Source organism: Camellia sinensis, chromosome 1 (genome assembly GCF_055761805.1).
Source record: "Camellia sinensis isolate YWXY chromosome 1, ASM5576180v1, whole genome shotgun sequence".
Classification (NCBI taxonomy): Eukaryota; Viridiplantae; Streptophyta; class Magnoliopsida; order Ericales; family Theaceae; genus Camellia; species Camellia sinensis.
The window spans coordinates 196,242,243-196,314,331 of NC_138961.1; the positions used below are offsets into that span (position 1 = coordinate 196,242,243).

Here is a 72,089-nt window from a genome sequence, read left to right on the forward strand (position 1 = left end):
GGGTAAGAATGTCCAAGAATCGGATATTTGCATTGAACATCCAACATGATGCTGCGAAGTGTTGAAGTGCCATCATCAAAGACAAAGACTGGCTATGGCATTTGAGGTTTGGACATCTCAACTTTGAAAGCTTGAAGCCGTTGTCAAGCAAGAATATGGTGAAAGGGCTCCCTCATATTGCTCATACTAATGAAGTCTATGAAAGCTGCATTCTTAGCAAGCATCATAGAACTAGCTTTGCCAAAGAAGTGAAGTGGAGAGCAACAAAGCCGTTGAAGCTAGTGCACACTGATGTGTGTGGTCCATTGAAGCCAATGTCAAATGGACAAAATAGATATTTTCTCACATTCATTGATGATTATAGCCGGAAGATTCATTGATGATTATAGCCGGAAGATTCATTGATGATTATAGCCGGAAGACATGGGTGTATTTTCTTAAAAGAAAGTCGGAGGTGTTTGGTATCTTTAAAGAATTCAAAGCTTTTGTAGAGAAGCAAAGCGGCTACTACATCAAGACATTGCGATCAGATCAAGGTGGAGAATATACATCAGATGCTTTCAAGAATTATTGCAAAGAGCATGGAATCAAGCATCAAACAACACCATCCTATACGTCTGAAAGGAAGAATCGCACAATCTTAAATATGGCAAGAAGCATGTTGAAAGGAAAAAGGACTGCCCAAGCAATTTTGGGCTCAAGCCGTATCATGTGCTGTGTATCTACTAAATAGATGTCCAACCAGGAGCCTTCATTCTATGACTCCAGAAGGAGCTTCGAGTTCACATAAGCCAAGTGTCAACCATCTCAGAATATTTGGGTGTGTTGCGTACACCAAGATTCCACAAGCAAGAAAAACCAAGCTCGATGATAAGGGAGAAAAATGTATCCTTGTCGGATATGGAGATAGAACAATGGGATACAAGTTGTATAATCCCATTACCAGAAAGGTGATCATGAGTAGAGATGTGATATTTGAAGAAAAAGAAGCTTGGAATTGGAATCAAGATGAAGTTGTTAAAGATACAAAACTCATTCTTGAATATGAAACATCAAAAGCTCCAGTTGAAATTACAAGAGAAGTTTAACATGAGCCACAAACTCCTCCACATAGAATACCTGCACCTAGATTGCCAGTTTCTCACAGAAGTGCTGCATCATCATCATCAGCAGCAGCATCGTCAGATGATAGTTTTTTCAAACAACCAAGACCAATGAAAAATTTGTAGGAGATATATAAAGCTACAGAAGAAGCAGATCTGAATTTGTTCTGCTTGCTCTCAGATAGTGATCCACTTACCTTCTCAGAAGCCATCCAAGAAAATAAATGGAAGAAAGCAATGGATGAAGAAATTCATGCCATTGAGAAAAATGACACATGGAAGCTTACTAATCTACCGGAGGGGCACAAACCCATTGGAGTGAAATGGGTATACAACACAAAGAGGAATGCACAAGGCGAAGTGCAACGCTACAAGGCAAGATTAGTGGCAAAAGGTTACAAGCAGAGAGCTAGAATTGACTATGGAGAGATGTTTGCTCCAGTTGCCCGGTTGGAGACTATCAGGCTAATGATTTCTTTGGCTGCCCAGCACAAGTGGTAGATTTATTAACTTGATGTGAAATCTGCATTTCTTATTGGTTTTCTTGAAGAAGAAATCTATATTGAACAACCTTCGGGGTATGTTCATAATGGGCATGAAGACAAAGTGTACAAATTGAAGAAAACACTTTATGGATTGAAGCAAGCTCCGGGTGCATGGAATACTAGAATTGATCAGTATTTTCATGACAATGGTTTTGAAAAATGTCCATATGAGCACGCACTATATTTGAAGAAGGAAGATGATGAAAGCATGTTGCTTGCTTGTCTTTATGTTGATGATCTAATCTTCACCGGAAAGAATCCAACCATGTTCAAAGACTTTAAACGAAACATGGTCCAAGAATTTGAAATGACAGATATTGGATTGATGGCTCATTTTCTTGGCATTGAAGTGACACAAAGAAAAGATGGAATTTTTATTTCCCAAAGTGGCTATGCCAAGGAAATTCTCAAGAGATATGGAATGGAGAATTGCAATCCAGTGAACACTCCTATAGACAGTGGAGTAGAGCTTAGAAAAGGTACGAAAGTAGGTGATGTGGATCCAACTTATTTCAAGAGCCTAGATGGAAGTCTTCGCTATCTTACTTGCACCATGCCAGACATACTCTATGGAGTAGGACTGATTAGCAGATATATAGAAACACCGGATCAGTCACACCTTCATGCAGCAAAGAGGATTCTTCGCTACATCAAAGGTACAGTTGATGATGGTTTATTCTATAAACCAAACTGATAATTTCAGTCTTGTTGGCTACTCAGATAGCGATTGGGGACGTGACTTGGATGAACGGAAAAGTACTACGGGATTTACTTTCTTTATGGAAGATACGGCCTTCACATGGTCGTCCAAAAAGCAAGCCATTGTGACATTATCAACTTGTGAAGCTGAGTATGTTGCAGCCAACTCAGTTGTGTGCCATGCAATATGGTTACGGAACATGCTGAAGCATTTGGGATTTCCACAAGAAAAACCCACTAAGATCTATGTTGATAATCGCTCAGCAATTGCATTGGCAAAGAACCTAATTTATCATAAAAGAAGTAAGCATATTGACACCCGCTATCATTTCATCCGAGAGCATGTGAAAAATAAAGAAGTAGAATTATTTCCTTACAAATCTCAAGATCAGCTTGCAGATATTTTCACGAAGTCATTGAAAAATGATTTGTTCAACAGAATGAAGATAATGCTCGGGATGAAGCAGCGTGGAGAATCAAGATTCAGGGGGGATGTTGTGAAGTAATCTTGATTGTTTGTCAAAAATGGAAGTTGGAATTCAATGTGTTGGTTGATAACCGTATACACATTAAATGATTTCATACTGATAGCTGTACTTGTAATAAATGCGTTCATATTATATGTTTTTATCTATATATAGCTATGTTATTGTAAGGTTTCAATGTGTGGGAGAGAAAGAAAATAATAGAGTGCTCTGTTTGTTTGTGTTTTTCCTCAGTATTATTTTGAGTGAATTTAAATTTTAGTTTGGTTCAGTTTTTAAATCTCTCATTGTGAATCACCAATAATGTGACAGTTATCGTGGCATTTTCTGTCTAATTTTGAACAAAAATTAATTTTAAAAGGAAATTGAAAAAAATTTAAAACATAAAACATTAAAGTGAAAATAAATAACGTTAAGAGATAAAGTAAGGGGTTGTTTGAGATGTTCTAAATAAGTGTACTTTTTGATTTTTTATAAAAAAATATGTAAAAAAATAAAAAATAAATATTAATTAATGTAATCTAAAAAAGATAAAAATATAAAAAAGTGTGGACTTATTTAATCTTCTTAAACTTAGAAAGTTGCCAAACATAAAAAAGGAGAAAAGTAATTTACCCAAAAAGTTATACAAATGAAGCCAATTGGAGAATCTGAGAATTTTTCCGGCGGCAATCTCTGTTCTTACATACATAGAGATGGCAAATGGCAATTGGACATTCTTCGATCTAATCTATGCACTAAAAGATCCCTCTCCAGATATTCAGAATCCAGAATCCGACAACTTATAGAATTGTGCGTTTCGCCCCATAATTTTTCTCGCATAAACCTATACATCAACCTTAAAACTCCTATACACCGCTATAACCTTAAACTTTATTTTAATATGTGGTTCATGTTAGTTTAGTATTGTAATATCAACTGCAATGTACATAATCTTGGGTTAATATTAATAATATATTTATGTCCAGATTCACCAAAGAGTTAGGCGCCATTGGTGGGTAAAGTAAAACATTGATTTTTAGACAAATTATATCTATAGTCTTTATAATTTGATCCCTGTAGTTTTAACTGATTCGATTTCATACTGAATATATAATTTTATTTTAACTTAGTCTAATTAATTATAATTTTTAATATTTTTAATAGAAAATGCGCAAATAAACAACACGTTATATTTTTATAAACTTGTTCAACTCAGTGAGTTAATTTAGACTAGCTCAATGATCATTTTCCTTCAAAAATCGTAATTAGCATTTTTAATTGGATTAAATTGACAAAAAATCTAAAATTAAGTTAATTGAAATTACATGAATCAAAATGACATAATGTGCAAAATGTAAGTACTACCATTATAATTTGCCATTAATTTTTACCTAATTACATTTATAGTTCTCATCTAGGAGACACCTCTCTAGGAAATTTAGCCTTATTCATGGTTGTCATAAGAATAATCTCAATGTGTAAAAGTAAAAACACGAGCAGTGCATTAAAACTAATGTCCAAAAGGAAGGCTCGTGGAAACCCCTCTTATCATGTTAAAATGCCTCTAGCAGTGTAATTTCAAGTTGTAACAATGCTAAAATAGCATAGTGCAGCGAAAATTATACTCACTATAGCAATGTATTATGTGTTGTGGTAAAAAAACACAATGTTGTTTTTGTGATTGCTTGTTTTTTCTTGTAATACACCTATAACGAGTTGAGTTTTAATTTATATATATATATATATATACATACATATAGATCATATTTATGTCATTATTATTGAATTTTAATTTATCACTAAAAACAATTACCTTATGTGAAGTGAGAGTAATTTGGCACAACTGAATTAAAATTAAATATAAAAATTGTGGGGACATATTTCTTGGATACCAACACGTGGCTTGGCGACACTGACGTGTCAGCCGAAGTGCCACATGTCGTGGTAGTTACGCCAAGGTGATCTCGGAGTTGCCGAGGTTATCTCTGAAGATATCGGAATCCGAGATAAGCGGATAAGGGACAAGAGTCCTAGGACAAAGAGGAGACTTAGCCAAGATAAGGATAAAGCTCTTAGGGAGTGTATCTTTATCTCTTGAGAAATCCTAAGTGAGCACTGAATTGAAGTCTATAGAAGTCATGCTTCTAGTGGGACTTGGATTGAGTTAACTATAAAAGAGAGGCACCCCCATGAGTCTAAGGTACGCAATTTTATACTCAAGCTTGTGAGTTTAGCACTTGATTATCTTTGAGAGATATACTGACTTGATCGTCGGAGTGCCCCCGGGTGGAAGAGCCACCACCGGAGCCTTTTTCTTTCTGTTACAGGTTACTAAAGCTATCTATTCTGCCGGTGCTCTTCAGCTGATTACTAGGCGGGCAGTGTGGTAAGAAAATTACCCACACAATTTGGCACCGTCTGTGGAAATCTTAGAAGAATAGATGGCCAGTGACGGACAGAGGGAAAACATTGGGGGCAACACTCCTGTTGGGAGTGGTAGACCAATTGACCTTGACATTGAAGGAGACAACCATAGTACAGAAAATCATGACCAAGGCCACGGAGAAAAAGACGCAGGCCAGGAGGGCGGCGCTTCAAAAAGGACAGACCAAGGCAAGTACTATAACGAAGATAACCTTCAGATTTGGAGGGATAGGTGCCTACGAATGGATGAGGAAGTAAAAGACTTGGCAAACAAGCTGGCAGACCTACAGTCAGTGGTCAACTTCATGATGCAAAACAATGTTATGCAGCCACCATACCCGCTGCAAGATACGCCGATGCCAGCGATTAATACCCAGAAGGGAGGAAGAAAAGCAATCCCCGAAGCCCCTCAGCACACCAGGAGTGGAAGCCACTCTCACCGACCTTCCAGGGAAGTCAGACGAGAGGAACCAAGGCAAGAAGAGTCCCGAAGGACACATCGCATGAAGGATCCAGGGCCCAAAGAACATCGTCATGTTCAAGGGCAAGCACTCTGCTTTGACACAACCCATGGAGAAAGATCGAAACGAGCCCACCACGAGGCCGAAAGTAGTGTGCCAAAAAGATTGAAGTCCAGAGATAGCCGAGCTCCAGGTAGGAGTAAGGAAGACTTGAGGGACTACTTCAAAAGGAGACAGCAGAATGTCGAAGCCGAGGTCACTTCCAAAGTTAAGCCGAGAACACCATTCTCGGTAGAACTGGACAAATTTGAAGCACCAAAGAGATTCAGTATGCCAAGGTTCCAAATTTATGATGGTAAGTCAGACCCCAACTTTTATGTTGGACTATACCTGAACTCAATGGCATTGTACAGTAGGAACGAGCCATTGCTCTGCAAAGTATTTCCCTCATCCTTTAGGAAAATTGCATCCGATTGGTTCCATAAGCTACCAAAGGAAAGCGTGAAGGCATGGGAAGGCCTGGCCGAGATGTTTGTGGCCAGGTTTGTGACGAACAAACTACAGCCCTTGAGGGTCGATGCCTTGATGGCTTTAAAGATCACCAAGGAAGAAGGCCTTAGGACATACGCAAAGAGGTACTATGAGGTATTCAATCGAATACCTGAATGTAACCAAGAAGTAGCGGTCGTATCTTTCAAAAACGGCCTGAAAGATGACTGCCCATTACGGAAGTCTTTGGCAAAAACACTGCCAAAAAGCATGGAAGAACTCATGGCGAGAATCAAGAAGTACACCAGAGCTGAGGAAGATACATTGGGAAACAAAGAGATAAAGCAGGAGAAAGGAAACGGCTCACCAAAGCGAGGCTGAGGTAACAACGGGCCGACCAAGCAAGAAACAGAATTGAAGGGTAAACAGGCAGTGACGACGGTGTTCCGAATCCCTATCCATAAAATCTTGGATCAAATACGAAACCAACCCTATTTCAGAACTCCAGTAAGAACACCAGGGAAATTCATAGGAAAAAATGTTGGTAGGCGTTGTACTTACCACAATGAAGAAGGGCACCCAACTCAGGGTTGCAGAGCCCTAAAAGCACACTTAGAAGACTTGGTAAGACAAGGCCATCTGAGGGACCTTGTTGATGAGGCCAGAACAAGAGAAGAACAGGCAAGATTGCCTCAAGCACCAGCAGCTCCACCACCTCCAGCACAGCAACCACAGGCAAGAGGGCCAAGGGTGGTTAATGTGATCCACTCAAGGGTCAACGAGAACGAAGTCAGAGGAGAGACCCAGAGCGTAAGGCATTTACAACATGTCTACCAAATCAGGGAAAAAAGACCTCGGCCTGAAGAAAGCCAAGGACCAATGATAACCTTCACTGAAGCCGACCTAGAGATGGTCCAGCATCCGCATAATGATGCCTTGGTAGTATCCCTCCAGGTTGGGGAATGCCAAGTAAAATGCATCCTAATAGACCAAGGCAGCTCTTGTGACATCATGTACGTCAGATGTTACAAGGAACTGGGCCTTCATCCTGACGACCTGGAACAATCCAGCAACCCTATGGTCGGCTTCAATGGAACGCCAACATGGCCACTGGGCGCAGCAAGCGTGGAAGTACAAGCTGGTACTAAGAAGATCAAAACAGAATTTATGGTGATTGACACACCCTCACCATATAACATCATCTTGGGAAGACCATGGTTGCATGCAATGGGGGCGGTTCCCTCAACATTGCATCAACTACTATGGTTCTCCACAGAACATGGAATTGAAGAGGTCAGAGGAGATCAACTGCAGGCAAAAAGTTGCTCCATGGCAGCAACAAAGTCCACTTGCAACATTCGAGAGCCAAAAGAGGCAGAGATTGAAGACGAGGACATGGAGGTCCTAGAGGATGTCGGCAGTGAGCCAACCGAAAAGAGTGAAGAGACACTAAAGAAAATCCTAGTCCAGGAGGGCGACGAAGAACGTTTCTTTCTTCTCGGTTCAGGCTTAGCTGAAGAAGAGGAAAAAGAACTGGAAGATTTTTTGAGAGCCAACATTGAGGTGTTCGCCTGGACACCTTACGAAATGCCTGGCATTGACCCCGAGGTCACTTGCCACAGACTGAATGTCGACAGGTCGGCAAAACCTGTGATTCAGCGAGCCAGAAGACCGACGTTGATGCACGTCGAAGCAGTAGAAGAAGAAGTAGACAAACTTCTGGAAGCCAGGGCCATCCGAGAAGTTCACTATCCGACATGGCTGTCCAACACAGTAGTAGTAAAAAGAAGAACGGTAAGTGGAGGGTCTGTGTAGACTTTACCAGCCTCAACAAAGCCTGCCCCAAAGACAGCTTTCCTCTGCCCAAGATTGACCAGCTAGTAGATGCAACTTCGGGGCACGAAAGGATAAGTTTTTTGGATGCATACAGGGGGTACCACCAGATTGCCATGTACCCACCAGACGAGGAGAAGACTGCGTTCATCACCCCTAAAGGCTTGTACTGTTACAAGGTAATGCCTTTTGGGTTAAAAAACGCAGGAGCAACTTACCAAAGGTTAGTAACAAAAATGTTCAAGCACCTGATTGGCAAAACGGTAGAAGTCTACATCGATGACATGGTCGTAAAGACCAAGGAATCTAAGGGTCATCTTGCCGACCTAAAAATGGTCTTTGATATACTCAAAACATACCGGCTTCGACTCAACGCATCAAAGTGCGCGTTTGGAGTTGGATCAGGTAAGTTTTTAGGGTATCTGGTAACGAGAAAGGGCATTGAGGCCAGCCCAGACCAAATCAAGGCCATCCTAGAGCTGCAGAGCCCGACGTCGGCAAAACAGGTTCAGATGCTTACTGGAAGGGCCGCAGCCCTAAACAGATTCATCAGCAGAAGCTTAGATAAATGCAGACCCTTCTTCAATTTGGTTAAAAAAGCCACAGACTTTCTGTGGACAGAAGAATGCGAAGCCGCCCTAACCGACCTAAAGAAGTACTTGACCACAACTCTGGTTCTTTCCAATCCAGAACCAGGGAAAGAACTATTTTTGTATTTAGCAGTTTCAGAACACGCAGTAAGTGCAGTACTAATCCGAGAAGAAAAAGGGGAGCAAAAGGCGGTTTACTATGTAAGCAAAACCTTGGCGAGCGCAGAAACAAGGTATCTACCACTGGAGAAATTAATGCTAGCCTTAGTAATGGCTTCAAAGAAGTTGACCCATTACTTTCAGGCGCACAAGATTGTGGTCCTAACAGAGCATCCACTGAAATCCTTGTTGCAACAAGGAGACTTAATAGGAAGGATAGCAAGATGGGCAGTGGCCCTGGGTCAGTATGACCTGGAGTTCAGGCCGAGAACGGCAATTAAAGGCCAAGTTTTAGCCGACTTCGTGGCAGAATTCACGCCCGAAACCATCGAACATCGGGCTCCGTTGAGCCAGGATGAGCATTGTCTAAGCAAGCAAGGAGAATCCCAGCCAAACGCAAAAGATCAAAGGAAGGAAAAGCTCAGACCCTGTAGCATCTACATCGGCAACTCATTCAGACTGTTCGTCGATGGGAGTTCGAATTGACAAGGAGCAGGGGCAGGAGTACTGCTGATATCTCCAGATGGAGAAATAATAGAACAGTCCATCCGTTTGGGGTTCAAGGCCTCAAACAATGAAGCGGAATATGAAGCATTAATTGCAGGGCTAAAACTGGCAGCAGCAGCAGAAGCAGATGAGGTAATAGTTTTTTGTGATTCACAACTTATTGTTAACCAGTCAACAGGTGAATTTATAGCCAGGGACGAAAGGATGTCGGCATATGCAAAAGAGGTCATTAGATTGGCAGCCCTATTTCAGAACTGCCGACTACTGCAAGTCAGCCGAGATGACAACACCCACGCCGACGCGTTGGCTTACCTGGAAAGTTCAATACAGACTGGAAAAACAAGAACAATTATGATCGACTATATGTCGGGCCCGAGCATAGAACCAGAAAGCACAAAGCAGCAAGCAATGTGTGTGGACATGGGGCCAAGCTGGATGGATGCAATTATTGCATTCCTAAAAGAAGGAAAGTTGCCAGAAGATCGTAAGGAAGCACATAAAGTCAGATTAAAATCTGCAAGATTCTGTTTGACAGAAGATGGACATCTTTACAGAAGATCCTTCACTGGACCCCTTTTAAGGTGCGTACACCCTTTGCAGGTTGAAGATTTCCTATATGAAATTCATGAAGGAATTTGTGGAAGCCATGCTGGGGGCAGATCATTAGCCCACAGGGCCATTACCCAGGGGTATTGGTGGCCCTACATGCAAAAGGATGCTGAAGCCTACGTGAAGAAGTGTGAACAATGCCAAAGGTTCGCACCTTTGATACATCAGCCAGCTGCTGACCTAAACCCCGTGTCCAGCCCTTGGCCGTTTGCCCAATGGGGCATGGATCTGGTTGGGAAACTTCACCAGGCAACTGGGTAGAGAAAATACTTGCTGGTAGCAACAGATTACTTTACCAAATGGATAGAGGCAGAACCTCTTGCCAAAATCCGAGATGTGGACGTCAAGAACTTTATATGGAGAAACATCATCACCAGATTTGGCATCCCAAGAGCAATAGTTGCCGACAACGGAACACAGTTTGACAGCAAACCCATCAATAACTTTTGTGTCAAATTCAAGATCAAGAACTACTTTTTAACACCAAGTTTTCCCCAAAGTAATGGTCAAGCAGAAGCATCCAACAAAGTAATTTTGGATGGAATAAAGAAGAAGCTGCAGGCAGCAAAAGGAAAGTGGGTAGACGAGTTGCCCAACGTGCTTTGGGTATATCAGACTACGCCGAGAAGATCAACAGGGGAATCTCCCTTTGCCATGGCTTATGGCACAGAAGCAGTCATCACATTGAAGATCGGCATCCCAGGGATCAGGACCTAGGGAGTAGAGAATGGCACTAACGACATAGTCTTAGCCCGAGATCTGAACCTTTTGGAAGAACGAAGAGAAAAGGCTGCAATTCAGCTAGCAATATACCAGCAGCAACTTGCTAGAGCTTACAACAAAAAAGTCAATCCAAGAGATTTTCAAGTCGACGACCTAGTCTTGAGAAAAGTCGTCGGTAACAAAAAGGATCCCAGAGAGGGCAAGCTTGGCCCAAACTGGGAAGGACCCTACAGAATTACTTCGATATTAGGCAATGGAGCCTATCGGCTTGAAGATAACGAGGGCAAAGCACTGCCAAGACCTTGGAACACTTGTAATTTAAAATTCTTCTATCATTAGATGAGCAGTATTTTTTGCCGATGTCTTTAATAAAGTTTTTTCAGAATTCTTTCAACACATATGACTGATAAAATTACATGCTGATGTTTTTGGAGACATGAATAATGAGAACCCAAGTAGAACTCAGGTTCACATTGGGGGCAGAAAGAAGAAGAATGCGTTTACCACTTGTTGAAATTTGTAGCAATTTACAAGTTGGTTAAACCAAGATAATGTTTAAAACTGAAATTAAACCGAGATGGTGCTTAACCAAAGTTAAGCCGAGATGATTCCTTAATTCACTTGTTGAAATTTGTAACAATTTACAAGTTGGAGTCAAGCTGATTCCTTAATTCACTTGTTGAAATTTGTAACAATTTACAAGTTGGAATTATGCTGATTCCTTGTCTTCACTTGTTGAAATTTGTAGCAATTTACAAGTTGGAGTCAAGCTGATTCCTTAATTCACTTGTTGAAATTTGTAGCAATTTACAAGTTTGAATTAAGCTGATTCCTTGTCTTCACTTGTTGAAATTTGTAGCAATTTACAAGTTGGAGTCAAGCTGATTCCGAGTCTTCACTTGTTGAAATTTGTAGCAATTTACAAGTTGGAGACAAGCTGATTCCTTAATTCACTTGTTAAAATTTGTAGCAATTTACAAGTTGAAGATAAGCCGAGATTACTATTTCTCTTCACTTGTTGAAATTTACAGCAATTTACAAGTCAAAGTGAAGCCGAGGTTATAGTTTGCAGCTTATAGCAATCTACAGGATTGATCTAACCAAAAGAAGATGCTTAACACTTGTTGAAATTTGTAGCAATTTACAAGATAATGTTAAGCCGGCATGTGATCATCCGTCGAAATTTACAGCAATTTTTAGGTTGAAGTAAAAGCTAAGTATATTGTTCAAACACTTGTTGAAATTTGCAGCAATTTACAAGTAGACCATTATTTAACACTTGTTATAACTTGCGAACAGTTTACAGTATATATTAGTCCTTGTTGAAATTTGTAGCAATTTACAAGTGGGTTAGACTGAGATCACAGTTTAAACACTTGTCAAACGTTTGCAGAAGTTGACATTGAATAATACATGTTAAACACTTGTTGGAATTTACTAAGAGTTTGCAGGTCTGTATCTTGCCGAAATAAAGTTTGATGTTATTGTACCCGAGGTACATAATCCCGGGAAGATTGTACAAAGGTGGCAAGACATAAAAGGCATGCAACATATGCTAAGTATAGAATCAAACAGGAGTAATCCAGAGAAAATAAAAATTGAAGCATTCAGAGGAAAACAGTTGCAGTTGTATACAAAAAAGGCACATCGGCCATAAGAGGGAGCTTACATTGTCTAGAAATTGAAAGAAAGTACAAAGTACAAGAAAAGAAAGACATCAAAGTTGTGATTCCTCAGCCCCAGGAGCAGTTTGGGTCTGGACCTCGGAAGTTTCTTGCGAAGCCACTTCGGCAACCTTCTCTGCCGCCAGCTCGGCGTCAATCTCTGCCAGTGTTTTATCGAAACTTCTTTCAGCCAGAAGAAGGTCAGATGACAGCTGCCCTGGAACAGCCTCCTTGGACACCTCCTCAACCTCACCATCCTCTTCATCTTGAGTTAAGTTAATGACCTGCTCAATGGAAGGAAGGGACTTGGCTTCGGCAGCATCCTTGCATTTCCTCACCAGGGCTTCATCATCATTGTTGTCTTCATCCTCAGCCTCAGACTCTGATTCATCTTCAGCTTGGCTTGGAGGTGGAGATGGAGGAAATGGAAGAGGAATAGCGTCGGCCTGGCGCAGTGGCGAGTCATCTGGGATATTGAGTTTTTTTTATCAAGGACATCCAACCAAGGGAAAATCCCTTGTTGGATGCCTGCCTGACTTGAAGTTTATACTCCTCAGTGACGTCGGCCATGCCCTGGGCATAGGCCTTCTCATCAGCTTCTTTGACTTCGGCCTCTTTGGTGGCGAGAGCCTTAAGAAGCTCCTTCTCGGCCTGGGCCTTTTTTACCTCGGCCTCTTTCTTTTCGGCCTCAGCAACTTTTCTAATAGCCTCAGCAGACTCCGCTTTTTCTTCGGCTATCTGTTGGGCCTTAGTAGCGGCCTCGGCCTGATCTTCTAATTTCTTCATCTTTGATTCAAGAGATTTACTATCCTTTTTGAGGGCAGAAACCTCCCTCTTCATATCGACCAATCTTTGTCGATTTTCAAAAGATTGCATTGAAAATGAATGGGCGTGCTGGATGGCCTGAAAGAAAACAGAAGTATTAGAAAATCTTCTAAGTATGAAGCAGAAAGAAAAGACAAAACAGGAAACACTTACTTGAACGGAGTGCTGGAGCATTAGCGCGTAATTCTCATACTCGCTGAACCCAGCATTTCGCTCCAGATCGCTTGGAAGAAGAAGAGCAGTACTGAGGGCGACACCGACATTAATGTCGTTGGCACTCTCAGTTGACATAATTGGCCTATCCTCCAAAGTCAACTTTGGGGCCCAGGGGACATCGGGTTTCTTGGACCCCGAAGTAGTAGCTGAGGAAGACCTCGGCTTCTTTGATTGGGTGGACTCAGAGGGCTGGGTCTCGGCGGACCTTTTTGAAGGAGCAGAAGAAGTCTTCTTACTCTCAACCAGTTTTGAGATAGGCAAAGTATCCTCAGTCTCAATCTCAGTAGCCTTGGCCTTAGGCTGGGCCTTCTTGATTCTTTTTGGTTTCGGTGGGGGCATTGGTTGGGTTGGTACAGCATCAGCATCAGCCGGGAGGTCGGCTAGGAGATTTTGGGAAATTGGCTTTGCGCGACCCATTTCGGCAGTTTTGACAAGGCGTCGCCGACGTTTTCTTTTTGGTATTGGGATCAAGTATGGGGCCGAAGTGGATGGTTGATTGGTTGGGTCAGATGTGGACTCTTGATCTGTTCGGGATGAAGAAGCGGTTATAGTTATGGCAGTAGGTGGAAAGAGGCTCTTCTTCTTTTTCTTCGAGACGTCGGGCAATGTGGATTTGTATGTCAGAATAAAGTTTAGTAATAGTGGAACTTTGCGCTTGTGGATTGGAAGATCAAGGAGCTTCTTTAAATCTTTTCCTGGGAAGTACGATTGGCGAAAGTTTTTTGGTGGCTGATGAAGATCTGCAGGACAAACAAACAGACATTAGAAACAGACAAAGTTTTGAAGACTTGAAAAAGAAATAACTAAGTATTGATGCTGAGCTCTTACCCTTGCCCTCTTTAACTGTTCGAGGAAGAGGGTAGAGGTGAACATCTTCGTCTTGACCAAATTCCCAATTTTTCGAAGCAATGAGAAAGTCATCCCCGGCTCCCTTGTTGGAGTCCGGGAGGTCGGCTACAATTTTGAACTCGGTGGACCTCTGCTTGAGGTAGTAGACATAACCTCTTTCCTTCAGGTTAAGGGGGCATATGGTATAACAAAATTGGATATCGGAAAGGGTGATCCTAACGTTCTCTTGCCTAGCCAGGGCTATGATACCATTAATCACTCGATAAGAGTTGATGGTAAGTTGCATAGGGTTCAACTTATAGTAGTGGAGAACCTCGCGAAAGAGGGGATTGAGTGGAAGCCGGAGTCCACATTCAGTTAAGGCTACAATAGAAAAAGGCATCGTATGATCTGTGGGCATGATGGAATCACCATCCCCAGCTAGCCTAAGGTGAACATCGGCTGGGATGGAGAACTCCTGCCTAAAGTATTCAAGTTTTGTTGGGGTATTTACCCGATGTCTCCACATACCCATAACGTCGGCCTAAAGTCAGAAGGCTAGGTCTCAGAAAGGAGGCGTTCTTAAAAGGTTATTGGAACCTCGGCAACAACCTAGGTAAGTATTGGTACGGTTTATTTCAGTTTTCCCTAAATTAAAGGTTCTACAAACAAATCCCAAGCCTAAAAACTATAAAGAACAAGATCAAAGGCACAGATCTGGAAAGGAAAAACAGAAAAAAAGAAACAAAGAATGACGTTTCAGAATCAAGAACAGAGGTATGATTCTCAAAAGCGAAAGAGGTACAGAAGTAAAAGGTCAAGAACTATGGCAAGAAAAGTGTTGAAACAGTACAAGTGTTCAAGAGATAAGTGAAATCATGAATGGACACATCCAGATGAACAATCCAAGGTTTGAGCAAAACAAAAATGGCAGCAAGTAAACAAAAGCGCATAGAAGAAATTGAGAATAAGAGAAACGGAATCTTACCAGAACAAATGGAGCCAAAATGAAAGTCGCCGAGGTAGGGCAACGATTGCAGACACAACAGAACGGCAAACGCTTCGCTGAAATGGAGGAATGAAGACGGTTGTAAAGCTTGGAGTTAGAACAATGGTGGATTTCAGAAAGTTTAGAGAGAGAGAAAACCAGAAATTCGAATGCATAAAGTAAGGAAAAGAAGATAGAAGGAAAAGTTTTGTAAAAAAACTTGAAACGGCGGCAAAAAGCAGGGCATTTATTACGCCTGGAGCAACGCACACGTCAGACGGCGCAGACGAGTGAAAGACAGCTTTCAGGCGCGTCGCAGACACGGGCCAATGAAGACAAAGCACGTAAAAGGAACGGTTAGATGTGCATGACAGCTCATGCGCGTGGTGGAGTTCATTTGAATTCTTGATCTCCGAAGAAACACATCGGCTTGAAAATGAATTGTCTCGGCCAAACAGTTTTTGAGCCACTATGTAGAATGAAATATTGATATAGGTTTCATCACCTCAGAATGCCGAGGTAATAGAACCTAGGGGGCAGTTGTGGGGACATATTTCTTGGATACCAACACGTGGCATGGCGACACCGACGTGTCAGCCGAAGTGCCACATGTCGTGGTAGTTACGCCGAGGTGATCTCGGAGTTGCCGAGGTTATCTCCGAAGATATCGGAATCCGAGATAAGCGGATAAGGGACAAGAGGTCTAGGACAAAGAGGAGACTTAGCCAAGATAAGGATAAAGCTTTTAGGGAGTTTATCTTTATCTCTTGAGAAATCCTAAGTGAGCACTGAATTGAAGTCTATAGAAGTCATGCTTCTAGTGGGACTTGGATTGAGTTAACTATAAAAGAGAGGTACCCCCATGGGTCTAAGGTACGCAATTTTATACTCAAGCTTGTGAGTTTAGCACTTGATTATCTTTGAGAGATATACTGACTTGATCGTCGGAGTGCCCCCGGGTGGAAGAGCCACCGCCGGAGCCTTTTTCTTTCTATTACAGGTTACTAAAGTCATCTATTCTGCCGGTACTCTTCAGCTGATTACTATGCGGGCAGTGTGGTAAGAAAATTACCCACACAAAAATAAAAATACATCTATGCACAAATCATTTTTTCTGCCGTAACTTTGACTCAAGTTATTGAATTGAAACATTAATTAAAAAAAAAATGAGTTTTAGTTAAGAAGTGTTCTAAGGTTATTAGTTAACAAAATTTAAAATGATTGTACAATCTTTATAACATGTACTCGCATAAAAAATAAAAAATGTACAACTATTTTAAACTTATTAATAGCACTTATTAAGAAAATTTATAAAGAGTAATAGTTGAAGAATGGTGGTTGATAACTAGGTGAATAAAACAAAGAACACAAACGATTACGCTGATCACTTATAACAAATTTGTATAAAATGCATTTTAGGTCTCGTTTGTTAATTATATATTTTTATTAAAAAATTATTATAAATTGTCACGTTACTCTCTTTATTTTTCTACACATCTTTTTAAGATTAAAAAGTATTAAAATAATCTATTTCTAAACGAGACTTTCCTATTATTATTAGTCACTCTCAAATCAAGTTTGTTTTCCACTAGACAAAGCAAGTTTGTTTTCCACTAGACAAAGTAGGGGCAAATTAGAAATTCTGATCAAGTAGCTCTTTGACACACATGTGGATTATTACTAGGAAAAACAGGAAATGGTTGGTTACCATGCCAGGTTGGAATAATGACTTTTTGACATTTTCCTCCTTACTCATTTTGACATCTTGTATAGTATACCTTGATATAAATATCAAACTCAAGCTTTGCACAGACATGGTAAGAAGTGAGAGAGATCATCATAAAAAAGGAATATAGACTTAGCTATCTCAATGGCAAGGGTATGGATTCTTCTCTTATCACTTTCCATTGTAGGGTTGATGAAGCAGTTGGTGTTGGTGGAAGCAGATTTGCCTGCTATTTACATATTTGGTGATTCAACAGTAGATGTTGGGACAAACCCTCATTTGAGTGAGAGTCTTGCTCAAGCTAACATGTCTTTCAATGGGATTGATTATCCTTTCTCTAATGCAACAGGGAGGTTCAGCAATGGCTACAACACTGCTGACTTGATTGGTATTGAAGAATGCATATCTACTCACTAAGAGCATCATTTACTCATATACATATTTTTTTTTATGTATATCTATATCCATATCAATATCTATGTGCATGTTTAATTATAGAGTGTGGGGCAGTAAGAACATCTTATGTAACTATTTTATGTTTATTTAGGTATCATTTGGCATATCTTATATTGGTATTCAAGAATGCACATCTACTCACTAAGAGCATCATGTACTCATATACATATTTCTTTTTTATGTATATCTATATCCATATCCATATCAATATCTATGTGTATGTTTAATTATATAGTGTGGGGCAGTAAGAACATCTTATGTAACTATTTTATGTTTGTTTAGGTATTATTTAGCATATCTTATATTAGTACATTTTTATTTTTTTATTTTTTTAGATCATATCACTTTTTTATTTTTTTACACATCTTTCAATAGAACATGGAAAAAATATTCTTAGTTAAAGCATTGCAAACACCCTCTTAGAGTGTGGGGGCAACTATGAACACCCCTGTATCTATTTTATATATAAACATATATATATATATATATATGTTTAATTAATTATATAGTGTGGGACCAGCATATGTATACTCAGTCACCAAATTCATCAGTGTTTCCGTCTTTAAGTATTCTTAGTACTACCCATTAAAATTTTTTTAAAAAATATTCTTAGTACTATTTTTTGGTTAAAAATCCTATGAAGATATAACATAAATCCGAGCTCCTCTTTATTGATGTACTCTTCTTTTATGATTTCATCAATAAAGATTTCTTCTTACTGATCAAAAAATAATAATAATAATAATAATAATAATAATAATAAATGGTAAAGTTATATTTCTTTTTCTCTTTAATAACTATTGTACGGGGAGGAAATATTTATCGCTCTCCGTACTTCTTGAGTTCAATTTCTGTGTTGCTCTAAGTAACGTTATTCAACTTGAGAATAAAACGACGGTAAGTTACTTGGCAGGTGTGCAGGTGGAAAACTCCTCTAACGATCGAATTAGCACACTAGGAGAAGAAAGAAGAGAGAAAGGAGACAAAAGACATGTAACTCTAATAACAAGAATTCTAGACTTGTTGCATGGAGGCGTCACGCAGTTTATATAATTTCTACATGCACCACTGTAACGCTCCAACCCTTCACATGTCATCAATATTGTCCACTTTGGGCCACGCCCGCACGGAGTTATTTTTCTCAATGGATCACCCATCTTAGAACTACTCCAGCCTAAGTACACTTAACTGGGGAGTTCTGTTAGAGATTTCACCACCCTAGAAAAGGTCTTGATGTTATATAAGGATTCAGGTTTTTACTTTTATAGCACAGGAACTCTCCCTCAATTCCCAATGTGGGACACCGGGATCTTACAATAAACCAAGAAATGTTGTTGAGAGGGTTTGAACCCAAGATCTAAGCCCACCATATTTGTATTTTTATTTTATCTATTTTAAACTCAATTTATATTTAGTTGCCTACAGGAAAAAAACTAAATGTCACCGTATCTCGGGAAGCTACCCCTTCGTCTCGGTGTGGGTGGAACTACTTGTCTTGTCCCGTAATAAGAATTAAATATATTTTTGTTTGTGTTTGGTAGACACGTAGGTGTCAAATCTTATACTCATACCAGTGTACTTGTATACTGACCCGTTTTGTCTCTTGGCATATTGGGTGCGTTCTGTTTGAGCGCAACTGAGCTTCTTTTACATGATTAGTTAGGACTACGATGGTGACGAAAAATAACTACGATTGTAGAACATGTCTTTCGAACTTCTTTTGTTTTCTGGAGTTTAGTATTGATATTAGTTTATTTTTATTTTTTTTTGTGACCTTAGTATTTTGACCATTTGGCACTGTGGGTTATTTTTCAACTTTACATTATTTACGTTGTTTTGACTAGTTGTTGCTACTTTAATATTTGAGGTATTGGATAGTTTAGTTGGTGTTTATTAATTTTCTTTTTAATCCCTTGTATTTTTTTTTTTTTTTGAGCATTAAAATTTAAATTAACCTTATGGAGACGACAACATTTAGATTTTCTTTCACTCCTTGGATTTGGATGATGGAATATTGATTGGAGTTTAGTTCTAATTTAATATTTAATTGTCTAAATTTTGGGACCTAACAACCACTCTGCTCGTCTTTTCCTACATACGTAGAGGTACTATCCCCTCTTCATCTTACACATGTATGTGACAATATAGTCAAATCGAATCGACAAAATAACTTAACGGTATTGATGCGCACGGATGGTAGGATCTTCCCCTCAACTCCTGATTGGGCCATATGGCAACCTCTGCCGAGCTACCCTTAGCGCGATGCTGCAATCCACCTTTGGAACCGCACTATTTGCTCAATCCTGTCAAATGCCCACAACAAATGCTTCACCGAACTCTTCAGCTCGATTGCTCCCACGATCGGCTGAGCCTAATTCATCAAGGACAAATCTCATCCAAATGGAACCTCGTTCAAGTACGTGATCCCAATTCGACCAAGCTAGCACTTTGGCCTAATCCACTTCGGGCCGTTCTATCCCAGACATGCAGTCCCCAAGTCTGGCTCAAGCCCAAACTAGCTCGGCCCATAAGTTCGGCCTAAATCCCCCTCTCAACTATATAAGTTAGTGATCAATATTTTTAATATGGTATCTGTGGCCATGTTGATGATATAATATAAATAATAAAATTATTTGTCTCACTTTTACAATTTTGAATTTTACATGAAATGGTGGTCAATATTTCAATAGCCCATGTCCCAAATAGAGTTCACTTATATCATACTTTAAGATTCTAGTGTATTGAGATTTTGATGTCATTCTATGATTGTGAGTAAATTAGAACAAGGACACACGTTTTTTTGAAAGAAAATATCCAACCGTCACTTCTTGAGGCATAGGAATCTCAACGCATAATTCAACAAACGTGAGTATTGTTTCGAGGCAGGGACAGTGTATCTTCTGCTAGAATTTAGGTTAATTTTGCCAAATAATTTTGATCTTCAAATGTTCTGCATGCCACATTAAATAAAAAAGATAAGGCCATCTGATTAATTTTTTTTTTAATGATGTTTGTTTGTTTGCTTAGTGAGGCTGCTGGATAAAACTCATTCACGGAGTCCGCCACCTTTTCTGTCTCTTCTAGAGAGCATGACGTACTTCAAGAGAGATCTAACCAGGGGAGCCAACTTTGCATCTGGAGGCTCTGGAATTCTTGATTCAACTGGGAATGCTACATATGTAATCTTTCTTCTTCTTCTTCTCTCCCTCTCCTTTTTATTATCATACACTCAAAATTTCTAACTTTTGTTATAAATATTTTTCACTTCAACATATAAACATTTTAGGAATTAAACTTTTTGTCCACAAAAATAAAATTTGGTTAGAAAAAAAATATATATTAAAAGACCACTTTCAATCCACACAAAAAGTTCATTTTGAAAAGTTAAATAAAAATTGCATTTTCTGAGACAACAATTTCATACCAAAGACTTGTTTTTTTTGAGAGAAAAGTTTGGGTACTAAAACAATAGTAATTCATTATTACTTTTGTCACAAATTATTTGTCTGACACAAAAAATGTTACTTAAAAGTAACATATTCTCATGCCAAAATTTTGAATTTGTTTTTCATATATACTTAAAGAGATCTTTTAATTGGTGCAAAAGAAATTTAAAATTTTGTTACAAGGTTACAATATTTTTAAGTTCTCATTTTTTATTTATTTTTTATTTTTTGTATTGGACAAACAATTTAGGACGGCAGGAGTCAGTGGCAGAACTGGGATTTTGATTTATGGGGGGCACCATTAATCCTTAGCAATATTAATTACCAAACTTAACCAAATCTAATTTTTATTTGGTGATAGAATGACCAATGATCAACGTGATATGAAAATTATGTGCCTTAGATATGTTTTAATTAACCGATTCTTTTTTATTTACTATATTAGTTACTAAATATGATGATAATCACAATTGAAGAAGAAGAAGAAGAAGAAGAAGATAGATGTAGAGAAAAACAAGAGACAAATGAGAGAGATAGAAATAATTATAAGAGAATATTTTGATAAAATTAAACATTTATAATGGTAAATTATAAGGAGTTTATTAAAAGGAAGGAGAAAAAAGATGATATATAAACATTTTAAAATATATTTGAAAATTAAAAGGAAGTTAAATGAAAAAAAATTTTCTAATCAGAGGTAAAAGTGTAATTTTTAAAAACTGAGAGGGGGCACATGTCCCTCTAGACCCTTGTAGCTCCGTATTCCTAGTAAGTACCAAATATTCAATTTTATCACTAAAAGTAAAATAATGACATTTTTAGCAATTAAAATATTTCGCTCATAAATTATTTTCTCTAAAACCTTAATTATTTGTTTGGTTTTTTCAAGATACATATAACACTTTTTATTTGAAAATTGTAAGGCAAAACTAACTTGAGAATTTACATATATAATTACATGTATGGTTGTTTGTTGAACAAACAGAGAAAGGTGGTCCCATTAGGAGAGCAAATCCAACAATTTTCAACAGTTCGGCCAAACATAACAATAATATTGGGTCCAGACAAAGCGGATAAGCTGATCTCAAACTCCTTATACCTCATAAGTGTTGGAGGGAATGACTTCTTTGATTATCAACGTTACAACAGCACCACAATGCTTCCTGAGACCTTCATGACCATTCTCCTCAATGCCTATGCAACCCATTTGGAGGTCCCAATTCTTATACCCTCTCTCTCTCTCTCTCTCTCTCTCTCTCTCTCTCACAGTTGATATTTGAATACGTGCTAAGTACTGAGAAAATTTATTTAGAAAAATACTCAGAAAATACAATGAATGGTTGAGATTTATTTCGTGTATCAGTGTTATTGTACAATAATTAGATCTAAGTCACACATCAATTTTCTAGAATATTTTTTTGAATTGTTAAGCTTCATGATTTGAATATACTAATAAAGCTGTGTTTGGATTTTATATTTTTCTTCTTTTTTAAAGGGTTGGTCTACTGGTCAAGGTTTGGAGTCTGAGGGTGTACTCCTTCCATAGTTTCAAGATCGAAACTTCTAGAGTACAAATAATTTATTGGGGTTAGTCCAGACAGGGTTTTACCCCGACTTTAAATGGGCCTTCATGAGTGGACGGTGAGATTGATTTTCTGAATTAGTTAGTCCTTAGGGCCGGAGACTGACCTCTTGAAATTTATAAAATATGAATTTTTTCTTATAATTTTGAAAATTACAAATTTTTCTTTGTCATAATTTTTTATTTAATATAATTAATGTAAAAAAATGAAATTTTTGATTACTCTCCTATACAACAGTAAACTTATTAGAATTGATAATTGAAATATATTTATAATATAATTAAAAATTATTAATTGTCTTAAACATTTATAAATAAAAAAGGTACCAAAATTGTCAATTAAAATATATTTATGACATAATTGAAAATTATTAATTGACTTAATGGTTTATTAATAAAATGGGTCATGTTTTATGTGATTCAAAATTTGAAAGGTTGAGATATAATTTTCAAAATCACTAATCTTTATTTTAAACAAATTTCAAATAGTATATTTGTAATTTACCCTATTCTAAATGTATTGTTTGTTAATTATATATAAATCATTTTTTTTTTCCTAATTAGATATTGTTGTTAAATTGGCAGGATCTTTACACCCTAGGAGCCAGAAAATTTGCGATAATAGGTGTTCCCCCAATTGGGTGTTGCCCAGCTGAACGTGTTGTAAATCTAAAGCTAAATGCTAGTGATGGATGTTTTGAGCAAATGAACGACTTGGCTCGATCTTTCTACAATGCGACTGAGACCCTCTTGAATTCCTTCACCTCACAATTCCAAGGAGTCAAGTACTCACTCGGCAATGCATTTGACTTGACCATGACTATCATCAACAACCCATTAGTATTTGGTATGCGTTCTTCTCTAGTAATATAAAAACGATTTTATTAACGAGTGCCTTAAGGTTTATTTAGTTGGATGATTTAATAAGAAAAATGAAAAAAAAAAAAAAAAGAATTAATATAGGATTCAAATTTCAAGCTATGTTTGGTTGGAATTTTTTTTTTTTTTTTTTTTTTTTTGGATACAGAAAAAGTTTAGGAGGAGGGGAGGCTACCCCATTCCAGGGCCAAAGAAAGCGTTAGGCAATATCGCCCACCAACAAAAGACTGCCGGTAGCAGGACTCGAACCTAAGCCAAATGGGTGAAGGGAAAAAAAAAAAATGAAAACCCGTAATTGAACCCAAAAAAAAAAAGCGAAATTGAATTTCCCTCATTTCTTTTCCCCTATGGTTTCCATAATAACTAAACAAAAAGTGAAATTGTGTTTCCTTTTATCTTTCTATTTTTTTTATTAAATCTTTCAACCAAACGCAATCTAAGGACACTAGTTAAGGTTACATTAAATGAAGTCAACCACTTCCAATAGTATAGAATTTAGAAAAAATAATGAATGTTTTATTGGAAAAAATTTAATTCTTTTGTAATAAGACCAAAATATCCTTTTTCTATTGAGTAATTTTCTTTAAGGCCCGTTTTTCAACTATAAAATTTAAAAATTAAAAAAATTGAGTCAGTTTTTTTTTTTCCCCCATTAAACACGAAAGCAAATCAAAATCTATATATAAAAAAAAATCATAAAAAAATAAATTATTTTTGTCTTCTTTAAACTCTTACCAAAAAAATTCAAAAAATTAAACGCAAAAATAAACTCTTCCTTTTAAAAATCTAACTAAATCAAATTTTTTTATCTTCTATTTAAAAAAGAAAATGAACATTTTTAAAACATGGTTTTAGAAAATCAGTATTATTATTTTTTAAAAAAATACGTTTTTTTATGTTATTCATTGAAAAATGGTATGGTAGATAAGTTATATTATAGAAGTTTAATTAATAACTTTAAAACTAAAAATGCAAAATAATAATAATAAGTAAAACATTATTTTTTTCAACCAAACATAAAAAATTACCTGAAAAGTTTAAAAAAAGAAAAAAAAAATTATTCAAAAGAAAGAGAATATTTTGATCTTATTACAAAAGAATTAAACTTTTTACAGTCAAACATTCATTTGTTTTTCTAAATTCTATACGAGTGAAGTGAAAGTGGTTGATAGTTCCTATATTTTTTGACCTATAAATTTAAACTTAATCATCTATCATAATATAAATCATTCTCTCGCATAAGGTGGGTTTCAAAATATATATATATATATATATATATATATATTTTGAGTTTCACACTCATATTAAATGATTGCGTACAATTTTGTGATTGATTTTTGTGTAAATAAAATAATTGATATAAAAACACATATCTTCCCTATACTATGCATTTTGCGTCATTTTAATTATCAATTTTGTAGTTTTGTCAATTTTATCCTTAAAGGTTTCAATTTTAGTCAAAATTGCTTAATTTGAAACATTCTTATAAATTATTAACTGAATATTAAAATACAATCATAGTCCTTAAAACATGTGTTATGTGTGGCTTGAGTCCCTAAAGTTTGGTTTTTTTCAATTTTGTTCATAAACGTTGTAGTGTAAAGAACAAAAACATGAAAGGGATTAAATTGATAAAATTAAAACGTGGGAACCGAAACGAAATGGAGTAGACTATAAATGTATTTTACTACTAGTCCATGAACTATTTCAATGACTCATTTGAAATTGAATCAACTTGACTCAATTTGAAAACTTTAGAAAGGAAGACAAAATTAAAGTTTGAAAAAATCAAAATGACAACTCATTTTAAAAATCAATAGCTGCATTTAATCCCTTATATTATGAACCACAAGAAGCATACTAGGTATCGACGAAGATTAAACAAGATCAATCTAATTGGTTTTTCTATAATTTGAACTTTTTTTTTTTTTTTTTTTTTTTGGGATCGGCCTATAATTTTGAACTTGTTAGGTATCAAGGATGTTAAAACAGCTTGTTGTGGAAATGGAACACTCAATGGAGAAGGGCAATGCACACCATTGGCGAACCTATGCCCTAATCGGGAAGAGTACTTGTTCTGGGACTTTGTTCATCCGACTCAAGCCGTCTCTTGGTTAGCTGCCCTCACCCTTTATGGTGGAGCACAACAATTTGTGACCCCTATGAATTTTAGCCAATTAGCTCCCATTGACATCTAAGATGACAAACACTCACTCTCTACAGTTCTCTATACCAAAAATCTCTATCCTTCTATCCTTATTACACTTATGTATCATCACATTTCAATTGTCACAAACAAAAACATTGATTATCAGCCATATCTACACTTAATCTTCCTAAAAGAGTGTTGGCTTGTCTTTGTCTCATAAGTGATGGATGGTCCTTTGATTGTTAAGATACCTTGGAAATGCAACTTCTTTAGTTTTGTCTCCCACTCTATGTTCATTTGCTTCAAATTTTGGCTACTTAGTTTTTACACTCGTGTGTATCCTGTCCAAATACTTAAGGAAAATTCCAATTGGTATACATATAAAATAGGTAAAAATAAAAATATGCAAACATGTGTGAGAATATATGAAAAGTATATTGAAAGTTTATTATTTTAACATTTTAACAACAGCTTTAGCATGACCCAATTTTTTAAAGCAGTTCTATAGATCACAAAAGTGTGACATCGATTTTTCCCACCAAAACATGATGGACAATTAGTTCAGTAAAGCCCACCTCACTTTTTTAATAATTATAATAATAAACAATGGCTAAATGCAAATTCATTGCATCAGTAGATTTATTAAATTCTAATTTGTAGAAGTAATGTGTGACATCCTAGCCCATGGACGATGAATTTTCATTTTAACTTTATTAGGTCCAAAATCTAGGAAGAACTTCAAGGCCAAAGCATTTGCCATTTTTTGATGAAGTCTATGAAGCAATCCTTCAAATTTCATGTGTTTGAACTTACAAGAATTCTATTTATCAATGTTTGATTAATTAATGTTTTAGTATTCACATGCTTAGCACAACCATTGTGGGTAAGAAACTAAGCACTCACATGAGGCTGAGGGGTTGGTTGTTTGGGTGCGAGTAGTAATAGTAGGGGTAGTTTGTACTTTCCGAATCTCTCTCGATGCACTTCATCTTCCTGTACTCTTAATTTCATGTTGTTAATGAAATTTTTCTTTGCTGATCAAAAAAAAAAAAAAAACATGTGCTCATAGCAGCCCTTTTGTCATTGGACTTTTGAGCATGTAGTTAACAATGTTGTTTCTTCGATAGCAACTCCACTTAGGTATCTATATGGGAGTGTTGGCTTCTTGAAAGTCAATTCAAGAAATGTGTATAGAATAATTATGTAAAATAATCTAATTATTTAATAAATAACATTCAAGATAATTTTAATTGTCATATGTACATTGTGTATTATTGTTGACCTGGCAACATCATTGAATTAAAGTTTTTTTTTTTTTTTTTAAATGTTCTTAAGAGTTAAAAATATGAGACATGCACTTCTTAGTATTTCATTCTTAAATGTTTTTAGTCATGAAATTATTACTAAGGCCTATTGTGAAAAACTACAAAAAAAATAAACTCTTCTCAATAATTTTTTAACGTCTTTTCGTAAAAGATCAAAAAGACACTTAAAATATTAATTTTCAAAAGAAAAAGTCTAAGAACATAATAAGTCTCAAACAGATAATACATGGATGTGACATACATATTTGCAACTATAGATGCAAACATTTTTTGTTTCATAATTGTGTATTCTGTGTTTGGAACTTTTTGTGTTTCTAGCATCTCTCTTCACCAAACAATCCTTAAACAAACTTGTGGATATTTGTTAGAAACAAGTTCACTGAACATGATCACTTATGAATATCGATTAATGAGTTTTAAATTACACCCGCACAAGTTATATCGGTTAGATTGAACAGTTTCTATAACTTATTTGCTCAATAAGAACACGTATGATGGAATGATTAAATTGTATGGTAATTGTAAATTAAAGGGGTCAACTTGTTAATTCATAGTATATGTAAGGTGATCATTATAAGCTATAAAGTATCACTTACGATTTGCCATGAAGTTTACTAAAATGATTTTATTTATGTTGTGACACAATATTATGTCAAAGAATTTACCGATGAATCAAATACACATGACAACGCTACAAAACTTGTTCTCACCATGTAGATGTTAGCATGCAAGACTAAAGAGAAAATATGTTCAAAGTTCAATTAATTTCATAACAACCACAAATGATAAACAATCTACAAACGATACATAAGATACAATATTCTCCATGACGACTCATGAATATCTGTGATCTCATAGTTTGATTAAGATTATAGAAAAGTGGATCCACAATCTCTACAATAAACACATAAAATTAAATAGATAATCTCAAACTGTACTTACTATCAGTAGACCACCTAATCCTCATGATCTGTGAAACACACATGGAGAAGAATTATGAGCTTCAAAACAAAACAATTTCAATAAACAAAATAATTTGTTAACAATATGATTAAATATACCATAAGTTCAATGATCCAAAGTTAAAACCAATTTAATAATTCAATACAACAGTCTAATATTTGACGGTTCAATACACAAATTCTTTTTCTTTTTTTCTATTTTTAAACTATGGCCACCTTTGACCATGGCAAGGCCTAAAATCACTTATAGCTTGATAAAGTCACTTATTTTGGCTTCTTTTTTTCCCCATATTGTAGAGGGTGAATCTCAAAAATGTTAAAGATTTCCCTCGTAAAAAATAGTTTGTGTCAATATTAATTTACCGCCATTGGTTTTAGGTCAGCTAATTCTCATTATCTATGAAACACAAGGTTTATGAACTAGAGAAACTAGTAAGTCAACAATTACCAATTGTTCATCAATGAAAGAACACACTAACCCTATGTTAACCCTATTCATGATTTCATGCATGAAACATAAACACAAGGGCTTAGGGCTTTCCAAGAAAGTGAATCTTGATGTGTGACTGAGCCCTCCATAGCCTCTCCTTTGTCTCTCAAGGTAGGGTCTTCCTATGTGATGGTATGGTGATTATGGTTTCTTTCTATATGACTAAGGAACACAGTTTTGTAAGGTTAATAAGAAACCTATTCACTAATTAGTTTTGCTAAGATGTCCCTCTACCAATATTAATTGGTAACACTCTCTATTATGAGTAATTATTCTATTTTCTGAGAATACTTGTTGATTTTGTGTCCACCCAATAGTAGGGTCCAAAAAATAAAAGATATAGTGGACAAATCACAAAATACTATTAGATGGGCTAAAAGGGCATACAGCTATATGATATTTCCGACTTGCTGTCCGTGGTACTGCAAACTTGCTTGATAATTTCTACTCTCAGAAGAATAATTGTTACCATGACATTAATAACAATGCAAGCTTGTCATTGAAAAACAAGAGGAAAACTACTAAGAAGTTTAAAATTTACTTTGAAATCAATTCTGAAATAAACAAGTAATCACTGCTTTATGGTGGGATAATTTTGTTGCCAAATAAATCACAAAAAATCTAGATTAATGTAATAACTTCTGATATACTAAGTTTACATCAACAGATTACCATATTAACTTTGAATCTGTGATACATAAGTAATCAAGCTCGATTAGGTTGTGAGATGTACAATAGGACGATAGTTTTGTTGTCAAATAAATCACATAAAATTAATCACAAACAAGAAAACTAAACTACTATAATAATTTCAAATATACCAATTTTACATCAACATATTATCATAATAACTTTGAATCTGCAATACCAAAGTAATCAAGCTCGATCACATTGTGAGATGTACAGTCGCAGGATAATTTTGATGCCAAATAAATCACACAAAATCAATCACAGACAAAAAAGATAGATTACCATAATAACTTTAAATCTTAATTAAGCTCGATCAGGTTGTGAGATGTACAAGGTACAATAATTTTGTTACCAAATAAACCACATAGAATCAATCACAAACAAAACAAACTACATTATTGTATTAACTTCATTTATATTACGTTTACATCAACAAATTACTGTAATAACTTTGAATCTGGCGATATAGAAGTAATTGAACTCGGCAAGGTTGTGAGATGTTCAGCAGTAGAATAATTTTGTTGCTAAATAAATCATACAGAGTCAATCACAAACAAGAAAACTAGATTATTGTAATAACTTTAGATTCAGATATTCTAAGTTTACATTAATAAATTATCACAATAAATTTGATTCTGCAATACAAAAGTAATCAAGTTTGATCAGATTATGAGATGTACAATAATATTCAGGATCTACATTGATATTGTTAAGCTCAAAGTGAACAGAAGATCTAAAGGACAGTCATAATCTTCCAAACAACCAATTCAAAAGGAGAAATGTAAAGTGGGAATGTCACAAGTTACTAGAATCACCCAATGCACCCTGCAAACAATATTTCTCAATTGAATCAAACTCTCCAAAGGCTCCCTCCAAAAACCTATTTTCAGAACAACTCCCCATCTGATCCTCATCCTCCTCATCTCCCACCATTACTACCTCTCCCTTTGCTTTCTCATCTTCCTCCATAGCAGCGGGCACGTGACCTTCAAACAAAGTCATGTGCCCAACCAACTTATCCCTCCGCAAGAAGCTCGTGCCACACGAACACCTAAACCTGGACTCACCGCAGTGCTTGAAATGGCTCTTCAGATCAGCCAATACAGAGAAACTCTTCCGGTTGCATCGAGTACACGAATACATCTTCGGACAATGGCTCCTTCTATAATGATTCTTTGCGCAAACAACCGATTTCAATGGCCTAAATTTTTCGTTCAATTGGTTCCTCTCACATCCAATAAACGGACACGAAAACCGTGCTCTCTTCTTCCACAACTCGGAGCTCTTGGACTGGTTTTCGTGTGTTAGGATATGAATCCGCAAATTCGCATACCGCTTGAATTCCTTCCCGCAGAGATCGCAACAATGTTTTCGAGCACCTAACAGTTGCGCGGAACTGAACTCGATTATCTCCCATGGATCATTGCTTTCAATCGCTTCTCTGGTTTTGTAACCTCCATTGATATTCATCGTATGGTTCTCTAAGAAATTCAGATCTGAGGCGATTTCTTCTGGCTGAGTCGCGAGGAGCGCGGCGCCGTTGATGATGACCTGATCGACGGCGGAGGAGATCTCGTCGGAGACCATTTCGGACTGATGTTTGGTGAGGAGAGTGTTGTTGTTGATTGAATCGGAGAGAAATCGTTTGAGAGACTCCATTTTTGACTGGATTGTTGAGAGGTTGAGGAGGATGGGGATGCGAGGGTCGGCGCGCCGCCGGACTGCGGCTGCCGGGAAATAAGTCCGGTGGAGGCGGCTGGTGGTTGTGGTGGTGGATTGTGAGTGGGGTCTGGGTTTTTGGACAATGCACTAGGGTTTGACATCCTTGCTGCGAATGATACGTGGTGAAGGGTTTGTTTGTGAAGCTTATTAATAAGGGCTTTTTACCATTTGTCCCCTAAGAGAGTATTAAATTACAATCAGCTCCTTAGAAGATTAAATGGATTGAATTGATGTGTAAAAATTGTAAAGAAAATTAATTAGCTTTCATAATCTATTTGATAAATTAGAGGAAATATTGAATTTTTAAACATCTTTCAGCTAAATTTGGAAAGTGAATTTTTATTTATTACTTACACAATTCAATAATCACTTTCCCAAAACTAGAAATCTAATTCTTCACTTTGCATGACAATCTCATATTTATAGAGAATGATAAATTTATGGTGGTAGTATGTAATTTTAATTGACTCGATTTTAATTATGAATTTATGATTTTATCTCAATTTGGTTCAATTGATACAATTTTTAGCCTTTTTTTATAAAAAAAATATACATAGAGGTGTCACGTGTCATATTTTTAAAGGCAAAATTATAAACTTACTCAACTCAGTTAGTTAATATCAACTAATTTAGTGATAATTTTCTTTAAAAAGTATTAACAATATTATTAATTTGAACAAATTGAAACAAAATATAAAATTAATAGTCAAAATTGAGTCAATTGAAAGTGTAGAGACCAAAATGATACAAAATATAAAATATAAGAATCACCTGTATAATTTGTCACATAGAGAAATATTAACAATTTAAATAATAAATAAATATATGGTGTCGCTATATTTAAAATTTTCTCATTTTGATGGGGAGTTTCTAAAGAAACCAAATGCAAAGTTAAAAATTTTCTTTTTTTTTCTATTTTTTATATATCTTTTCGTAAAAAATTAAAAAGTCATTCCGAATATATTAATTTTTTTATATCATATTTTAGCTAAAAAGTCAAAAAAATTACAAAAAAACATGTTCCCAAATGAGGCCTTAATGAGTTTCAAAACATGTCTAAACTTGACTCGTTTATATAATGAGCTAATCTTAAACGAGTTTTTAATGATCTATACACAAATCAAGCTCAAATAACTTGATTTTTTATAATGCATATATGATATCTAGCCGAGTAGTAAATTGTTCAAGTTTTTTTTTTTGATCAGCAAAAAAACTTCATTGATGTAAAAGCTAGTACAAGGTACGAAAGAAATTACACCAATAAAGAAAAGAGGAGTGCAGGAGCATCACAATGAGGTAAATGATCCCAACTAGGTTGGCACCAAAGAACCCATCCTATCATTTGCTAGCACCCCAAGGTTGGTGAGGAACCAACGAAAGAGACAGACCACAAACCAAACCAAACCACACAACCCGGACCTCACAAACCAGCAGAGTAAACAGAACAAAAAAAACACCACCCAAACAGATAAAAGTCTGTTTTAGCCAGCAGTCCACCCATGGTGGCAGATCAGACTAAAAACCAAAGCTGCTATGCTGTACCAACAAGCATAACAGATCAACATACACAGCCAGACTGCTATGCCGCACCAATATGCAGTCCATCCATGCTGCACCCAAGCTGTAGAAGTAGCAACAGCCACCATCTTGGTGCATACCCAACCCAGCAAGCTTAACAGCACAGCAGTAGTAAAAAATCTCCAGCAGGCTATTGATCAGGTTATTCACACAGAAGTGGTGCTGGGCTGTAATATGGGGTCTACTGATCAGGTTATTCACACAGAAGTGGGCCCATCAGCCCTGTTGAACAAGGGACTGAACAAGTCAGTAACCGGGAGGAAGGAAGGTAAACACAATCGGAACCGTAAAAGGAGTTCCTGCGTAGGGAAGAAGGATCCCCAGCGTCATGTTCCATCAGTTCCTGCGCAATCACCAGAAATTGGGAGAGACAAAGGAAAGAAAGTGGCTGTGGCTTTTGGTAGATCAACTGGGGAGCACTTATTGTTGGAAAATAGAGCAAGAGTGTACGAGTGTGGTCAAGTTTCGGGTAGTAAAATAAAGGGGCAAAGTCAACGAAGAATGAGGAAATTGCGCTCCACTCATCAATTCTGCCAAGGATTTCACAGAGGAGCTATATTCAGAGCTGCAGCAGCTGTGATGTCATCATCTCTGTCAATCAGTAGTGGGGCTTATAAACAGACTTTAAGCCGAAATGAAGCTCAAGAAACCGTGAAGGTAGGGAAAGTTCTGGGTATTGACTTTGGGGCTGACGAAGAGAGTGTTACCCAAAAAATTTCGGAGATGGACAGGCAAGATGAGGAAAGACTAACCGAAAAAGGGGTGAATGGTGGTGCTTAAGTCTGCACCTATATGGGACTTTTGCAGTCGAAGTTTGTTCCATAATGAAAGTTCTATCATGGAATGTTAGAGGCTTGGGTAAGCCTGAGAAAAGGAGGAGGATCAGAAATTTCATAAAGTCAAAAGGGGTGGATATGGTGTTGATTCAAGAAACTAAAAAGTCAAGTATTGATGAGAGATTTGTCAGATCTCTATGGGCAGAAGATGAACTGGGATATATGGAGGTGGATGCAGAAGGGAGTGCAGGGGGTCTGTTATGTCTATGGAAACCTCATGTATTTCAGGTGAAGAATTGTTGCAGCTCTAGGAATTTTATTTTGCTATCAGGTATGGTTTACTATAGTTTTGAGTGTGTTATTGGTAATGTCTATGCTCCTAATGATTGTAGAGCTAGAAGTCAACTGTGGAAGGTCCTTTATAATTTGAAAGCATCCTTTCCAAAACCTTGGTGTTTAGGGGGGGATTTTAATGAAATAAAAGCTATTGGAGATAGGAAAGGCTGTGTGAGAAGAGATAGGGGAATGCAGGAGTTCAATGAATTTTTGAATAATATTGAATTGGTTGATGTTCCTATGCTTGGTAGGAAATATACATGGAGTAATTCACTGTCAGGTGCATGTTGGAGTTCCAGAATCTACCTTGAGGACCAACATTGGATACCATCTCCTTCTCTGATCTTGGCCTACTACTTACCTTCCCTTGGGTCTTAACATTATTGGCCCAATCAGCTATAACAGGTTGGGCCACTACACCTTCATCTTCACTGCTGCTAATCTCATCATCAGAATTGCCCACTTCCTCAACTGGGTAGACATTCTCAGAAAGAGTTACCTTTCCTAAATCAGTCGGCCCACGCAACCCATGGTTTACAATATTATGGCCCCAGTCCTCTTGGTGTAAGTATTTTTGGCCCAACTCCACTTCGAGGTTCAACCCATGTAAATTTAGACTAGAACCATCCAATCTTCTCATACACCCAGGCGAGAAGACGTGCCCATCATTACCTTGTTCAGCTGGTTTGGAGGCATTAAATGCACTGCTACCTGCCACCATTTCCTTGCATGCTTCAACCTCGAGCTCCTTACCTACTATGCTACTAGACTCAGCCACTTCCGTATCACTCTTCCATTTTGCCTCTATTATACTGTCAACCCCACGTGTCAACTCTCTATTGGCCTCATTTTTGAATTGCTCTGAACCCTGAGCTGACCCACCTTCTCTGGATTGAGTTGACTCATCTCTGGGGTTCTGTAGTGGCTTACCAACCCGGTTGGAACCATGATCTTCACCTTTCTCCTTTGAATTGAGTGAGTTCATCTTATCTAAATGATTCAAACAGCTGCAACACTGATTTATGGTCTTTGCTTCGAGGCCCTGGACTTCCAAGACTCTCACTGGATGAGAGGAGTGTTTAGTCACCAGGTTGATAACACTGTTAACAGGTTCCATGCACTTGGTAAGGATCCTAAGCTTACCACATGCGAAGGACTGAGGCACATCTTCAGCACCATCAATAACTTCACCCCATATGCTACCAATCTTAACAAGATTGGACCTATTCCATAAATGTAAGGGAATGCCATAGCAGGTAATCCATACAAGTCTTTCCTGTGCCAGGGCAAGCTCTGGCCTCCATTGGATGATGTCATCACACCATTCATGGATAATTTCTCTGATAGACTTCATCCTTGTTACCATTTCCTCCTTGGAGTTGAAAGATAACACCACATCGCGACCACCTCCTTGTCTGGCTTCAAACCCTTCTATTCCCCTAGCATTAAGCTCAAACTTCAAACTAATGTTTACACATCTGACTTTTAGCCGGACTAGGACGCTGTCGTACAGCCACCCATTACCATACTCCTCGGCCTGAACTGTAATAGAGTCTTTGTCCTGTATCTGAATACCTCTTACCACGTCTGCGAACGTTTTGTTGTTGGTGAAGTGATGTGAGCCTCTCCGGAGTTCCTCTCTGAAATGTGATTGCGGTGGTTTTTGAGCATGGTACTTCCCCTGATCTCTGCTTCGTTCGTAAGCCGCAAGTTTCACGAATAACTTCTTATCATCCACCCATAGACCATCCGCCTTCTGCACAGCAACGTTTGCAGCTACCTCACAGCTATATCTTACAAACCCAAATCTAGTATTAGTATTCCTACGGCGTTTTTGTGGAATGAAACTATCTTTTACAACTCCAAACTTCCCAAACAGATTAAACAAGCCTATGGAATTCATTGAGTTAGGTAGATTATCCACAAACACCGTAAAGACTACTGCACTGCCCACTGATTTCCTTGCTTCTTGCTTCCCTCTTTGCTTCACCACTGGAATCCATCCTCCGCTAGCCATATTTAAGATGTGTAACCAAAATGAAGAGTACAGTTGGAATTGCTGTAAGCAAAATAACTGGAAGAGATTCTTTTATATAGTATTATTATTATAGGAGTAAAGATATTTTTGATTGTAAATTGTTCAAGTTGACTTGACAACTCAACAAACTTTAAAATATGGTCAAACTTAATTTCTTTACATAATAAACTAATTTTAAACAAATTTTTAACAACCCAAATATGAGTCGAATACAAATAATTTGATTCATTTTACAACTTTAAGCATGGTTTTCATATTTTTTACACTTCTTATGTATCCGTTTGGTGTTGTTTATTGGGGTTGCTTGCGGCCTTTCTATTTTGTTAATTTGGATTACTATAACTAAACATATTACTCGTACTATGTACACATATAAATAAATAATTAAAAATAATAATATAAAATTTACTTTTATTATGTAGTAAAAATGATTTATAGTCAATTAAATTTTATTGTGTGTTCTAAGTTCTTAATAAAAAAAATACATTTCATAATTTAATTGGTAAAAATAAAAATTATATTTACAATAAAATATAAATACATTTCGTTTTATAAGTTTTGTAATTTTAATTTACCATATAATAGTAGTAAATTACATTTGTTAATATACTAATTTTTCTTATTTTGTAAAATCCAAAAATTTGTCTATTCAAAATTGTAAATTGTCGTGTGTCATAACTCTTACGTAAAAATGGATTAGGACTGATTTGTGATGTTGGACTAAACATTAGAAGTGACCTAAAAGCTACTTGACTCAATATTTAATGTGATCTTCACCTAATTATTAAAAATTGTCTTTATCGATTCATGTCTGGTATGAGTTAGTTTGGAGATTTCAATATTGGATTAAATATTAAAAATTAGCCTAGAAAATCTAATTTGAGCCTTTTTTTTCTCAATAATTCTAGGTTTAGGCTATAATACATCATATATTAATAATTCAATATCATTAAAAAAATAACAATAATAATGTTTACGGTGGTTTTTATCAATCAATAAAAAAAAAATTATAAATATTAAGAGAATAACATTTGAACAAATTCTAACATAAAATTTTTACTTTAAAACTTTATGACCTACACATTTTTTTTTTTTTGACTTTATAAATAATTTTTAAGATAGCAATTAAAATAAATTTCAATCATTATTATATGAAGAGGCCTATGTGATAAGAGTTTGTAGCATACAATTTTAAAAAGTAATATTGATTCAAAATTTTCAGTGTGAAAAATATTTACCCAACTTTATATTATGTTTTATTCATGAATTTGGATAAGAATTTCAAATGAAAAAGGTAAAAGATAGGTAAAATGTGAATAAAATATAACTTTATTTTACCTAACTTTACACGCCTTTTCCTTTTTCCTTTCAAAATTTCTACCCAAAATCATGAACCAAACACATCATCAATGTTTGAAAGGAGTTTTGAACCCATTATTGTATTGATATACACTATCTAAAAAAAATCTATATAATATTTGGTGGGAGAAACCACTACAAGAATTTACACATTTGGCGACCATTTTTGCCGACCAAAAAAATTTTGGTCGCAAAAAAATGATATTTGCCTACCAAATATTAAGTAGTCGCGAATGATCATTAATTTTGGCGACCAAATATTATTAGTCGTAGAAGGTTATATTTTAACGACCAAAAAATGAGTTGGTCGCAGAAAGTGGTATGTTTTTGCCGACCAACTACACATTTGGTCGCGAAAGGTCACATATTTTTTGGCGACCAAAAATTTGGTCGCCAAAAACTTATTTTCAGCAACCAAAAAAAATTAGTCGCCAAATTATATTTTTAGCGACTAATATTTTAGTCGCCGTTGATTGAGATTTTGCGACTAAAAAAATTTGTCGGCGAAGGTAGCTTTTTTGCGACTAATATTGTCTTTTGGTTGCCAAAAATTTGGGAGGGAAATTTAAAACATGGAGGGGGAAATGAAAATTTTTTGCGAGTAAAAAAAATTTCTCTCCATCGTACCATCTCCTCTCTCTCTCTCTCTCTCAGGTCTCTGCTAAAGCTCTTCAAACCCCTACCCTCTCTTTGCATCGGACACCAAATCCCAAACCCTCCTCTCTTTCTTTTGCAAAAACTCTTCAAAACCCTCACTCTCTCTCTTCTTTAGACCCCAAATCCCAAACCCAAACCCCAACCGGCATAACAATGAGTGAGAAAGAGAAGATGAACAAAGAAAATACACACAGACAGAGCTCTGAACCAGAAGAAAAGAACAAAGAAAGAGAAGTAACGACGGAGAGAGAAGATGGCCGAAAGGAGATGGAAGAGACTTACGCACGCAAAGAACACTTCCACCCTTCAACCAGGTTTGTAGATTCAAACTAGGGTTTTGATTTGGGGATTTTCACTAAAAATCAAGGTTTTGATTGAGCAATTCGAAAATTCTGTAAAATTAGTGAACCTTAAGGAACTCTAGTTTAACAAAAATTTGGTAATGTTATTAATTTTCACGAGTATCCAAAACACTGCGCACCAAAACACTCGTACAGCCCTAAAAGGGTCGCCGTTCGACCGTGTTTGTAAGCTCTGAGCTCTGGTCATGGCTTCAAAGAAGAAACCAAACAAGGCAAAGCGACCCAGACAAGGCTTTGAACAGCTCGACCGCTTCGATTCGCTTCCATGGAACTCTTCTCTCTTCGAAAACGACGACCCTTTCTCTATCTCTGTTGGCTCTAGCGAACTCGAGGGAGGTTCGATTAGTTTTCAATTTCAATTAAACGAAAATTTTGGGTTTTCATGCTGTTTTTCGTTATGGGTTTCTGTTAGTTTTTGTGCACATGCTTCAGAATTCTAAACAGTTGAGTTCTTTTAGTTTCCTGCATTTTCTTGGCAACCAAACAGGGGTTGATGTTGGAAATTTTAAGAGATGATGATATATACATATTTTTTGGTTGTGAATGTAGGTTTTCTATCGCTTGAAGAGATTGATGAATCTGAGTATGGTTTGGAAATTCCTAAACCTGAGAGAGAAAATAAGAAACAAAGGACTAAAGAAAATAAAAATGAGAAAAAAAGGAAGCATAGTGAAGTGGAGGATGAGCTTGGTGGTGAGGTTGAAGCTGTAAGTGAAGAGAAGGATAATAAAGTGAAGAGAAAGAAGAAAAAGGAGAACAAGGATGCAAAGAATTCTGAGGAAAATGAAGAACCAACTGTTGGTTAGTGTTTTGAATTCTCTTCAATTTTTAATAATTTGAGTCAGAATTGTAATTCTGCGTATTTATTTTTTAGTAAATTTGTGGATTAGTATAAAATTTTGTTTGATTAGATTGAGGTTAAGGTTTCTTATAGATTTTGTTCTGAACATGTCAATGCTTTAGTATTTATCCATTTCTGTGCTAGATAAATCATAATTTGGTATATTTTTGTCTCTCTACATATTAATGGTAATTTATTGATCTTTGGGTTGGGAATGCATTTAAGGTTGACAAGTTTTGATCTCTTTTTTCATATATAAATGATTTGGTAATATTTTGGTTCTGATTCACTACAAATGTACTTGTTATGAGTCTGCCACTTATCAATTTCTGGGTCAATCTTAAAGTTAAGTTTATGAGATAGTGCAGACTGCTTCATAAAGTGATTAAATTTGTTAGATAGTTTGTATTTTGGATTCTGTTTGAACGAGTGTTTTTTTTTTTTACAAAATTAAATTGTGACAGAAGTCAGTGATCCCAAGGAGGATATTGAAGGAGATTCAGTTGATGAAGCTGAATATTACGCTTGGAATGAACTGAGGCTACTTCCCCTGCTTATGAAAGCAATATATAGTCTTGGGTTTAAAGAACCAACACCAATACAGAAAGCTTATATTTTAACATGCTTCTGTTCTGTCTATCATCGAAGCTAGAGTTTTGTGTGTATAGAGACCTAGCAACTAGATGTGACAACTAAATTTGATTTGCCGTTATAGAAGATTGATGGTACTATCTTTTCACCTTTGGCTATCAGTTCTATTCTATGATATATGTTGATGAACTTAACAATGATTCTTAATGGGACAATGGTAACATGTAATTAATTGAAACAGGTGACCATGGATCAATTTGGTTATGTGGCCTACATGAAGATGGGCTTACTATTCTGACAAATGGGTGTAGTTTATTAATTGCATGGAGAGGGATATCATTATAGTTCCCATGCTCTTACAAACCTGCTTAATTCCAAAGATTTTTGGGGTGCTTTCTCATAATTTGGTTTTTAAAGATTTTTGTGCTAAATATGTTTTATTCTTTCATGATAGTTTATATTCTTTTCTGCTAAAATCAAAGCATGTGCCATGAATCATTTGTGTACAAGGCGTACTCATTAGGATTAGAATATTTGATGGGATCATTCTCTTAGAAAAGTCATATGGAATTAGATGGAAAGGATTTTGTTATCCTAGATTTAGATAATTAATTTTATATATAGGACTTGGGAGTATATAGAATTTTAAGATTATTTGTAAGTTGTGGTACATGTGATTTTATGATTTTATTTTGACTTAATCTTTTGGCATGCTTGAGGTTGGCTTATGATGTTGAAGTTTCAATGAAGAATCTTGAAGATAAAACAATGTCTGATGAGGTTCAGAGAGTGAAGCATTGGTTTTTAAACAGAAAATGCTTTCTACTTTTACACAGAAGTGACCATGTTTACTTTTAACTACTATTTGTTGCTGATCAAAACCAAAAGAAAAATAAAGAAAAATAAAAAAGAGAGAGAGAGAGAGAGATTAAATTTATAACGGTTACCTTCTTTGCATAATCAATGACTTAGTGTGGATGCAAAACCCCATCTCTCTAACCTATTTTTAAAATTTTAAATGCTTAATCTTATAAAACTACCTAAACTTTTGAGTATCTCACAATCTTGGTTATCAAGGTCTGTATAAGTTAATGCATCATGATTTATCATACGATTCAAACCTAAGAAATTAGACAACACTTAGGTTGTGTTTGTTTCATAGAAAGGATTGGAATAAAATGAATTGAAGTCTATAGAAAGAAATTAGACAAACTACCTAATGATATGTTTCACTGAGAAGCCGTAAAGTTGAAGTCTATAGCCTTGTTACATTATAAAATTGGATTTAGTGAAGGAATAAAGGTTTATTCATGTGTTCAAGATTTAGTGAAGGAATTCTAAAAGCTTTTGCAATGGTTCTGATGCAATCTTTTTGGAAAAGGTTAGTTATTAAAGTCAATCTAGTACCAAGAAGAGCTGGATTTGCTTTAAGTATCTCTAGTTGGGGTCAGAAGCTGGGGCAGAGCTACTACATATCTCCCCCTGCACCCCCAGTTCCCACTCCCAGTTATAATGTTTTCCTACCCCTCTCCACTTTAGTGCTGCTTACCTTTCTCCACCATTGTCAGAAGTAGAAGGTGAAATTGTGGTATTTGATCAATATCTTGAATGTAGGGTACTGGGAGAATACACTTTCTATTCCTAGGGGAGTTGATCATGGCCCTCCATCTGTGAACTCGCCTGAACCATGTAGCCGAGAATTGGTTCCAATACTTCTTATGCTGTGAGCCTTGAACTTATTCCTGCTGCTGATACTTGCTGCACAACCCACCTACCCCTGCAGGATGCCAGTGTGCGAGGCAGGGGCATGTGGGAAGTCATTGGTTGATTTGTCCTCTCATTTTTTGTAGGCTCACTTGAAAGGGATTAATTACACCTTAATTATTTATGTTTCTTGTTCTGCAGACAAGGCAAGCCTTTACACCAGAGCAAATAAATGAAGCATGTTATGTTGACATTAATTCCAACAAGGCTGTCTTTGATAGTTTGAGGAATAACCCAAAAGTGAACTATGATGGGATGTGCTTCGCTTACAAGGTAAATCCTAATCTTTTCACCTGGAACCCTGGCAGACAATTGAACTTCTCTGTCTTCCCCAAGAGTTCATAGATTGTTACAGGTGCCTGCCCAAAAAGCTTCGAAAAAAAGTTGTCTTTGTGCTGAGAATTTACTTGGTCTTTATTTGATTACAGTCCAAACATGCTCTGAAGGACAAGAATCAACTACTCATCCTAATACGTAAATTTCCAGAGGGCATTGCTGTTATTGATCTCAAGGATGCATACCCAACTGTCATGGAGGATCTACAGGTTTGTGAAATTTTTCTGCGTCCATAACATACCTAAATTAGATATATTAATTTTTTTCCTCCATTTTCTTTACCTTTTCCTTCTTATTTTACAAATCTAATCAAATTTATGATTCAAATACAACATTTTGAAGAATTTGCCTTTGTTATTGGGTGATAGTTAAAACTGTATATGGGATGTTTAATCAATCAAACTGATGTTTAATTAGTGTGGCACGCAAGAGTGAACCTAATCCAACCATCCTTTTTCAGTGCCTTTAGTAATCACCCCATTGGGAATCATATATATGCCAATGAAATCAGTTGCTCAATTATTCATTTGTGACTCATTAGGTGAGACGATTGATTAAAAAGTGTTCCATACTTTTTGATTGGGACAGTGGAGGGAAAAAACAAGAACAAAAAAAAAAATATTAGTAATATATTAGTATTTGCTTTTTCTAATACTTATCTCTAAACAAAAACGATTAGAAATAAAACTATCCAATAGTCACAAACTGGTTAAACGGGGAATTGTGGCTCATTCAATTTATTCTATAGACATAAGAATGCTATTGTTTTATTTACAATTTGATAATGGTAGTCATTTTAATTTGCTAATGTGACCTTTGCTTTTCATGGATATTTTTCATTATTTGTTCAATTTTAACTGACATTATTTCTCTTTTTCTTTGGTACAGATGGATGAACTCGTGCACAAAGCTAAATTGTACAGGACAAATTGGCACTTTTTGTATTTTTGGAAGGATTATATATTTTTGTATAGATGTATATGGAAAATATTAGGGTAGACTAGTAGTTATATTTTTGGATGTGTGTGTATAGAAAATATTTGGTAGACTACTAGTTATATTTTTGGGTTGATGTACATGGATAAAAATTTAAAACATAATAACAAGTACTTGTTATGTGTTTAATTTTTATGCTAAATGAAATATGTAGTTTCGAATTATTTGCGGATGTAAACTTATAATAGTTGCTGACTTTAATTAAACAGGTTCAGAAATGGTTGATATATGGTTTTTGGTTGAATGTTGATGATTCAATTTATTTGTTGGTTTGAATGATTTCTTCTTTTTATAGATTATATTGAATAAATTGGATGAATTATTATAAATTACAGGTTTATTTTGTTGGGTATTAGCGACCAAAATTTGGTTTGGTTTTTATAGTTTTGGCGACCAATTGATTAGTCGCTAAATGTCACAATTGGCGACCAAAAAAATTTTGGTCGCAGAATGTCACAATTGGCGACCATAATTTTTGGTCGCGAAATGTCCCAATTGGCGACCAAAAAAATTTTGGTCGCAGAATGTCACAATTGGCGACCATAATTTTTGGTCGCGAAATGTCCCAATTGGCGACCAAAACAAATTTTGGTCGCAGAATGTCACAATTGGCGACCAATTGATTGGTCGCGAAATGTCACAATTGGCGACCAAAAAAATATTGGTCGCAGAATGTTACAATTGGCGACCAAATTTTATGGTCGCGAAATGTCACAATTGGCGACCAAACAAATTTTGGTTGTAGAATGTCACAATTGGCGACCAAATTTTTTGGTCGCGGAATGTCACGATTGGCGACCAAATTTTTTGGTCGCAGAATGTCACAATTGGCGACCAAACTTTTTGGTCGTTGAATGTGATAATTGGCGACCAAACTTTTTGGTCGCGAAAATATCACTTTTCGCGACCAAAGTGTTTTGGCGACAAAATAAATTAGTCGCGGTAATTAAACATTTAGCGACTAAAAATTTAGTCGCGAAATCCAACTTTTGCCGACCAACCACAATTTTGGTCGCGAATTACTTTTGCCGACCCTCAATTGGCGACCAAAGTAGCGACCAAAAAAATTGGTCGCGGATAACTTTTGCCGACCAAAAATTGACTTTTAGCGACCAATTTTTTTGTTGCCAAAAGTGTTAATTCTTGTAGTGAACAAGTTCTTAAAATGGATTATCAATCACATTATAAGGAAACAAAAGTTAGCCAATAAAAGATTTTTAAAATATTTAAAAAATTAAATATCAAGAGAAATAAACAATGGAAGATATAAATTGATTATTACATTTTAGTTATACAAACATCAAAATTTTAAAACTGTTCTTTTTCAAATTTCTAAATTTAAATTTTTAAATGGATTAATTAACTTTCTTTTTGAAATATGTAAATCAAGGTATAATAAGATTTTTTTTTTATTTTTTTAGAAATGATTCAATAAAAGCTATAAGATTTTTTTGAAAAATTTTAAAACTGATTAGTTAACTTTACTGTTCAAATTTCTAAATTTAAATTTAGAAATTGATTAATTAACTTTTTATTTTAAAATGTGTAAATTAAGGCATAATAAAAAAAATTAATGATTCAATAAAAGCTAGAATATATATATTTTTAAAATTTAAAATTTTGATTAGTTAACTTTCCTTTCAAATTTCCAAATTGAAATTTATAAATGGTTTAATTAAATTTCCATTTGAAATATGTAAATCAATGCATAATAAGATTTTTTTAAAAAAAATTTAAAACTAATTAGTTAACTTTCCTTTTCAAATTTCTAAATTAATTAATTTTCCTTTTGACATGTGTCAATCAAGCTATAATAAAATTTTTAAATAATTCGATAAAAGTTATCTAATAGAACATATTTAATTATCTAAAAAATAAAAATTTTAGAAAAATAGTATGAGAGTTTTGATTTTCACAATACTCTTCTCATTAAAACCCCCATTTTCTTTAATATATTGTATATATTTTTTATATAATTTATATTTACAGTTTATGAAATTGAAATAATTTAAATAAGTAAAATATATATATACGTATTACCAAGAAATTAATGCTTTCATAGTTCTTTTCACTAGCTTTCAATTTACAAGAGGTTGACTCATTCAAAGCTCCACAACTCCACCTAATATGCAAGTAAAATGGAATGCAAAACAAAATTATTGTTAAAAAAATATTTATAGAAAAATGAGTCAGACCCCTTTCGTGGAGGATCCCTACAACTCCTTTACTGATCTACACCATTCATGATGTGTGGGGCCCACTCATATATGTGTGGGGTCCACATCATGAATGGTGTGGATCACAAAAAGGGTTGTGGGGGTCCTCCACAAAGGGGGTCTCTATCATTGCTGATATTTATAAAGATGTGTAAGTGATATTTTTACAATAGTCCTCTTTTAACCAAATGAATTTTTTTGTTTTCTTTTTATTGAGCAAAGTTACAAGACTCCTTCACACTTTTATCAACTATCTACTGCCCTCTCCAAAACCTTTTGCAATTCTCTCCTTTGGACTCTTAAGAGGGCAATTTTGTCATTTGCGAAAATTACAAACTAAAATTAAGGGGTTGTTTGGGATGATCTAAATAAGTGTATTTTTTATCTTTTTACGAAAAGATGTGCAGAAAAGTAGAGAGATGATGTAATGAAAAAAAGATAAAAAGATTGATTATTTATAGGATGCCAAACTTGGCCCAAATATTGTGCCAAAATTTTTATATAATCTTTTCACACACAATAATGTGATTTATTATGATCTTCTCATATCCAAACAAAAGAGTGATCTTTTGGCCTCATAATCTTAAAATTACTACAATCACATGCACCTTATAACTAACGAACAAAATAACATAATTTCATACTTTTTGAGTTATAACTTAAAAAAAGAAAATAAAAAAAAAATTAAAAAAAAGTCATAACCAAACAACATATAAGGCATAACTAAAGGTTTCATGAATCATAACTAAAATAAGACATAACTAAAAAAGAAAATGATATAACTTAAGGTTGCATATGGTAGAAGGTGTATATGGTAGAATTTCCCATTATTTATAAATAGTAATAAATATACCAACAAAATTTATTGTATAAAATGATATAGTTGTTTTTCCATACTTTTCTTCCATAGCAAAACACAAATATTAAAAATATTATTATCACACCATTTTAGATAGAATTTCTATATGAAAGTTCTGCTTCTTTTACTTTTATTTTTGGGGAAACTATAGATGTGATTACGTTTTAAAATTCTGTTTATGTCGTATTTTTCAAAAAATTAAATAAGAAATGTAACCTTACACGTAGTGTGAACATGAAAAGAAAATTGTTTTTGATGTTCACACCTCCACCCAAGTTACGAAATATATTTAAATCAAACAACAATATGTACATAGAACTCATTTGGAAAAAAATTATTGTCTCAGATTTATTTTATATGTACATCCCATATTACATTAATTAAATTTGAACAGCACAATAATTTTTAAAAAAAAAATTTATACATATCTTTTTGTGACGAAAATTATATTAATCTCTATTAAGATTTGAAAAAAATATAATAAATTTTACAATTTTAATATAATTATATTAATTTTTTTTAATAAAATTAAATAAATTAAAACTAATCCAAATAATACGAAAATATAAAAATAAATGATATAGAGCATCGATTGCTAAGGTAGTAAAGGAAGGAAATGGTAAACTCGACAGGTAGTGTGAACGCAAGAAGAAAAATGAAAGGAAGCATGTCATTGGGATCAAAGCAATCGAAAGAAAAGAGAAAAAAAATAATCACACGAGGCAGGGACAGTGAGGACTGACTACAGATTGCTTGTCTGGTGGTGGAGGTGCTTTTAAAAAGGGGTTATTTATTTTAATTTATAATTCCTTCGAAAGTGCATTTCTTTTTTATTTATTACAAATTGTATTAGATTATAATTTTTAAAAGTAGTCCGATCCGAGGTTGTATAAATAAAAAAGAAAATTAGCAGTTGACATATGGGCATAGATTTGAGTAGGGTGGGCGTGGGTTGGTTGCGGCCATGGAACTTTTAATCCGTCATTCGTTTGTTAGATTGGCGGATTGGAAAAAATCAATCCGCATTTGTCTACCAATCCGGCAGATATGGATTGAACGGATTGGCGGTTTAGCAGATGGATGCGAATCGGTTTGGCGGTTTAAAATTTTATAAATTTTCAACATAATTCAACTTGTGCACTTCATCAAAAAAAAAAAAGAAAAAAGTATTGCAGTCATTGTTCTTAAAATATAAAAACAATTCAAACCACCAAAACCATAAACAGAACAGTAGTAGAGATTGTATGTCTCTGTATTGTTACATCTATATCTGTTTTTGAAAACAAAAACTAACCAGCATATATCATATTTTCTATATATTATTTTTAGAGATAGATTTAAAAACCAAAAAATATAGATAAATAATACGTTTATTTTTTTCAATTCAAAAAAGATATTCAAGTTGAAAACTTTTTTTCAACAGAATATTTAAACTATTTTTTAATTGAAAACACAAACAGAATATTTAAACAAACTGAAAACACAAAGTCTTATAAATTACTATGGGTGCTCACGGTTTGGCGGTTTGGTTGCGGCCAAAGGAATCTCAAATCCGCCATCCGTCCACCAGATTAGCGGATTGGAGAAAATCAATTCCCAACCGTCCGCTCGTCATTACGCATCCGTCCAAAATGCATCGGATCAGATTGAATCGGTCAATTTTGACGGATCGGTATATCCGCCACTCACCCCTAGTTTGAGCAATGGGTCCCTCTCACTCCATCAGCCAACGATATAATATTTAAAAATTATTTTTAATATTAGCCTTTAATAGTTGTTCGCACTTATTTATTTTTTATTAGTCATAATTGTTGCACTGAATCGAGCAATCTCCCACTCTTTCCATTACAAAATTATATTTTATTTTAAATCTCTTATAATTTTTTGGAAAAAGATTGGTAGCTCGAATCTGTGGCTCAAAAAATGGCTCGAATTCGAAGACAGAGAAAAGAGAAAACAGGAATAGGGAAGAGGGAGAGAAGAGAGGAAGAAGAGAAAGAGGATGAGAGAGGGAGAAAGAGAGAGGAAGAGAGGAGATCACCGCTGCTGCCGCCGGTCGTCGTAGCACCACCGTCGTCGCCTTCGGCCCCGCCTCCTCCTCCCCCTGTGAATATGCCCCCTCCAGTCCTCCTCCTTCCTCCTTCCTCCTTCCTCCTCCTCCTCCTCCCTTCTCTTCTCCTTCTCTTCTTCTCCACCCTTCTTTTTCGTCTTCCTTCTGCAACAAAAACCAGGAAAAAGAAAAAAAAAAAAAAACAAACAAACAAACAAACAAAGACACCAAAACGACGTCGTTTTGGCGTCGAGCCACAGATTCGAGCTACGTAGCGGGGTCGTAATTTTTTTAGTCTTTCATAGGAGTGAGAGATTTATAATCAAAATGCGATTGTTATTATTCATTTTATAATATATTTGGCAACAGTGATTTATATATATATATAGTTTTCACCTACCTCTTCTTTGTTTATTCAAATTATGCAGAGAACATATTATATTGGTTGTGAAATCTTTCTTGGTTCAGTTGTGAATTTTTTGGTTGAATTGATATTGGATTTTTTATGCATTTGCACAGCCTCATAACAATATTTTAGTTTATTTATGATATATTGATAACGAGATTATTATGCTAGGTAATTGTAAAAGCACATGTATTTTTATTTTTTTGGCAGATCAAAAACAATAACATCAATATGTTAATTTTTTTTTTTTTAATATAAGATTTGAAAATTAATTTTTAAATTTTTGCACGACCCCATCAACAAAAAAAAATTTGGACCCACCATTGTCTAAACGTGTTAACAAATGTAGGCGGGATATAACTGTTTCCTATGTTATACTATATGTAGATTGGCAAATTATATTCATACAAAAAATATGTAAAGAATTTGCTATTAGAATGATGTGGTAGTGTGGTTTATGCAATTAATAGTGAACTTGATGAGTTCTTTATTTTAAAGTAATAGGTCGATTGTGGGGCCACATTATTGTATATAGACTTTTTATATGTTTTTTCAACAATGATAGAGAGTTCTAATATTTGAGCTCTAAAGAGAGCTCTACACATGTGGCAAGGAAAAAAAAAACACATACACAAGCACACACATTACATCACAAGTGAACCTCACCCATTTAGAGTTATTCTAGAGCTCTCTTTCTAGAACTCTCAATCATTTTTCATGTTTTTTATATTTGTATAGCATAACTCATGTAGATTTGTTACTTTTGAGATTTATGACCTCAGTAAATCATATTGTACTTGATTATGAAATTTATAGTCTCAATTCTAAATCTATGGTACTTAGGCCAAGTTTGAAAAGTTTCAAATAATCCATCTTTCTATCTTTTTATCTTTCTTTCATCACATCACCTCTCTATTTTTCTGCACATCTTTTCATAAAAAGACAAAAAGTGCACTTATTTAGGTTATCACCTCTTTACTATAAAATTTTATAGTAGTTAAATTTATGAGAAAATACTGATCAAATACAAGAATATAAATTTTGGATGTTTATATCATAGAGTAATTTGTTGGACTATGGAGCAATTTAAGTTTGGTGAATTAATGGAGTGGTATAGCATGTTAATAGATGATCATGTCGATGAATTTGGTGCGGAATGTTTTAGTTAAGGAAGCCCATGAGAGGTATTTGCTTAATGTTGTTAATGAATTGCTGGGTAACAGGGTAAGGTGAAGAGCTCCATAATGGGGATGGATGTCAAGCTAAGTGAAAGCTTTGGCCTTCAAAGAAGAGCTTATCACTTGAAATGAACCTCTAAGAAGTTTTGTTAGAAACTGGAGGCTCAAATGGAATGGTGGTGGTGGTGGTGGTGGTTGAACAGTGTTTGAGGGATTGGCAGATCGTCCAAGCTAGTTGTTCTGCAAAACAAGCGGACCATTGGGCCTTGGCCATTTTGAAGTCCATTCTAAAGAAAATTTGGCCTGCTTTGTGTATATAGTCAACATCCTCTTTTTGCCACTTTAACCATGTTTGATTGCTTAGACTAATTGGGATTATAAAGGGTTGTTTGAGATGACCTAAATAAGTATACTTTTTGTCTTTTTACGAAAAGATATGCAGAAAAGTAGAGAGGTGATGTGATGGAAAAAAGATAAAAAAATAAAAAGATGGATTATTTTTGGGTTGTCAAACTTGGCCTAAGTGTAGAACAGAGTTTATAAATGAGGCAAACAGAGAAGGAAAGAAATACTTTTATTGATGTGATGATAATCATAATACTTCACCTGACACAAGCCTTTTATAGCCAAAATCATCAACAGAAACTTACTAAAAAATAGGAACAGAAAGACAACATGTGCAGCAACATGCTGCAACAACCTCCCTAAGACTAGGACAATTCCTAACTTATTGAAAAACTAAACAGAGACATATCTAAAAAAAACAAACTTGACTTGTTCAACACATCCTTACAGTCACATGCTGATGTTGATAACTCTAACACTTTCCCTCAACATCAGCTTCCAAACTCTTTATCATGCCGAGCTAATGACAAAACCTTTCAAACTTGCTGCCACTTAGACCTTTTATGAATAAGTCTGCGACTTGGTCTTCTGATTTAATTTGCCTCATCTCAATCTCTTCTTCCAGAACCTTTTCCCTAATAAAATGATAATGCGCTTCCACATGTTTTGTCCTTGCATGAAAGACCGGATTCTCTGCCAAATGAACTGCCGACTGGTTGTCACAGTACAATGGAACGACATAGTCCACTAGTTGATGTAGATCGTTCATCAGCCGTATTAGCCAAGTACTCTCTTGAGCTGCCATTGTTGCTACTCAGTACTCTGCCTCCGTTGTTGACAGAGATACTGTTGGTTGTCTCTTGCTACACCATGAAATTGCTCCTGATCCAAGCATAAACACAAACCCGGTAATTAATCTACGAGTGTCGTGATCTCCTGCATAATCAGCATCACAGTAGCCAACTAGCTTGCAATCTTCACCTTTCTTGTACAACAGACCACAATCAATTCTATCATTCACATATCTCAAAATTCGTCGAACTGCATCCAAATGAGGCTTTTTTGGATTTTGCTTGTATCGACTCATCACACCAACTGCATAAGAGATATCGGGTCTAGTTAAAGTTAAGTAAAGAAAACTACCCACCAATTGCCGATACATTGTTGCATCATTCAAGTCTTTGCCATCGTGTGCACACATCTTAGCATTTTGTTCCATCAGTGTTGAGATTGGTTTACATTCGAGCATCCCAAATTTTTTTAACAAATCTTTGGCATATTTCTGTTGACAGAGAAATATCCCTTTTTGTGTACAATCCACCTCTAACCCAAGAAAGTGCTTAAGTTGTCCAAGTTCGTTCATCTGGAAACGAACTGACAAGTTCTCCTTCGTTTGGGAAATTTCCTCAACATCATCTCCAGTGATGATTAGATCATCTACATATACAAGTACAATAGCTAACTTTCCTCCATTAGCTTTAACAAACAAGCTGGAATCTGCAGGTGTTACTGAATACTCATTTTGCGTTAGAAATTCAACAATCTTACCATACCATGCCCTGGGTGCTTATTTCAATCCGTAGAGTGCCTTCCGCAACTTACACACATATTTAGGATGACCTTGACTGTAAAAGCCCATCGGTTGATTCATATAGATCTCCCGATCCAACTCTCCATGTAAAAATGCATTCTTCACATCCATCTGCCACAAGTTCCAATCTTTGTTAGCTGTAAGTGCAAGTAAGACTCATACCGTTGTAAGCTTTGCAACTAGACTAAACGTTTCATCATAGTCTAGTCCATATTGTTGAGAGAATCCTCGAGCTACCAAACGAGCCTTGTGCCTTTCAATTGATTCATCTGTGCAACGCTTTATCTTATAAACCCATTTGCATGAAATAGGTTCTACATCTCTTGGCTTTGGCATGAGCTCCCAAGTTTGATTTCGTTTTAATGCTGTAATTTCCTCTTTCATAGCTTTATACCAGTCTGGATTCTGAAATGCTTCTTCAAATGTCTCTGGTTCTTTTGTGTTTGCATCTTCTACTATGGCAGCATTGGCATATTTGGGATTTGGCTTCTTGGTTCTTGCTGATCTTCTGAGTGGAATTGGTGCTTCAACTTCACTAGTGTAGACACCCCATTTTTGACCGACCTTAAGACTCAGACATCACCAACTGAGCGCTCGGTGATGTTGCATATTGTGCTCGTTCTGAGGTTACGGAGTCTCGGCTGCAAGCCTTGCCTCCAGACTTCGGGGCTCTTTTGTGCTTTGCCTCGGTTTGCGAACCGGATCCTGTTTTCTCTGTTTTCTCTTCCCGAAGGGAGGGAGAGGTCTCGTAGACCATCTCTCAGTGGCCGTAGGCTACGTTTCATGGTCGTAGGCCATTTTTCCCGTTTGGAGCCCAGTTTCCGATTTTCGGAGCCGTCGGCCGTGTGCCTCTGTTCGGGACCACTTAACTACTTCCGTTTGCTCCGATTTTTGGCACACACCTTATTTCCTCCCTTTAGAGGGACACTGTGGCCCGAGAGACCACCTTCGTGGTCATACGCCACTTCCAGTGCCTAACAGCCTGTTTTCGGGGCCTCGGAATGCGCGTTTTGGCCCCCGAACCCTCATTTTGCATCCGTCTTGGTCCATTTTTGGTAGGGACCCTATTTTCATTGTTAGAGAGGTGATAGTATGGTGGGAGGCCACCTTTTCCCTTTGGAAACCAATTTTCTCTTTTTCTCTCTCCTAAGCTGATTTTTCTGATAGAAAGCTGATTTTTCTCACTTTTGAGTCACAATTTCTGGCTTTTCATACCACCATTGTGTTGTGCTCATCTAGGAGGCCACCAATATGGATAAGCCGACCAGTAATTCTTCTTGACCCTTTTGAACCTTGCTAAAAAGCTAATTTTTCTCTCTCCTAGGTCACTTTTTCTGGTTTTCCACCATACAACAAGTTGGGTCTTGAATGAAGAAATTTTTTTGTTTTCAAATGGCTAATTTCGTCACTATAGATATTTGCGAGGAAATATTTTCGTCACTAGTTTCGTCATTGAATGTTTGTCACTAAAAACCACCGCGACGAAAAATAATTTCGTCACCAATGAAATTACTTCAGTGACGAAATTTTTTGTCACCAATAAAACAAGATTTTGTCATCAAAAATTCTTATTTTCGTCACCAAATAATTATTCAATACCATATTTATAATTTTAGTTGACGAATAAATTTGTCACACATGTTGATCATTGATGAGGAAATAATTTCGTCACAGTAAGATATAAAGGTGACGAATTTTTTTGTCTCCAAAAGTCAAATGGGTGACGAAATATATTTCGTAGCAAGAATTTATACACATGACAAAATTTTTAGTCACCAAACAACAAAATCAATGAAAATTTTCATATATAATCTGCAATAAATTTTGTCACAAAAAATATTTATTGGCGACGAATAATCACTTTGCCATAATAACAAGTACAAATGACGAAACAAATTCGTCACTAAACTTGTTCCATATTTTATATTTCAATTTAAATTATTATTTCACAAATATCCCTACTCATATTCCAATAGCCTTTTAAGTGTACTAAGAAATCCACTAGTTATTATATACCTGTAGACATCCCCAAACGCCCCGGGAGGAACGAGTCCCTCGTTCCGTTCGATATTGGGCTCACTACAGTTCGGACTCTCAATTTGTCACGGTTCTAAATCTGAACCAAAGAGTCCAAATCTGGCAAATCGTTTTGAGAAAACAGATTTTGAAAGAAGTGCCAAACATGGACTGTTTTGCCAGATACAGAGTCGCCACCTAAATATTTTATTTTGGGGAAATTTAGGAAACCCTAACTCGTTTGCCTAAGGCCACGTGTCCGTCATTACCAAAGTTGCCTCGGCTCGGAAACTTGGGTACGATTGGGGAAGGTCACTTCGTGAGCACCCCCGCTCGCCCGATCAAAGATCGGCCTCTACTAACCATGATATCTATTTTTGAAAATATTATGCGTTCTTATTCCGGTTATTAGCCTAGATTTACTATGTGATGCACACCGCATACAAGTATAGACTGGATCGTCTGAATTGGAACAAAACATTTCATGTTTATTTTTTAAAGTGGTTTGATGGTGCTACCCACAAGTAGGCTAAGACGTGGATTTGCCACCCTCGGGTGGGCTTAGAAAAACATGATTTTGCCACTATCTAGTGGGCTTAAAACACACATTTGATGAATTGTTCCAATTCAAATAACACAACCTTCACTCACAGGCATTCAGGCAGTTATATCACATAAGCATATAGCCTCATAGTAAGCATGTTATTCATGGCAGTCACTCACACGCATGCAAGGATGCTAAAGCATAAAACTTACTGAGTACTCCAAGCCAAAACAGAAGCTAATTAGAAATCCATGCATGATCCTAATTATACGGAAATGCCTAATGCAACACATGCAAAAATACAACTACAGGAGGCTCGGCTATTCTAAACATGGCATATGAAATGCTACAGCTAACATGTATTCAACTTGGAATTGAAAATACAATGCAGTTAGTATGATGCGCCGAGCCCGGTGCATTTAAAACAGATGAATGAATGCAAACATGCTATCATACTGTATGCTAATTGAAACATGCCCTAATCTAACCATCATAAGCGGGTAAATAAAAGGGAGAAAGACGTGGAGTTGGAAGACATACATCACACACACGCACACTTATTACAGTTGTGCCCTCGCGCAGAGGGTCCGAATAAAATAATATACAGTCTCAAATAAATAGTACAGTCCAAATAAATAATACAGTCCAGATATGTACAAAAAATCCCAATTAATTACCAAATTAACTAAGAAAATAATAAACTGGCATGCAAGCCAGGGACTGCCTTGACTCTTCTTCAGATGATGAATAATGCATATCTGGGTTGCCTTTGCACGGAAATCCACTGTGATGCCCCAATTAGCCTCTGTTTTGTAATAATGTTTTGGAAAGCGCGCCAAGTCCCGGAAGACTGCTGATTCTTGATTTGCTGCAACAGAGAGCAGGAAAGGGGCATGGCAATGTATTTTCACAAATGTATGCATGCTTCGATCCTCGTGCCACCAATCATGCATCTCGATGCATGATGGCCGAGGAGCCGAATTGCACAACTCAATATGAAATGAATGCACATATAAACACAACAAAACCTAAACTCCATCATGGATAATCCGGAGTGTCGGTGACTGGGAATTGAGACACGTTTCGTCACTCGAAGTACGAAACGTCCCTCGTCTCCCGTGCTCGGGCTAACTCCTATCCAAGCACAATGCAATATGCATGACATGCATGAATGCAACTAATATACAACCTAGTATGCACAATGCTATGGAATGGCATACACAATGCGCTAACATGCAACCTAGCATACACAATGCTATGAAATGAAATGGCATACACGATGCAATATGGGCTTACACCAACATAAGTGGACCTCAGCCACACTCACATAGGAGGCCATGAAATGAAAAATGAGACACTCGAAATGCGTGCACACATGCACACAAACCGAGGACCGAACTTAAGGCACGAATGCCACTCTACCAAAGCATGGCAAGGCATGGAACATGGTATGCAAACATGCAAATTTCAGCGCTAAAATATGACACAAAACAGCCCCGAATCATGGAAACATGGCACCCGATGCATGAAATGAATCCCGAAACATGAAATGAGGTACATGGAATGACCTATGGCTATGCAAAGCATGCATTATTTGAAAATGAAGTGTGAAGACAGAATCAAGACAGTTCCAAAACAAGCATATTTACAGTTTTAAGCAAGGCCAAACAATGGACACAAATAGGACTAAATTAGCATGCAAAAATAGCCCCGTAAGAGAGGTAATGAAGCAAGTAGCAGCCTCTGGCCCTAAAAGGCCAAGAGCCCTTCAACAAAGTTGAAGAGGGGCTCAAAATGAAGCACTTTACAGTTTACAATAAGCCACGGATCTAAACACAAACAGGCCTAAAACAATGTGCAAGAAATGGGCCAAAAGAGAGACAAAGAAGCAAGTGATGGTTTCTGGACTCAAACAGAGGAGGGCCCTTCAACAAAGTTGAAGAGGGGCCCAAAATATAGTGTTTTACAGTTAGTGACCAAACCCAAAACAGTGCACATGCAAGCTTAAAATACTATGCAAAATAAGGCCTAAAAAGAGGTTTAAACACAAAGAGCAAAAAGGGAGCTTCAAACATCAAAAGTCCCTTGATCAAACATGAAGAGGGGGTCAAAATAAGGCTATTTACAGTTCAGACCAGAGCCCAAAAACACAAGCACAAGGGGCTAACAAAACATGCAAAAATAAGGCCAAAAGAGGGATAAAGAGGCAAGTGACAAAAGGAAGCCTCAAACAGTAAAGAGCCCTTCAACAATGTTGAATAAGGGATCAAAATAAGCCACTTTACAGTTTATAACCAAGCTCAAAAAAGTTTACAAATGAGCCTAAAATACTATGCAAGAAAGAGGCATACAAGAGAGGTAAAGAAGCAAGTGTAAAAAGGAAGCCTCAAACAGGGAGAGGCCCTTAAAAAACACATGAAAAGGAGCTCAAAAAAATACTATTTTTAGTTAGGGTCGGAGCCCAAATATGCAAGAAAGTATGGCTTAGAAAGCATGCAAAAGAAGCTCAAAAAGAGGAAAAGTATGGCTCATCCTTGTAGACCAAACTTCAACAGCCTCTTGGCTTGAGAAATGGTGCTCCTTGCCTCTGGAAAACCAGCTCCAAGTGTTGGAAAGGATGGTGGTGGTGTGGTGCTATGTGGTGGTGTAGAAATGGTGTAGGGTTTGGAAGATTTTGAGAGTTGGAGTGTAGGGAGAGGGAGATACAATATAGGAGGCTTAGAGCAAATTTTGTAACCATTCAAATGGGAGCTGGAGGGCCTGATATATAGGCAAAAGTGTGGGAAAAAATGGGGGAAAAAATGGAGGGAAATGGATTCAAGTTTCCCCCAAAAAATGCAGCCCCCCGGATATACAATCTGGGGGGAAACAAAATACATTTCTGTAATGTACCTGGAGAGAGGATCAAGGCCGGCTGGTTTGCTAGGGTTTAGGTGGCCGGTCAGCCTTCCCCATGGCCAGTCGGCCAAGGGTCAAAAGGCTCAATGAATATTAATGGCCGGCCATGCCAAAAAGAGAGCCTCTCATGTGTGCATAACACCACCATATGGTCAAAAACTGGAGAGAATGAACCAGGAGAGAGAAAAGGTCACTTTTAGGAGGGGTTCAAAAGGGTCACACACAATTACTGGCCGGCCATGTGATATTGGTGGCCTCCCAGGCGTGCACAACACAAATATGTGGTTTAGGGCTGGAAAAAGTGGCCTTAGAGTGGTCAACATTAGCTTTCAAGTAAGAAAAACGGGCGACGGAGGGCGATGGAGGAATAAAACTGGTTGTCAGAACAATTACTGGCCTCCCACCCTTCTACGACCTTCTTAACAATGAAACAGAGGTCTCTGCCAAAAATGAACCCAAACCGATGCAAAATGAAGGTTCGGGGGCCAAACGCGCAGCCCGAGGCCCCGAAAATTGACTGTTAGGCACCGGAAGTGGTGTTCGACCACGAAGTTGGTCTCTCGAGCCACAGTGTCCCTCAAAAGGGAGCAAATAAGATGCATGCCAAAAACCGGAGCAAACGGAGGTGGTTAAGCGGTCCCGAACCGAGGCACACGGCCGTCGGCTCTGAAAAATCGGAAACCGGACTCCAAACGGGCAAAATGGCCTACGACCACGAAACGTAGCCTACGGCCACTGAGAGATGATCTACGAGACCTCTCCCTCCCTTTGGGAAGAGAAAACAGAGAAAACAGAGCCTCGCAAACCGAGGCAAAGCATGAAAGAGTCCGGAAGTCCGGAGGCAAGGCTCGCAGCCGAGACTCTGAAACCTCTGAACGAGCACGATATGCAACATCACCAAGCGCTCAATCGGTGACGTCTGAGTCTTAAGGTCGGTCAAAAATGGGGTGCCTACAGTTGCCCCTCTTTGACAGAACTCGAAAGTCATAAGTGACGGGAGTGAATGTCAAAGCCCAGAGACGACCCATTTTTGACAAGGCCGAAGACTTAGACAAACAGGTGAGATAAACAGAGATGTGCCCACAGGCGTGCCTGCAGGCAGGGGGCAAAATGCAAAATGGTACACACAAAGCCGAATGTAGCTCATGATCATGCAAATGCAGCAAGCTGTAATGAGGCAAGTATTCGCAAATAGATGCAACAGTTCTAAGCAAGAATGCAAAGCAACAACTGCATTTCATGCAGTTAAGAATGCAGAGAATTTATTCAATTCTCGTCGCGTCTCACACGGAGAAGATACGATACCTGCGCGATTCGTCTGGTCGCACCAGCCTCAAATGAACCGTACATACAATATCGTGCCTGCAAAAGAAAGGAACTCAACAAGCACAACAGATCTAACAACATATGTTCAATGTGATATCGAATGCAGACAATTGCGGTGTTGATGGAAAAGTGCATCGCAATGCGGGAAGAAACGCGTGTGGCGACGCGAGTTTAAGCACGGAGGCTCGGTGATATCAAAGAGACGTGCATAACAATGCAAGTATGTGCATGAGAATGCAAGTCATGTGCATGATAATGCAGAACAAGCATAAACCAGGATGTATGTTTGTCACAAAACAATGAGCAAGGAAATGCGCGTTTCGGCGAGGGCGACTCGATCGCGGCCTCCGGTTCACCTCCCGAAGAGGTTACAACATGTTCAAAAGGATATATCTCACTTTCGATGAGTAATGATGAGACACGCATCGGAAGTTGAAGCTGAGGTTCCGGCGGAGCGATTTCGCGACAGAAAGTGCACTTCTCTTGTACTTTTTCAGGTCCCGGGAATTCCAATCCTTCCCAAAATTTGCAAGGACCTTGGGGGGCATGTGGGGAACACCACCGGCCATCTTTATTGGGAGAGGGAGGCCACCGGCCAATTTTTGAAAAGGGAATGGCTGGCCTGCCAGAAAAAGTGGCCGGCCGGCCACTTTGCCAAATTTCGGGGCAATTTTGTACTTTCACCCTCCTTTCTTTAAATACACTCATCCAAACACTTCGTGCTCACAAGTGCAGCTCTGAAAACATCTCCTCTAGCTTCCCAAACCATTTTCTCCCTCAGATCTGTGCTCTATACGCGTTTTCCAATGTCTCACGCAAGTGGTTTTCGCGAAATCTTTCAGTTTTAAGCACTTTGAACCGATTAAATTTTGATTTCGGGGCTTCTTTTCTCATTTTTGCCACTTGAGGTGAGTTTGTCTCAATATTTGGAAGATTTTCTCAGGAGTTGACTTTTGTTGACTTTTTCATTTCCCGAGAGTTGACTTTTGTTGACTTTTTCCAATTTTGGCTCATTTTTGCTCATTTTTTTGCCCTTTTTGCAGATTTTCTGAAATTGATGGTCATTTCCCCCATGGTGGAGGTCCTTCGGACGCCGGAGGTGATCCCGATATCATGGCTCTGCCTCCGGGGGTTCGACCTTTCATACCCGAGAGGTACGACCCACCGGCACACATTCTTCCGCGGGCTGTTTTCTATCACTTCACTAATTTCGACGAGCGAGCACCCGGGGATCTCCTTCTGCGGGAGCCAGAGTATCACCTCTCCCATGAGGCACGAGAGGTATTTACTTCGTTCTTACCTTTTCTGTAACATATTATGAATTTTTCATGCATTCTGTTTGCATTCTGAACATACGGTTCAATCACTTGAATTCCTGAACACTCAGCCCATAAATTGATTGTGAACACACGGCACACACTGATTGAGAGTTGAACATGCAGCCCAAACACTGATTTTCTGAACACACTGCCCGAATTGAAGGTGAACACGCAGCACACACTGATTGAGAGTTGAACACGCAACCCAAACACTGATTTTCTGAACACACAGCCCAAATTGAAGGTGAACACGCAGCACACACTAATTGAGAGTTGAACACGCAACCCAAACACTAATTTTCTGAACACACAGCCCGAAATGAAGGTGAACACGCAGCACACACTGATTGAGAGTTGAACACGCAGCCCGAACACTGATTTTCTGAACACACAGCCCGAATTGAAGGTGAACACGCAGCACACACTGATTGAGAGTTGAACACGCAGCCCAAACACTGATTTTCTGAACACACAGCCCGAATTGAAGGTGAACACGCAGCACACACTGATTGAGAGTTGAACACACAGCCCAAACACTGATTTTCTGAACACACAGCCCAAATTGAAGGTGAACACACAGCACACACTGATTGAGAGTTGAACACACAGCCCAAACACTGATTTTCTGAACACACAGCCCGAATTGAAGGTGAACACGCAGCACACACTGATTGAGAGTTGAACATGCGGCTCACTTACTTTACTTTGCACGCAGCCTATTCATTTTATTTGCCCGCAGCTTATTCATTTTATGCTGAAACATGTGTTCATTCTGAATGCAGGTGACTTCTCGCACTGTGCGGGGATATGGCTCTACCGCGGCGAGAGACTGGTATGCCGAGCTCCCGGAGGCTGTCTGGGATTTGGTTGACTTGGCGGGGTTTGGGCCCTTCTGTACTAGGCTATCTCATTGTCCTGCCAGGAGGACGTTGATGGCCGCCTTGGTGGAGATATGGTGGGACACCACCAACTCCTTCCATTTTTCTGCCACGGGGGACTTGACTATGACCCCGTTTGACTTTACTGTACTGACTGGCCTTGACGTGGGAGGTTGGCCTATCCCTTACGACGAGGACATAGGCCAGTGGGAGGCTGCTTGGATATATTTGCTGGGGGTTCGCCCGCCTGTTGATAGACCTTCGGAGAGAGTCCGATACACCTGGTTCTCTTCCCATTTCCGGCGGGTGGAGATGGAGCCCGGCACCCCTGAGGAGGCAGCACAGTATGCCCGCGGCTTTCTGATGTTCCTCTTCGGGACTACTTTGTTTGCCGACAGGGTGAGGGAGATACAATATAGGAGGCTTAGACCAAATTTTGTAACCCTTCAAATGGGAGCTGGAGGGCCTGATATATAGGCAAAAGTGTGGGAAAAAAGGGGGGAAAAAGGGGGGGAAATGGATTCAAGTTTCCCTCAAAAAATGCAGCCCCCCGGATACACAATCTGGGGGGAAACAAAATGCATTTCTGTAATGTACCTGGAAAGAGGATCAAGGCCGGCTGGTTTGCTAGGGTTTAGGTGGCCGGTCAGACTTCCCCATGGCCGGTCGGCCAAGGGTCAAAAGGCTCAATGAAGATTAATGGCCGGCCATGCCAAAAAGAGAGCCTCTCATATGTGCACAACACCACCATGTGGTCAAAAACTGGAGAGAATGAACCAGGAGAGAGAAAAGGCCACTTTTAGGAGGGGTTCAAAAGGGTCACACACAATTACTAGTCGGCCATGTGATATTGGTGGCCTCCCAGGTGTGCACAACACAAATATGTGGTTTAGGGCTGGAAAAAGTGGCCTTAGGGTGGTCAACATTGGCTTTCAAGTGAGAAAAACGGGCGACGGAGGGCGATGGAGGAATAAAACTGGTTGTCAGAACAATTACTGGCCTCCCACCCTTCTACGACCTTCTTAACAATGAAACAGAGGTCCCTGCCAAAAATGAACCCAAACCGATGCAAAATGAAGGTTCGGGGGCCGAAACGCGCAGCCTGAAACCCCGAAAACTGACTGTTAGGCACCGGAAGTGGTGTTCGACCACGAAGTTGGTCTCTCGAGCCACAGTGTCCCTCAAAAGGGAGCAAATAAGATGCATGCCAAAAACTGGAGCAAACGGAGGTGGTTAAGCGGTCCCGAACCGAGGCACACGGCCGTCGACTCCGAAAAATCGGAAACCGGACTCCAAACAGGCAAAATGGCCTACGACCACGAAACGTAGCCTACGGCCACTGAGAGATGATCTACAAGACCTCTCCCTCCCTTCAGGAAGAGAAAACAGAGCCTGGTTCGCAAATCGAGGCAAAGCATGAAAGAGTCCGGAAGTCCGGAGGCAAGGCTCGCAGCCGAGACTCTGAAACCTCTGAACGAGCACGATATGCAACATCACCAAGCACTCAATCAGTGACGTCTGAGTCTTAAGGTCGGTCAAAAATGGGGTGTCTACAATACTACTGCACAAAAAAAAATTCACTAAACAATTATATTATAAATCAAAATATATCCATCAAACAACTTTAATAATAATCCATTAAGTATAACAAAAAAATCATCAAAGCAAATCCCAAAATGAACTAACGTGGAGTCCACAAAAAAAATCAACACTCAATCTTGATTTGCAACTACAACTAAGTATCACTTCAGTAAAAAAAAAAAAAAAATTCAACACTTAATCTTGATTTGCAAGTATGCTTCCAAATATCATCAAAAATCAATCTGCAAAGAAAATAAACAAAAAAAACATTAACATATTATCAATTATATACAAATTGTGTACACAATGAGTCTAGCTTAACAACCAGAAGTTCCTTTGTACATGATAAGCTCTTATTAAACACATCACTAACTTAGAGCAACTCCAACACTGCCTAGCAAAAATACACGAGAGTAAACACATAATTTTGTCTCTACTTTGAAAAAAGTTCATTTCCATGCTGTAACTGTATCCTATTTATTAGTGATAGTCAATTTTCTTGTCTTACTAAATATAACAATAAAAATAATAATAGTAATCAATATAGTATTTGTCAAAAAGTGTTAACAGTCAAACTGCTTATAGTTAAATTAGACTCTCCATACAATTAGCAACCCACTAGAGTCTTAGCAGCACGAACACAAATAAGCAGTGTCCATGTAGAACACTGCTTCAATACCTACACTTGGACATACCTAGAGACTAGAGATACTTCTTGGGTGTGTACATTATTTAAAATATGCTTTGCAACTTTGGGGCCTCGGCTAACACTTACTCAAACACAAGGCCAACAATTGTAGTCATACGAACAACCTTATTAAAATGATGAACATACCCAAAAGCACCCAACCATTTATTCAAATAAATAGATAGTGGAAGAAATGCAAGACACTGGCATTATAGACATGGCTGCCACAACTCAAGTATGCAATGGACATTTTTTAATTATTCCCATGTTTATACGTAATCTTCATTATTCTAATGTTCTCGCCATGTCTATACGTAATCTTCTTCCTATATGTGATAAGCTGTTACAGAATGAACAAAAGTCCACTCATGATTGCTTGAAAACATTTTTCAAACTTGAGTTTTCAGCCAAAAAAGATTCTCCATCCAGAAAATAAAAGATTATAATGGTCTCCAATAAACATACAACATCTGCTAAATATATGTAGATCATGTATAGAGAGAAAGATCAACAATTAATGCAGCTACAGAAGTGACCAAAAGTATTTTGAAATGGAATTGCAATTAAGGCAAATATGACTTAGAAACGAACCAGAATTCTAGAGAATATGAAGGCTCTAACTTCTTGGCTGAGATCTTCAGCGTGAGGATTTCAAGAGTTACACTTGCATCTCCAACATCATATTGTTTAAGAATTTAATTAAAGAACTGAAACACTGTACCTATAAGAATAAGATAAGGACAATATAGATAAGTTAACAAATAATAGATTAAATTCACACATTCTGAAGTAAAATATCACAATTAAACGCACAACTTTGTTGGAAAAGCATCAGAAGAAGAGTTGACTGGCACCAATCATTTTAAAGAGAAAAAGCAAAAGAAACTCCTTATTAGAGAAACAACAATAGGATATTAGGATAACTTTTTGGGATACTCATGCCACCCATAATTCAGCGTCACAGAATTGATTAATAAAAACTACAAGGTATAGTGCACAATTTCAGCTTAGAGTACAATTCATATTTCTATAAATAAAGTAGGAGACAGGTTTCCAACGACACCATCTACGGAGTTTCATAACCGGAAGAGAATGATAGCTAATGGATAGAGCTTATTTTTGTTTGTTTGTGTAATGGGAATAGTTTTTCCTCTATTCTATTGTTGGTTTTCTTTAATATTGTGTTTGGATGATGGATTTGAGTTGGATTTGCAAAGCCCTACTCAAATTCAAATCCAAATCCAAATCCAAACATGTATCCTAAGGGATTGGTGGAGGATGGTGTTAGAGACGGTGTATTTGTGGGTTCAATAGTGTGATTAGGGAAGGGAAGAAAATGCAGGCCTATATACATCTTTGAGGACATGTTTCTCTGAATGTATGCCATGCCAATGTGTTCAAAATGAGAAAGAGCAAAAAATATGGTTATTGGCAATTTAGCACTGAATTGATAGGTTTTTTGTGACCTCCTATCAAAATTTTGGCTTGGATCTGATTCTTTTGAATGCTTTGCACAAAGATGACACTGTAAGATGATGATGGTAATTAACTAATTTCACATTGAAAGAGATCTACAACAACTACTTGCTGAATAAGATTTTTCAAAGGAAGCTTGATCCTCATCAGATTTGACAAGGAATTTCTTTTTTGGCTTCTATAATCTCTTGCTATAGTTTTAGAAGAGTTTTGTTCATGAATCACTACCATGATTACATATCAGCCTTTTATTTTCTAGGATATTTTATTCAGTTATATATGACTTTGTGAACTCAACAAGGCATTGAAAATAAATATTACTATAAATATGTAATATGTATGACATTGAAATATGCATCTAAATATTACTGTAATGAAAATAAAGGGAAAAGAAAAGAAAATTACATGCAACAATATCTAATAAATAGAATTACATTTCTCTATACAGTAAGAAATTAGGTAGAGCAAAGAAAATCATGGATTGCTAGACACCCCCTAAACCTATAAATAAACTCCAAGCAAGGTATGAGAACTATGAAAATAGACTAACGCTAATTGAGGAGAATTATGCAAATCACAGGAATTGAGGAAGCACTTGCAGAACAGTAGAAGAGTGAATCTAACAGGAACTAACCTTGTTATACACCCCTATGTATGGAAGAAGCCATCCAAACCCGTCTAGGAGCAAGCTGTAACTGCAGATTTTTAATGCTTCTCTTGTCTTTGTTGGACAAATCAAATGCTTCTGCAACTGGATGAGAAAGCATCGTCACCAAAAATAAGCTTTGACCAAACATAGCTTCATCTACAACTATATAATATCATAATTAACGGGATACAAAACCAAAATAACATTTTAATACTACCCATTGAGTTGGAAGGTATTGCAAGAAACCATGAAAGTAATGTTATCACTGGCAAATAATGGTCACCATACTGATTCAAGGGAAACATACCAGAAGCTAATTTACGTCATGGACAAAACACGAAGTATTAAAATGGTCTTCACCATACCAGTTCCTCGCTAGCTGTTACTATTTGTAAACTGGTCTTCACTTGTTCTATTTACTATATCTGGCAAGAAAGAAATTGTAGAATCTTCCAAACTACAAAGTCTAATGAGGTGGCTATCATCAGAAGGACAAAGGAATGAGTGAGGTGCAGAGTGATGTCAATTACTAACTTCAAGGCTGATTTATCAAATAATTGGTTCTTGAAGGAATGGTCTCTACCTGACTCTGTGCTCAAATCTGGTAACGGTTAATAACCTGCAGGTATGGCTAGTACTTTCTTAGGGAGGTGGGTTGAGTGTTGTGAACCTTATACTAGCTTATTGAGTGAGTGATGTGAGATTTGTGGGTTGAGTGGGGTGAGCCTCAAATTTTTAACTAATGCTCTCAGTGCAGGTTAATTTTTTGAAGGTTGCTGTCTGATCTGTAGGGATGTGAGTTAAGTGCTGTGAAATCCTAAATAGGTTTGAGTGAGTGTGGTGAGCTTTGAGGGTTGAGTGATGTAGCCATACAGTTTTTTTTTTTTTTTTTTGGTTATTGCAGTTTGGCTGGCCTTATATTTAAGATGGTGGGTTGAGTGTTGTAAGCCCTTAAATTAGGCTTGTGTAAGTATAGTCCTCTACAACTGAAGACTGTTCTTGGGGAGTTTACCTTCCCTTCAGGGTTGAGTGCTGTGAGATACATATTTGTTTGTTTAATAATGTGCTTGTTTCATCACTGAGTTTGAGTGTGATTGAGGACTTAGTGGTTGCAGCCCTTTTGAGGGTTTTGTGTGCATGCATTTTCTAAACTGTATTATCTTAGCTTGTGTTGATTTCTTGTGTTTCCAGGCTCCATTAGCTAAGCTCTGGTACTTGGCACCCACTGCTTTGAGGATGATCCATCCAAATAAATCATATGCTGCTGACTTTCTATAGTGCTCTATCACCTCTTTGTTTGGCCCTCTATTGTCCCTCTTGTTGCAGCCTGCAGGTGTTAGTAGGCTGTTCTTTTTGGGTTTTGTTTATCCAAATCTGTTATATTGTGGATAATGTTGATTACCTATCCAATTGGGGATGTAATTGGGATGTTTTGATATATGTGGCCTGAAATATTATGTTATTTTAGATTTGTATTTGGCTTCTCTTTGCTAGAAATGTTCTTTGGAGTATGATGTGGTTTGTAAAGGCAAATTGATGTATACATGCTTGAAGTGCTTCTTACATGATGGGTTTGAAGAGCTACTGCTGCTATGGGTTGGAATTGTATCTCAGGTTTTTCCAAGTGGATTTGGTTTAGTTTTGGGGCTCTTGGTTCATAGGTTATGGAAGCCTTTGATTTCTTTTTGTCCATCATCCTTCTAGATAGGGCTTATGGGAAATTCATAGTCTAGCTCCATTTGTTTTGTCTAGCATATTTGTTTCTAGATTGGGGTGTACCATATGCACCTTATAACTAAAAAATAAAATGACATAACTTTATACTTTCAGAGTCATAACTAAAAAAAAAAAGGTTATAACCAACCAACACATAACGCATAAACAAAGATCTCATGAATCATAACTAAAATAAGGTCATAACTAAAAAAGAAAATTGGTCATAACTAAAGAAGAAAATGACATAACTTAGGGGTGTATATGGTAGGGGGTATGTATAGTAGAATTTCCCTAAAATGATACCTGAGCACCAAAATAAGCAAGCTATGTCGGGTCATCAAATGTTAGATATGGCACAGGTTTTGCGAGTGCATATATGTTAGTATCACATGTCAAAACACCATTAACATCCTTCCACACCAATAATGGATTGAAAAACAGATTCTTATTTGTCTAGAAACTTGTATGGAAGTCGTGCAATTACAAATTATAGAACCTGAATTGAATTTTCATACAACTAAAGCTCATAAGAATACACTGTTTCACACTGTTCCATAGTATGTTATCTACAATGTTATTCCATATCCATGTATACATATGCAAATATATGAACAACTTTTGACATAAATGTATTTAGGGTAAGCACTAACCTGAATTTCTCGCAACCCCAGAGCTTTACCAATGGTTGTGGTTGTCAAATCACGACCACCCCTACTCAAGGAGAAAAGAAATGTTCCTACACCAAAAATAAATCAATTAATTAAAATCTATTATAGGTGAGGCAGTATTAAAATATAAAAAAAAAATTAAAATCTATTATAGATTCAGTGGCATGCCATTGATATACGACACTCCCTTCTCTTTACAATATCTCATTTGAATTCTTAAAAACTTTTATGCTCTATTACAAATAGAATAGTCATTTTATAAGAGGTTAATATACAATAAGTTTTTCAATAGCATTGGGTTGATGGTTTGATGGGTTGTCTCTCGGAAATATCTTTAAACACTTGACATGCAGAATTCTTGTTTGTTTCCTGTCACAAACAAGAGGGGAAATCCTAACAAAACAAAAAGATTAGACAAATGTTTCAATCAAATAAAAAGTGAAATGATTGAATCTACATACCATATGGAGAATTACTACCAAACAAATCATACACGATAGTAAATAAATAAACATTTAAGGTGCAAAACCCTTTGTAGTTGTAGGAAATATACAGGAAAATGAAAGCCATTACATTGAAGTTCAATGAAGTAAATAAATAAACATTTAAGGTGCAAAACTACAAAGAAGAAGACATGAACTTCATAGATATTATAGATTGCATTACATAATGAAAAAATTGGGAAAACAAAAACATAAAATTCATTTGGACAAGGCTACAGAACACTTGTATATTTCAAACCCATTTCAAAACTTGAATCCCATTTAGACTCTTGAAACTCATATATAAAAAAAAAAAAAAAGGACAAATCTTAGAGTTTCTAGATTCACATCCATAAGCATGGTGTCTGTTAGATTTTTCCTTCTTTTTTCTTGTTAAATATGAAAAAAAAAAAGGAGAAACAAGGGGGGAAAGCTCAGTACCTAAGAATTTTATATATATATAAATAAATAAAAAATCAAAACCCCCCACCCAGAAATCGTTGAATCAAATGCCCTAATTCAAAATCCCCCACCAGAAATTATTGAATTGAAATCCAAATAGTTTAATCAAATGCCCTAATTTAAGAAGGGAAGGGTTTAAGAGAAAAAAGAAACAAACTCTAGGTTTAGAACCTTACCAAAATTGCAGGTCTTTCCCAAGCCAATGAGTTTCGAAGGGTTGTAAGGGAAATGAAAAGCACTGTCTATGGCGAAGAGTGTGGGTTTCTATTGGGGAAGAGGATCCGAATTCAGGGAAGAGGAAATGCAAAGGTTGTGCCCATGAGGTGTTTATCATTCTCTGAGAGAGAGAGAGAGAGAGAGAGAGAGAGAGAGAGCGTGAATCACAAAAGAGAGAAGAAGAAAAGAAATTTAGAAATTTAATTGAATTTTCTGAATTTAATTTTTTACAATATATATTCATCACACTTGTTTAGAAGTTGTGATTAAAAAAATTATATATAATCACATTTAGAAGGTGAGATTAAAAAATATATATATAATCACACTTAATTGAAAAATGACATAAAAAATAAATATTATCATGCTCAATCAAATGAAGTGTGATTAAAATATCAATCTAATTTTTTTTTATCACACTTTTAATAAAAGTGAGATATTTTTATTTGTCAAAGTGTGATCTTTAACTGTTTTTATAGTAGTGCCTATTTTGAGAGAGAGAGATGATAAACAGAAAAAGGATAAAAAAAATTAACACCCTTTTTTTTTTGTCATTGTCGCTCAATACATCAAAATTTTCTCACCAAAATTGGTGACAACATTATTTTCTCACCAAAACATCTCAAAAATATTAAAAAATATTGGTGACGGAATTATATTTCTCACAAATAATTTTATAATTAATGAAAAATGTTATAATTGGTGAAAAAAAAAATTCTCATCAAAAGTTTCAAAATTTTGGTGCCATAAAAAAAAATTAGTGAGAAAAATTTAGGTGACGAAACGTAATTTTTTTCTCACCTAAAAGTAAGTATTTATTGACAAAAATAAATTTCGTCACTTATTATTTTTATTTTTTTATTATACGTGACAAAATTTATAATTCCTCATGTATTATTCTTATTTAGTAACGAAATTTGTTTTCTTCACTAATTTTTGTCATCATACCAAAACAGAGAATAAGAGGAAGAGACACCAGAAAAAGAGCAAAGAGGAATCACGTACCAAATCACCGAGTGAAGAAGATGTGGCGGTGATCGGCAAGGCTACTAGTGGCGGCGGTGATCGGCAAGGCTAATAGAGGCGACAACGATGGCGATCGGCGTGGTGGAGGAGCAAGAGGTAAGACAAATTAATACCCTATTTTGAGAGAGAGAGAGAGAGAGAGAGAGAGATGATAAACAAAAAAGGGGTAAAAAAATTAATACCCTATTTTTTTTATTGTAGCTCAATATATCAAAAATTTCCCACCAAAATTGGTGACAATATTATTTCCTCACCAAAAGATATCAAAAATATTAAAACGTTTTGGTGACGAAAATATATTCCTCACAAATAATTTTATAATTAGTGACAAATTTTTTTCTCACCAAAAGTCTCAAAATTTTAGCGCCACCCAAAAAAATTAGCGGGAAAATTTTTGGTGACGAAACTTAATTTTTCCTCACTTAAAATGAAGTATTTATTGACGAAAATAAATTTCGTCACCTATCAATTTTATTTTTTTATTATATGTGACAAAATTTATAAATTCCTCACGAATTATTTTTATTTAGTGACGAAATTTATTTTCTTCACTAGTTTTCGTCACCATAGGTTACTTTTGTTGTAGTGATACAGTTGTGTTGCACTCATCTGGGAGGCCACCTTTCTGGGGTGGCCGGCCAGCATTTCTCCTTGAACCTTTTGATCCTTGGTCGGCCGACCAGGGGGAGTGACCGGCCGACCACCTAAGCTGGTCGGCCAGCTTTCTGCTTTTTGCTCTTTTTGAGTGCAACACAGCTGTGCTAGCTGTGAAGCACTTAACCCTTCCTCCGGGATTTTGACCCTCTTTTTGGTCTTTTTAAGTTGGTTTTGACCCTTTTGCTTAGCTTCTTAGAGAAGCTTGACTCTTTTGTCAAGCTTTTTGAGGAAGCTTGACCCTTTTGGTCTAGCTTCCTCAAGAAGCTTGACCCCTTTGGTTAAGCTTCTTTGAGAAGCTTTGACCCTCTCTTAAGGCTTCTCCAAGAAGCCTTGGCCTTCTTCTTCTATAAAACCAACACTCCCCCTCCATTTGCAAGGGTTAGAAAATTTAGCCAAAGGATATACACTCCTCCCTTCATAGCCTTCTTCTTCAAAGCTCCAAACCTTAATATTCTTGCACCATTTGCACGACACCTCATAGTCTACCACCTCCACCATCCATCCAAGCATTTTGGAGCTAATTTTCAGAGGTTGAAGAACTCCTTTCTTGGTCCAAAGCTTGTTGCCTTGCTGTGCTACAAGGGTAAGTCCTCATTTCCCCTCTTTTTTGTATTATTTTGCTTCATACTTTAGCCCTATTTGCTAGCATTTTTGGGCTTCGACATAAACTGTAGAGTGTCTTATTTTGAGTTCTTCTTGAAGTTTGATTATGGACACTTTTCTGTCTGAGGTCACCTACCTCCTTGTATGCTTCATCTCTCTTTTAGGGCTTATTTTGTATGATGTCTTAGCCTTACTTACAAGCATTTTTGAGATTTTTCATAAACTAGAAAAAGTCTTGTTTTAATCTTCTAAACATGTTTGTTTAAGGACTCTTTTCTGTTTGAGGTCATCTTCCCCCTTCCATGCTTCATTTCCTCATGTTTTGAGCCTTGTATTTGAGCATTTGCTTTGGCCTTGGTTTGGCCTTTTAACCACTGAAATCCAGTGGATTTTCAGTGGCTTAGATGTGCTTTTGAGCTTCAAAATCAGAGAGGGGTGACCCTCTCACCCCTTGTTCTCTTTACTAGCATTGTTGGCCTTTCAAAGGGGCTCCATCTTACATGCTTTGAAGTCTTCTTCCAGGCCCTATTTTATAAGTTTTAAGGTCTGTATTGACTCTTTCTGGACCCCCTTTGGCCATATTTTATGTCTGTGATGCATGTGTAGAACAATCTCATTCAAGGCCTTTCAAAGGGACCTTTCATTGCATGCTTCCTAGACCAATTTCAGGCTCTTTTTGGCGGGTTTTAGGGCTGTAATAACTCATTTCCAGAGGTAGTTTTGCATTTTTGTTTGTCTATCATGTATGTGTAGAACAACCCCTTGCATGGCTTTCCAAAGGGGCTCACCATTCTTGCATGTGTTGACTGAGTTTCAGCAGTTATTTGGGCATATTTTGGCATGAAATATTTCTGTTTTTGGCTGGTTGGGTGAGCCCTCATATGCTTCATATAGTTGTAGAACAACTCATGGTTCACTAGCTTTCTTTGCATGCTTTGTTGGACCTTGATTTTAGCACATTTTGGCCATGTCTTAAGCTGATAATGTGCTTATTTTGGACTGCCCTAGCTATGTTTTTGGGTCTTATGGTTGAATGATGTTAGTTTTGCATGCTTGTAGTTCAAGGTCCATGCTTAGCTTTGAGTTTTGAGATCCATTCCATGCATATACTGAGGTATTTTCATGCCTTGGGGTCATTTTTCATCAAATTCCAGAGCCTATGTTAATGCCATGTTGCCATGTTTTCATCTCTTTAAATGCGTTTGAGAGTCGGGCTTGTATGCCTCATTTACCGACCATTGAATGAGCTCCATTCCGTTGCATTCCGAGCCATCATTTTAGGCCATTTCCCCACTATTTCAGACCTACCTAGGGTCTGTTTGGGGTTGGTTTTGCCATTGGTGCATTGCTTTGGGTACCTCTAGAGTAACGCACTTTATTAGTTTCGGTACCCGGGCCCCCTAACTTGCATTGTGTACCACATTTGCATGTTTCGGGACCATACTTCATGCTGTTTCAGAGCTGTAATTTATGCTATTCCATGCCATCTTTCATCCCTTGCCATGCTTTGGTAGAGTGGCATTCAATGCCTTAGGTTCGGTCCTTGGTATTCGTGCATGTGTGCACACATTTCGATTGTCTCATTTTCATCTAATGGCCGCTGATGTGAGTGTGGCTGAGGTCCACTCATTTTGGTGTAAGTCCATCATGCATTGTGTATGCCATTTCAGTCCATAGCATTGCGTATGCTAGGTTGCATGTTAGAGTATTGTGTATGCAATGTTACATCGAGCATTGTGTATGCCATTTCATAGCATTGCTTATGCTAGTTTGTATGTTAGTCGCATTGTGTATGCCCTCTCATTTGCATTGTGTTTGGGATAGGAGTTAGCCCAAGCACGGGAAACGAGGGACATTTCGTACTCCGAGTGACGAAACGTGTCTCAATTCCCGGTCGCCGACACTCCGGATTACCCATGATGGAGTTTAGGTCTTGCTGTGTTTTCATGTGCATTCATAACACATCGAGTCGTGCAATTCGACTCCTCGGCCATCATGCATCGAGATGCGTGATTGGTGACACGAGGATCGAGGACTACACTCCCTGA

The 72,089-nt window shown here is 36.9% G+C and overlaps 4 protein-coding genes across 4 annotated transcripts; 3 read left to right on the top strand and 1 right to left on the bottom strand.

The window, feature by feature from the left end:
- The first annotated feature begins 17,000 nt into the window (after window positions 1–17,000).
- Window positions 17,001–25,417, top strand: LOC114270966 (GDSL esterase/lipase At4g28780). The gene is made up of 5 exons (XM_028212595.2): window positions 17,001–17,244; window positions 20,340–20,491; window positions 21,744–21,971; window positions 22,926–23,187; window positions 25,191–25,417. The coding sequence occupies exons 1-5, from the start codon at window positions 17,001–17,003 to the stop codon at window positions 25,415–25,417; spliced, it is 1,113 nt and encodes a 370-aa protein (XP_028068396.2).
- Window positions 25,418–29,410: 3,993 nt separating this feature from the next.
- On the bottom strand, window positions 29,411–30,672 carry LOC114270965 (protein SENSITIVE TO PROTON RHIZOTOXICITY 2). The gene has a single exon (XM_028212594.2). The coding sequence runs from the start codon at window positions 30,492–30,494 to the stop codon at window positions 29,631–29,633; it is 864 nt and encodes a 287-aa protein (XP_028068395.2). The 5' UTR covers window positions 30,495–30,672; the 3' UTR covers window positions 29,411–29,630.
- A 6,594-nt stretch (window positions 30,673–37,266) lies between these two features.
- LOC114323572 (DEAD-box ATP-dependent RNA helicase 13) lies at window positions 37,267–40,787 on the top strand. Its single transcript, XM_082891483.1, has 3 exons — window positions 37,267–37,999; window positions 38,213–38,464; window positions 38,969–40,787. The coding sequence occupies exons 1-3, from the start codon at window positions 37,849–37,851 to the stop codon at window positions 39,154–39,156; spliced, it is 591 nt and encodes a 196-aa protein (XP_082747609.1). The 5' UTR covers window positions 37,267–37,848; the 3' UTR covers window positions 39,157–40,787.
- A 23-nt stretch (window positions 40,788–40,810) lies between these two features.
- Window positions 40,811–42,416, top strand: LOC145801134 (uncharacterized). The gene is made up of 3 exons (XM_082891495.1): window positions 40,811–41,132; window positions 41,288–41,404; window positions 42,084–42,416. The coding sequence occupies exons 1-3, from the start codon at window positions 40,983–40,985 to the stop codon at window positions 42,192–42,194; spliced, it is 378 nt and encodes a 125-aa protein (XP_082747621.1). The 5' UTR covers window positions 40,811–40,982; the 3' UTR covers window positions 42,195–42,416.
- The last annotated feature ends 29,673 nt before the right edge of the window (window positions 42,417–72,089 follow it).

What these genes read in the sequence shown, in the direction of transcription:
- LOC114270966 (XM_028212595.2), top strand. Translation starts at nt 17,001, where the DNA reads ATGGCAAGGGTATGGATTCTTCTCTTATCACTTTCCATTGTAGGGTTG. An exon ending in CAACTGGGAATGCTACATAT is followed by an intron (nt 20,492 to 21,743) that starts GTAATCTTTCTT and finishes TTGAACAAACAG; the next exon opens with AGAAAGGTGGTCCCATTAGG. An exon ending in CCTATGCAACCCATTTGGAG is followed by an intron (nt 21,972 to 22,925) that starts GTCCCAATTCTT and finishes TTAAATTGGCAG; the next exon opens with GATCTTTACACCCTAGGAGC.
- LOC114270965 (XM_028212594.2), bottom strand. Translation starts at nt 30,494, where the DNA reads ATGGAGTCTCTCAAACGATTTCTCTCCGATTCAATCAACAACAACACT.
- LOC114323572 (XM_082891483.1), top strand. Translation starts at nt 37,849, where the DNA reads ATGGCTTCAAAGAAGAAACCAAACAAGGCAAAGCGACCCAGACAAGGC. An exon ending in CTCTAGCGAACTCGAGGGAG is followed by an intron (nt 38,000 to 38,212) that starts GTTCGATTAGTT and finishes TTGTGAATGTAG; the next exon opens with GTTTTCTATCGCTTGAAGAG. An exon ending in AAATGAAGAACCAACTGTTG is followed by an intron (nt 38,465 to 38,968) that starts GTTAGTGTTTTG and finishes AAATTGTGACAG; the next exon opens with AAGTCAGTGATCCCAAGGAG.
- LOC145801134 (XM_082891495.1), top strand. Translation starts at nt 40,983, where the DNA reads ATGTTTCTTGTTCTGCAGACAAGGCAAGCCTTTACACCAGAGCAAATA. An exon ending in GGATGTGCTTCGCTTACAAG is followed by an intron (nt 41,133 to 41,287) that starts GTAAATCCTAAT and finishes ATTTGATTACAG; the next exon opens with TCCAAACATGCTCTGAAGGA. An exon ending in CTGTCATGGAGGATCTACAG is followed by an intron (nt 41,405 to 42,083) that starts GTTTGTGAAATT and finishes TCTTTGGTACAG; the next exon opens with ATGGATGAACTCGTGCACAA.